At 37.7% G+C, this 72,089-nt stretch overlaps 1 long non-coding RNA gene and 1 other non-coding gene across 2 annotated transcripts; one reads left to right on the forward strand and one right to left on the reverse strand.

The window, feature by feature from the left end:
- The first annotated feature begins 9,689 nt into the window (after nt 1-9,689).
- LOC121018644 (uncharacterized) lies at nt 9,690-26,027 on the forward strand. Its single transcript, XR_005785260.1, has 5 exons — nt 9,690-9,810; nt 11,000-11,067; nt 11,678-11,763; nt 13,221-13,306; nt 25,354-26,027. It is a non-coding gene; the product is annotated as an uncharacterized LOC121018644 (long non-coding RNA).
- Nucleotides 26,028-59,079: 33,052 nt separating this feature from the next.
- LOC121027926 (small nucleolar RNA SNORA40) lies at nt 59,080-59,206 on the reverse strand. The gene has a single exon (XR_005789007.1). It is a non-coding gene; the product is annotated as a small nucleolar RNA SNORA40 (small nucleolar RNA).
- Nucleotides 59,207-72,089: the final 12,883 nt, after the last annotated feature.

Here is a 72,089-nt window from a genome sequence, read left to right on the forward strand (position 1 = left end):
AAAACATGGCTTTTATCATTTTCTCAGGATCCACATGAAGGAACAAATTGGGATCATTCACCAGTCATAAGCCAAGTGACTATTCATCTCAGTTCTGAATATATAGGTTTTACAAATTCTCTTTTACACAGGAATGCTACCCAAGAGCAACCCTAACTTTTCCCCACCCACACACTTCCAGAAATTCTTTTGAGATCCATAGAAAAGGGCCTTCTGTATTTACAAATAAACAAATTTACAATATATGTTGGAGGAACAATTCAAGCATATATTTTGAAAATAGGGGGAATAACAGTAAGCAAAGGTAAATTATAAATCTAACTGGAAATAGATATATATTTTAAAACCAGAGGATCACACTAAACAGATGCATTTGGTAAGAGAGGGCATGACAATATCAGAAGTTCAAAAGGAGAATGGTATTAAAATTGTAAATCATTAAAGATAACTTTTATTATTTGAACTTTTAAGTTTCAGAATATGTAGCATAAAGGTGGGGATGTGCATTTATGTGGATTTCCCTTAAACCACCACACTGAGCATTTTTAGGCTGGCATGATTTAACTTTATAATTTAAAATAATTTGGTTTATTTTTCTCCCTGTTTCAGATCAATGGATCAACATTACTGCATTTATTTTAAATGGTGGCATGGGGAGCTCAAGTGATCTGTTAGCTGGTTCCAGAAAGAGTATTAGACTTTGAGAGAAGCTATGAATAAAAACTCCATTCTGTTGCCTCAGTGATTAGCTAAGCCATATTGTAATCTCATGGTTTACTACATGTGGGGCTGAGTGCTTACTGCTTAAAAAAATGAGAGTGACTAAAATGTCTTTAGACAAGAACTGATTGGAGGGCACTTGTTGGGATGAGCACATTATGTAAGTGCTGAATCATTAAATTCTACTCCTGAAACCATTATTACACTATATGTTAACTAACTTGGGTTTAAATAAAATGAAAAAATAATAAAAGAACTGATATTTTCAAACATTGTGATCTAATATTTACAAAGTGTTAGACATCCAGGAGGTGGTAGTAGTGAGTAATGATTAAGAGTATGGACACAACCCAGGCTGAGAAGATTGATTACCTTTCCAAAACAGGGGGGACCTAAGTGGTTCAGATGTGGCAGATACACGAAGGCATCTAAACAAATGAGAGACATTTTTCACAGACTGATAATGTTAAAGTCAGCTGGAGGAGGCTACATCTCCTCGAACCCTAGATTGTCTCTTTGATTCATTGGAACAATATGACTATTGTAAAATATGACATCATGGAGACATTTTCTGAAATCTGCAAGAGAGGGGTAAGGCATGATAATAGGGTTAGTCAGGCCAGATTAGTCTCATGTTGGCCTTACTGGAGTGACCAGTGCAATTTAATTCAATATTGTCAAATGGTCAATCTGATTATACTTGTGTGTGTGTGTGTGTGTGTGTGTGTGTGTGTGTTGCAGGAGCATTTGAAGGGAGATGCTGGCCAATGTATTTATGGGAATTAGCTGGCAGGTAAAAGCAGTAAAGGAGAGGGTTATATGTGATTGTATGTGTGTTAGTTATCTGTTGCTGTGTAACACATTGCCACCAAATTTAGAAGGTTATAAACAACCTTAACCATTTAGTATCTATCACCTTTTCTGTGGGCTAGAAGTATGGGAACAACTTGACCAAACCGTTATGGCTTGAAGATTCTCATGAGATAGCAGTCAGATGTCAGGTGAGACTACTGGGATATGAAGACTTGACTGAGGCTGGAACATCCTCTACAAAGGTAACTAACTCCTATGATTGGCAAATTGGAGCTGACTATTGGTGGAAGTTCTCAATTCCTCTCCCGGAGTGCCTTTCCATGTGGCTGGTTGACTGTCCTTATGATATGGTGGCTGGGTTCCACCAAAGTGAGCCAAACAAAGAAACTGAAGCTTCAATACCATTGGTAGCCGATCGTTGGAAGTCACACTGTCATGTCTGCCTGTACTTTAGTTATCACATAAGCCAGCTCTGATTCGTATAGAAGGAGACTAATATACAGCATGAATACAGAAAGTGAGGATAATCAGGGGCCATTTTGGAGGTTGGCTGTCACAATCCATTAAGAGAAATTCCCTTTCCTTTTTCAAGTAATTGGGATAGAACATGTTTTCACTAGGAAGTCCTTGTGAATACTTGTCATCAGACTGTGATGTTGAATCACGATATTTATTATATGCAGGAGTACTGACAGAAAGTAGAAGTACATTGGAATTACCCTGTGGAGTAATTATGGTAGAATTGCTATCAAATAGTGGTAAGAGAGAGAAAAAAATCTGTCCCCCAGTCAGATTATCACATTAAAAGAACAAATTGAACACAAGCAAACAAAGCAAAAAAAACATAATGACTCTGGAATGGCTAAAAAAAAAAAACCAAAAAACTGGGCTAACTTTTTGTATTAGAGACCAATCTGAAAAACCTGTCCTTTTTTGAAAAATATATATTTTCTACCTCAAAAGAGAAAGGACGAAGCATATAGTCTGCGAACATTCAAGAACATGACACAAGTGGATTGCCAAGAGGCTTTCTTCTGTTTTCTGCCAAGTATCTCAGTGATTGAACTGTACTCCTCATTTGAGTTTACTGTATTATTGAAACTGTCATGTTGTGTTAAATGGAACCATTTGTTTCTCCACACTGGCTGATGAGTGTTTTAGGTTGGCATTGTACTTGGCTGGCCTATATTCCAGTGTACGATGACTAATTAGCCTGAACTTGGGTGACAGAGTTGGGAAGGGAGTAGTGAGTGGTTAGCGAGATGTCAATCCACTATTGCCAACTCCTACCTCAAAATTTCTTGTTCTAGGTCTCCATTTATCATCCATGTCAACTTTTCTGCTCATTGGCTCCTGCTTGACATCTAAATCACAATTTGGGTGACCAAAGGCATTCTGATACGTAAACATTCCTTTGACCAAGTTGAGTATGTAATAAAAATAAGTCCCATAAGGGATTCTAGCCACTGTGATTGATTGGTAACTATTCTAGGGCTGTAAAACTTGTGGCATTCAAAATAATTTTTAATATGGGAGGACTTCAGAAATGTTGTAAGAGAACTCTGCAAATTCAAGTTGTATTGATTCATGGGTGAATAACAAACCCAAGCACCATAGTATTTTCTTCCTCTCTAGATCTGTGCTGTAATGATATCCAAGTTTCAAAATATTACTTGTCTTGTAATCTACCCAGATTCTTGGCATTTTAGCAGCTGTGGCCTAGATTCGCATTGACCATCCTAGTATCCATCTCCTCTTCTTAGAACTCTAAGGCACGTGATTGTCTGGAATAAGGACAACATTTGCAGTTAGATATGGTCGTATGCCTAAAGGTCTATGCCTTTGGCTAGACCTTTGGAAGGAGGACAGTGGAAGTGCATGACAGTTTCTGGGAAACTTCTGTAAGATAGATTGTAGGTGTGCTTTAAACGTGCTTCCCCCTTACTTGCTTCCTTCTGTGTAGAACTCAGATGTGATGGTTGGAGCACCATGTTGGACCAAGTATAAGTAATCATGAAATGGAACTGAAGGCAGTCCAAGTCCCAGGTGATGAGGAAGCCACCATATCAGCTCTTGCTTGCCTATCCTGGACATCACGTGAGAAGGAAATTTCTATTTGGTGAAGGTAAGTTACTTTGGTAGAGCTCCATTGCAGGATCTTTATGAAGTCTTAGATTTAAAAGTGGTCTTCTACTATGCTGGTAAACATGTGGCATTGCCAGTCCCTTTGTAAGCTGTGTAGAAATAACAATGGCACTTTCCATGTGATAGTCAGAGATACATCACTTTAGTAGCATCGCAGGGGAGAATCACAGTACCTCAATGAAGTATGCCTACACAGAAGCTCCAGATGCTGTCACTCCTGTTGCCAAGAAAGCAGCTGCCTCTCCTGATTCCCTGTTGGTTCCAGGGCACATTCCTGGGTGATTCATCTTGGGACACATGTGTTCATTCTGTGCCAGAATGAGGAACACCAATTTCAACTTTTGCAATTCATTAATGTTTTCACACATGTGAGGTCATGGAAAGTTTTTGTAATGGCTGTTTTATGGCATTATGACTTCAGTGATAAAATACTAATTTTTTTCATATTAGAGGATGAAAAATATGAGAAATTTAGCGTCCTATATGTGGCCAAATGAGTCCAAATTTTTTGCAAATAAAAGATAGAGAAAACAGACTTGGAAATAAATATTCAAAACATGAAACCTGTAATTATTTAACTCACAAGCTGTAATCCTTTCTGAATTAAAGCTCTGGCTTAATATGCATGTTTCAATAGTATCATACCCTTTAAAGTGAATTCATCCACAGTTTGATTAAAGAATTACAGTCGTGTTAACTGTGGCTATTTTTGTAAAGTAATTATGGAATACTTATTATGAATAAAACACTGAATTATACCCTATGAAGGGGGGAACACAAGTGTCTAAAGTAGAGAAAACAGCATGAATATGTCTTAGTATGGTATTAACGGTATACACATATCGTAATTCATTGAAGACCTGAAGGAAATGTGCTGAACTTTTAGCATTAGTTTTGAGTTATTGTGCAGGGTATTTGGTGAATCTTTAGTGTCCCTTGGTAGCTTCAATAGGTGTTTGATAAAAAGCTATGTTTTTCAAAATCATGGCTCTTATTTGATTATTCATGTTTTCATCACTAGACACTGCATATATGATGTATCTTATAATCTCTTCTAATTAAAAAAATGCTGCTACTGTAAACATGGCTGGCAACTCCCTTTATGTGCACGTTTTGCAAGTGTGAAGAATGGCTGTTCATTTGCAGCTGTAATCAGTTCACTGAAAACATTTGTTTCTCTATAGCTGACAGTTCTGAAGCCTGTGTTAAAATAGAGTCAAAGTCGTTCCTTAACAGAAGTGCAAGAGACAGTTTTCTACTGTTTCCTATTATCTCTCAAATGTGTTTTCTACTCAGCTTACATGTTCTATACAGGTTTGCAAGAGAGCAGCCGCTTGGGAATCCTGATGCCGAGAGTGATAATAATGCCTATTAGACGTCAGGTATTTTACATATATTTTTTGTAAACTTCATAATAATTTAAAGGGCAGTTATCATAGCTCCCATTTTGTTAATGATAAAACTAAGACACAGAGGGGCGCCTGGCTGGCTCAGTCAGTTAAGTGTCCGACTCTTGGTTTCAGCTCAGGTCATGATCTCAGGATTCATGGGATTGAGTTCTGCATAGGGCTCTCACTGACAGCGCAGAGCCTGCTTGGGATTCTCTCTCTCTCTCTCTCTCTCTCTCTCTCTGCCCCTCCCACACACACACACACACACACACACACTCTTTCTCAAAATAAATAAACTTAAAAAAAAAAAAAACAAACCTGAGACCCAGAGATTTAAGTTAACCTTTTAAGATCAAAATACTGATTAATGGAAAACGTTGGTTTGAACTTAAGTCTGTCAGCAGCAAAATTGTGGTTTCCACTGTATGATACTACTTTCCATGTGATACTAGACTTTCACTATTACAGTCCCTTTACAGCAGTTGGGATATTGGAATGAATCTGCTTCATTTTTAGTGGGTTGAAATATTTCATGACTTTGTTGTGAAGCCCAGTTGATTTACTGCTTAATGTCAGGTAGCGTCCACTGACAACACAGGTGAAATTACCTAAGAAGCCAAACATACACACCATGATTATGACCGTTTACCATCTCTTTTCCCCAAAGATGCTTTTATTGTTAAAGAGGTTGTGCTGAAATGTGATGTTTTAAAATTAAGCTCATTGAGGAGATATATATATATATATATATATATATATATACACACACACACATATATATATACTATTTCTAGGAATAATTTATTTCTAGGAATTCCTGGTGATGATATTTTAGGGAGTCTCAATTAAGAGAAGAGGATGAATATTCTAGTCAATGGATGCAAACAGTACTGTAGAGATGGGTGAAAATGACCACATGATAATAGACTGTCAGGGGGATGGTTTGTAATGCATGAACTGGTTTGTGGCGCAGGCCGTTCAGCCGGTAATGAGGCAGCAGATACTGCCTGTGGCTTGCACGTTTAAAGCTTTCTGCCTAATTTGCAGAATATTAAAGGGAAAACCTGGTAGAACATTAGAATAGTATTCCTTTAAAGGCAAACCCCAAAGAAGTCAGATCTACTGCCTGTTCCTCAAGGTATGATTCAGGCCTGTTTAGAGACACGCCCTTTCCAGGCCCCAATTCATTGTATTGTGTTGCAAATATAAGGCAAACGACGTGTTCCTTCCCACTACTAGAGAGCAAACTTCACCCAAAGGCTCCATTTCTCTCTCTTGTATAAAGCCTAAACCTTTTGATACCTCCCTGAGGCTTTTAAACACAGTTAAACAGGTGATCTCATGGTTCCTGAGTTCAAGCCCCCACGTTGAACTCTGTGCTGACAGCTCAGAGCCTGGAGCCTGCTTCAGATTCTGTGTCTCCCTCTCTCTCTCTGCCCCTCCCCCACACATGCTCTGTCTTTCCCTGTCCCCAAAATAAACAAACACTAAACAAATTTTTTTTTTTAAATAAATAAACAACAGTTAAGCATGGCAATGTTGGGAATGGGTTGTCCAATGAGATACTTAGAGATGACAAAATCCTGGGATCCTAGAATTCCTTGAACTCAGAAAAAGCATATGAAAGACTGACAGTTTTGCATACATAGAGTTTTAAATCTCACATTTTGTAAGAGACAAGCCATTTAGCTCTTGTTTTATCACCAGCAATTTGAAGCTATCATTGAGACAGAAAATATGACCTGTGAAGTTTCATGGCATATGTAAAACCTTTCCCATTTTTCAAGTTACTCTCATTTGCTTAGTCATTTACTGAAATAAGATTTCTTGTGAGATAAAACACCACAACCACCACCTACACAAATAAATCAATAACTAACTCTTCCCTCAAATACCTTATCACAAGAAATTCATTTGCTTCTTTCACAAATCAATTATTTGTATATTTGGAACTTGATGTCTTTGCAAGTTAATAATTGGTTGTTTAAATCAGGAGTAACTGCATTTGAACAAAGTTATTCCCATATTGGACCCATTCTTTTTTGAAGTTGGAACTTCAGGCAGTAAGGAGTTCATTATTCTTTGTTTGTATTTTGCTATTGTTAAATAATTTAAACAAGGAAGCCTTTGGATTGAGATGGCTTTAAGGCCCTAGCAGCCTACATGCATAAATGAAAATCTAAGCCTGTAAATGCCTCAAGGTTATGAATTTGAAACCTAAGGACAACCAATCATAACCAACTGAGACGTTAAACTACAGCCAGTCAAGAATTTCCTTACTTTGCTTCTACCTTTGCTCTATAAAGTCTCTCCCCCAGCTGCTGTCAGTGGATCCACCCTAACCACTTCTGGTTTGTTGCTGCACTGATTCAAATAGATTTTTGCTTAAATAAACCCTTAACATTTTTGACATGCCTCAGTTTCTCTTTTAACAGTATGAACTGTTTCCCACTCCCCACTCCCCAGTCGGGTTAAGAAGGCGTTTGCAAAATCATATATTCTTAGAATTTCCCCATGACTTTGAACAACGATTCTGAGTAAGAGATGAATTCTTGTGCTGTGTAAGGTAATAATAATACTTACCCTATGGCACTGACATAAGGATAAAGTGAGTTAGTATGGGTGAAGTGCTTTTTAAAAGAGTTCCTGACACATAATAGGTGCTCAGTGTAAGGTGGTTATAATTATTGCCTCATTGCTTTAGTCCTGATCATCAACACCTTTCACCTAAATAACAGCAATTAACCTATTAATTTTTTTTTTTTTGCCATCAATCTTATCTCCCTCTAGCCTTTTTCCACAGAACAAGCCAGAATTATCCTTTTTGAGGTACAAATATGCTGCTCCCATTGCTTGACTTTAGTAGCTGCCTGTTACTCACAAGATATAATCTAAACTCTTTACTATTACAGTCTGGTTTCTCCTTAGTTCTCTTGCCTTATCTTGTAATCCCTCAACCTCAAAATCCACATCTTTTAATTTTATTTGTAAACCCAATGTTTAAAAAAAATGAATTAGAAGCTTCAACTTGGTTTTCTTTTATTAATAATCAATTCATGAATTAGTGGATTAAAATTTCCCCTGCAATTAACTCCATTTATAAATTTAGTTATTTTATATTCCCTTGAGTGTTTCAAACCACATTAAAAATTTTTAAATCTCTTGATCTTAGGCACCTTAAAAAACAAGTAAATGTGCTTTTTTTTATAATGGTAAAAAATACATAACATAAAACTTGCATTTTTACCATTTTTAAGTGCACAGTTAGTTCAGGGTCCTTAAGTGCATTCACACTGTTGTCCAGATATACTTTTAACTAGAGCTTAAAAATAGTCTAAGGGCTTAAGCATATTTTGTAAGTTTGATTAAATCAAACTTACAAATGTTGAAAATTGGGTCTCCAAAAAATTCATATTCTGTCCACAATTTAGTTATTTTATATCCTTTATGTTAAAATAAAAATACCAGTTAGATATTTCAATGTGAAATCACAAGGCTTTTATGTCATATTCTCTTAAACATTTGGAACATAAAAAATACATTAAAGAAAACATTTCAAAAATTTACTTATGAAAATGGGTAAGGTTGTATTACCATCTTGATGCAAAGGAACAGCATCCTAGTAGGCCAATTTAAATATTCATTTTCTGCAGGCACATCATACAGGAAATGAGAATAGTCACATAACCAATGTTAGACTTGCCAAGAAAAAAAAAATTCAAAGATTTGGAAATGGGCAAGAGGGATGATTGCCCTTTTAAAGGAATGTTAGGGATTTCCTTCAGAGATTAGCTGACATTATAGGGCTATGCACCTTTGATTGTTTCTCTGTGACAATTTCAAAACCATAGGGGTAGAAATTAAGTTATAGAAAACTGGTATTTCTCAAGTGATTCTCATGCATAGCAATACAAGTGAATTATGTCATGTAGAGATATAACTTGTTTCTACTATGTGGAAAAAATAATTTCAAATATTATGTTTTAAGTTATTAACCAGTTTTAATCTATTAGCAAATTCATTTTAGCAATCTTGATTGCCTACACATATATATCTATCTGTGCTTTAAATTCACCTTTCAACCAGTTTTAACACCTTATTGATTTGCTCATTAATGAGCTAAAATAAAGTGTTTGATAGTATTCATTTCATACTTTTATGAGTCATGTTCTTAATTTTGTAAAAAGATATACTTCAGAAAATTAGATTTTTAAAATAGAATGTCTGATTAAAAATATCCTGGGGCGCCTGGGTGGCTCCATCAGTTAAGCTTCCGACTTTGGCTCAGGTCATTATCTCACGGTTCCTGGGATGTGACGGGCTCTGTGCTAACAGCTCAGAGCCTGGAGCCTGCTTGGGGTTCTGTGTCTCCTCCTCTCTCTGCCTCTCCCCTGCTCATGCTCTCTTTCTCTCTCTCTCAAAAATGTATAAACATTAAAAAATTAAAAAAAAAATCTTGACTGACAAGTGACAGCATGCTGAGAGTGAACTATTTACTAGTTGAACAAGTCATAATCCCTATGTTCTTTAGAAAATTTTTCACACAGTGGGGATTTATTCCCAGAAGAAGTCATTAATTACTGCATGGAAAACATTTCTGTTCCAGACCAGTGTTGAGAAAAGTTACACACTTTTAGAATGTTTCCAAAAATTATTCACAACATTCTTGAGGTTACAGAACTACTTACCATTTCTGGCTGTCCTTGGAGAAGAGACCCAGGATGATTCAGCCAAGCCGCAGGTAAACATGCTGAGTATTCCCATCTCTTTCCAAGGAATTTTTTAAGATATGCCTTTTTGGTGTGTATATGTTATGCATCTTTTCTTTTCCTTCCTTCCTTCCTTCCTTCCTTCCTTCCTTCCTTCCATCCTCTATTTCTTTCTCCCTCCCCCACCCTTTCTTTCTCTTTTTCTCTCTTCTTTCTTTTTCTCTTTCTTTCTTTGTCTCTCTCTGTCTCTTTCTTTCTTTTGCCTTTCTATTTTTCATCCTCTGATTTTGATGGATAGAATCCCTTACTCATTTAACTAGGTAGTGCTAATCTCTTTGCTGAATGTTTAAGTTGAACAAATCTTTTTATTGCCTGACTGGTTTCTATTTCTCTTGCTCATTAGACACCATTCTTTCACTGACACCCATCTTCACTCTTTTCCAGCTCATAAAGAGAACTACAGACATTGCCCCCTAGTACACCAGGTTGTCTCTTGTCTTTAGATCTTTGTACCTAAACCTGCAATTATCCTGCCCCTCCTTCTGAGATGAACTTCTCTGGGAGGTTTTTCTGCTTTGAAACTCAGGGTTAGGTTTATTTTGTGTGTGTGTTCTCATCACAGATGTATCTATCTCTCCTGAGGTGCTTATCACACTGCATTGTAAATACCTGTTGCCTTGCCTGCTATCTCTATTAGATAATCTTGAGGATGGGGACAACATCTTGTTCGCTGTTGGAGCTTTCACACTAAAGAAAGGCCCCATAGAAGGTGCTTAGTACATACTTATGAGAAAAAAAAAACAGATGAAGTTCAGGGAGCAGTTAGTTCTGAGACTTCAGCACTATATTCTGATCGTGGAACAAAGATCAAACACTAGAAAAATAAATCCATGTTGTCAAAGCTCCTAAGGAATCTAAGGCCACTTTAGTAGCATTTTGCTAGTCTTGTCAGTTTACTGACCTTATCTAATTCATTCTTCATCAACCACTTTTATAGAAATATCCTGAGAGGACCAATGGCTAAAGGTACTTGTGACCTTATTAAAAGCGCTTATGGTTGCTGGATGAGTAACTTTAAAACAGAAATCAAGTTTTCTGTTGTCATAGAGAATGACACCAACTCTCCTCTGCTCATACAAAAGATTTAAGCCACGATAAATGATGAAACAATTTTAAGACATCATATTCCAGCAGCTGCTAGTTTGTTGTTTTCTCCTGCAGGCAGACACGGTTTCATAGAGTCTTTGCTGGTGTTAAAGGGAAGCCCTGACTCCAGGCCTTTTCCATAGGTGAGGTCTCGTTCCTGTCTTTTCGTTTTGTTTCACTCCTTAGAAAATTTTTTTGTAAAGTTTACTTTGGACTGTCCAAGATTTCCAGTGTTTCTGTTGCAATCCAGTTGGCTATGACCTAGAGACTTATAAAGAAAACAATTAGCATTTTATGTTTAGCTGCAATTTTCAGTGTATCAACCACATGTGATTGTACCATATTTCTGCTCAGTGACTCCCTAATTAGTGACAGTCACAGATGCTCTTGCTGCATTCTTGGAATCACTATCTGAACAAAAATAAAGCTAATGTGCTCTATTTTAGTTATAATAAATTTTCAGGTACCACACAAATCATGAAAATAGTCAATGCCAACAGATGTTACCAATTACTTTGTAGTTCTGTATTGGGGGGGGGGAAGAGGGGGTTGAATATGCATAAGACATTTCTTTCTTTCTTTTATATTTATATTTTGTGATAAAATGGTAGCTGAAAGAAATGAGATAATACAAAATTATTAACAGTATGTGTGAAATTGTACAGAATACTTCTATAATTCTAATGTTAAGGAAAGAGTTGATACTAATATATTACCTTAGGTAATTATGACTTATGTTTATTGTGTTTCAAGGGATGTGATTTGCTTTTAAGAGCCAGACAGATGCTACAAATCTTTCTTCCCAAGAAAAAAACATTCTGAGGTTCCTCTCAACAATTGTGAATTATTTGTTTTGAACATTGTGGATGTCTGGCATTCATTTTGTGTTATCCTGACCCTTTTGTAGCCAGGCATCAAAATCCGTTTTTCTAGTACTGTGGTTAGTCTGCCTGACAAGGATTTTAAAATGCATTTTAGTTTGGAACCATAGCTAATGTAGTTAATGAAAGTACTTTCTTACTTTCTATTCTGATGATGAGGAAGATGTCTGTGCAGTGAAAGTAGTTAGCTAGTAAAGAATATCATCTCATAGCCCATTGATATGTTATTTTATGAAATTAAGTGAGGTTTTCTTCTTTCTTGTAATTACTGTCTATTTTATTCCATATAGAATGTCAGATATTAGGAAGAATAATATATACTTTAATTTTACTTTTTTAATTATCAAGAATTAAAAAAAAATATGACCTAACCCTTCAAGGGTGGGTATGATAAGAATGTTTACATTAAGTATTCCAGGTACTAGAAAAAGCTAATCTGAAAGTTAACAACTACTTTTAGAAAGAATTATTGGGTTGGGGCACCTGGTGGTTCAGTCAGTTAAGTTTCTAACTTTGGCTCAGGTCATGATCTCACAGCTTGTGAGTTCAATCTCTACCCTGGGCTCTGTGCTGACAGCTCAGAGGCTGGAGTCTGCTTTGGATTCTCTGTCTCCCTTTCTCTCTCTGCCCTTCCCCTGCTTGTGCAATCTCTCTCTCAAAAATAAACATATAAAAAAAAACATTAAAAAATTGCTGGATTAATTTTAATTTATATAATATAGATGTATATTACACATATAATTAATGTTGACTTTTAATGTACCCGACTTCACCCATGAGGGGTTGCCAATTAGGGAATTGTGTAACAGTGTCTAAGATGACAAGAGTAGCAAGGGTTTTTGCTTTTTTTTTTTTTTTAAATTATCATTTATTTTGAGAGAGAGAGAGAGAGAGCACGATGAGGGGAGAGGTAGAGTGAGAATCCCAACCAGGTTCTGCACTGACAGTGTAGAGCTCAATGTGGCGCTCGAAGTCATGAACCACAAGATCATAACCTGAGCCAAAACCAAAAGTTGGACGCTTAACCATCTAAGCCACCCAGGTGCCCCTGTTTTTAAATTTTCACCCCTACTTTAGTTTTTTTTCAAGACACTAGTCAATTTGGGGACATTGTGAGCCATTGTGGTATTGATGTAAGCTTCTTGCTGAAAAGGAGATTAATTGGCTATAATAGGAATCTAGACATACCTTTTTAGTAGATTAATTGGATCAGTGGTTCCAGATCTTTACCCCTCCTCTAGCCCATGAACTTTGCTTTGTGACTTTGAATTTGCCCTTACTTAAAGAGGTAAAGTTTCTCTCTGTCCCTAAATTCTGAATTTGGCCACGTGATTTGCAGATTTGGTATGTGTAGACGTTTGAAAAAGTGCTTGTATACTCCTGCTTCTGCTTTTGACCCTCTGCCTTTTCCACAGGAACACACCCAAGCTAGGCTGCTGGAGGAATGTAAGGGACATGTAGACAGAATCAGCCACTGACAGCCAGTCAACCCGACATGCAGGTGAGTCCAGTTGTTAGCAGAAGGCCCACTTCGTCTAACTTGCTCACATATAGACTTGTGGACTAATTAAAGGCTGATTTCTAGCATAGTTCATTCATAGTATCATTGTGGCAACAGGTAACTGATATAAATCTCATTCAAGATTTGTTTCTTTTGGGGGGAAATGAGAATTCCCAACTAATGGCTTCAGGGACACTTTCTTTTTCTTAGATTCAGACAGTTCAACCACTGGATAATGGAGGCCTGATAATTCCAGTTAGATAGGATTATAATTGTAGCTTAACCGTGAGGATCAATAGAGCATGTGTTTTAGGCCCCTGGTGCCTGCTTCAGGTGCAAGAAGAAGTTTTAGGCTGAATGCAAAGTATTAATTACCAGAGAACACAGAGTCAGGCATATATTTTTTGCTAATGGAGTGTACTAAAACCTGATTACAAAAAATCCTAGGGGACTTGGGAAAAAAAGCTATAAGGGACATTTTATAATGTCCCACTTGCACTGAGTTCTAAGTTAGGTCAGGGGGATTTAAAAGCTTAACATTATCCAAAGACTTTCTTGGTACATCAGGTGTTTATAAGGAATTTTCAGCATATTATCTATTCACTATATAATCACACACATAAATATATTTTTGCCCTCTCTAGAAAATTTCAGAGGGAGATTTATTTTATTTTTTCTTTCTTTTTAGTTTCTTAATACTACCACTTTTGGCTTTGGTATTTCCTTCCATTAAACAAAATACTAAGCTCCTACAGTCTATAATTTAAAAAAATATTTCAATGTTTATTTTTGAGAGAGAGAGAGAGAGAGCATGCGAGAGCATGGGGGAGGGGCAGAAAGAGAGGAAGAGAAAGAGAGAGTGGAAGAGGGGCAGAGAGGAAGACGCAGAATCTGAAGCAAACTCCAAGCTCTGAACTGTCAGTGCAGACCCTGACTCAGGGCTGGAACTCACAAACCATGAGATCATGACCTGACCCAAGGTCGAGCGCTCAACCAACTGAGCCAGCCAGGTGCATCTACAGTCTACAATTTTAACCTCTACTTTTTTTTTTTTTTTTTAAATTTTTTTTTCAACGTTTATTTATTTTTGGGACAGAGAGAGACAGAGCATGAACGGGGGAGGGGCAGAGAGAGAGGGAGACACAGAATCGGAAACAGGCTCCAGGCTCCGAGCCATCAGCCCAGAGCCTGACGCGGGGCTCAAACTCACGGACCGCAAGATCGTGACCTGGCTGAAGTCAGACGCTTAACCGACTGCGCCACCCAGGCGCCCCGTAACCTCTACTTTTAAAATTAAAAATACTCTAGAAATTTATCATAAGCATGATATTTAATGGTTGTATAATACTTAGTTGCATGAATTTAAGCATAATTAACCATTTCCTCTTCTTTTCTACTCTATCACTATTCAAAGTTTTGCTGTAGCAATATTTTTTGTTTGTATTTCTTTCTGATTACCTTTTTATGATGGATTTCCACAAGTGAGGTTATTGATTCAGATGTTATCAGTATCGTAAAGGCCTAAACTTCTGAATACACTTAGCCTAACTTTTTAAGAAAGGTTATGTTGCTTCTTGAAGTGTGTGAAATTGCTTTTCTTACAACAGACCTGCCAGCATTAAGTACATTCTTGAAAAATTACCCTATGATAGTATACATATATTATGAAATTTACAAAGCTCAATAATGCTAAAAAATAACAAAAGTGTAATTGTTTTCAATTGCAAAAAATAGTAACTTTTCTCAGATTAAAGATTATTATGTGGCTTTGAAACTGTGATAGAGCTAGAAAGGCAACAATCTTCCCCCCCACCCCATGCTTCTCAAGGGACCTAGAACAATGATTCATGATAGGATTCTAATTTCCAGCTAATTGAGGGCATGTCTTGAGGCTTTTAGTTTTGGAACTCTAGGTACATAAAGAAAAGGGAATGAGGTGACAACTACCACAGGGAAAGTAGCAACTGGCCCTAAGAGTGTGTGTCTGAAACTTCACAGTATAGAGGGAGGTACAGTTATGGATATTCAGACCATATTATAAGGATTGAATGCTTGGATGTTATGATGCTTGAAAACAGGAGACGGTGAGATAGTGAGACTAGTAGAAGATTGAGGATACAACAGGCCTTGTTAGAATCCTGTCTCTGTCACTTATGAACAATGTTGTCTTGGGCAACCAATCTGAGCCTTATTTTTCTCATTTTCTAAAAAGAAGATAATATTTTTCTTATTTTCTAAAAAGAAGATAATTGTTTCTAAAAGAAGATAATAATAAAGTGTTCTGATGTAAGTAAATAACAACACAGTTTAAATGCACTTAGTGGGGCCCCTGGGTGGTTCAGTTGGTTGAGCCTCCAACTTTGGCTCTGGTCATGATCTCTGGGTTTGTGGTTTCGAGCCCCGCATCAGGCTCTGTGCTGACAGCTCCGAGCCTGAACCTGCTTCAGATTCTGTGCCTCCCTGCTTGTGTCTGCCCCTCCCTGCTTGTGCTCTGTCTCTCTCTGTCTCTCTCTCTCCCTCTCAAAAATAAACATTAAAAAATGAATAAATGCACCTAGTAATAACAGTTATCAAAAGGAAATGGTGAATAGATTGGGTGTCATGGCATAGACTTAATGATGGGGTTCTGTAAAATTTGAAGCATCAGGAAGCCGAAGAATAACAGAAATTTGGGGGGACCTGCAAAACGTTGTGGACTAAGTGAAAAAAATTTTGGGCTCTGGTGGGCACTTGGGCATTTTTCCTTTTACCTGCATGATAACTCAGTCTCCCAGTGGTAATGCTTAATGGAGCAGTGACCAGATGTGAATACTTGGGCTGCCTTGCCTTGCTGCATCTTTAATTTTATCCTCTAGTGAAATTACTGTTACCAGAAACCGTGTGTTTGGAACTACGAAATTAGAGAATTTGGGGCATTTATTGGGATTGCTCTAATTGAGGGCATCTAGGAGAAAGACAATAACTTGGTATGTCAAGCTGATATGGAGGTTGGGCCTGAGGGGCACCTGGGTGGCTCAGTGGGTTAAGCATCTGACTTCAGCTGGGGTCATGATCTCGTGGTTCTGTGAGTTTGAGCCCCACATAGGGCTCTCTGCTGTCAGTGTGGAGCCCACTTCACATCCTCAGTCTCCCTCTCTCTGCCCTTCTCTTGCTTGCGTGTGCGTTCTTTCTCTCTCTCTCTCGCTCTCTCTCAGAAATAAACTTAAAAAAAAAAAAAAAGTTGACGTTGAGATATGGCTATGGCCAAAACCTGTTTTCAGAGAAAACAGGAGGCTAGAAAACAACACAGATGGTCTTTGCCTCAAACCCATTGTGGCTAAGAGACTGTTAAAAAAAATCTTTGTGGTTAACAGTTATCTAAAAACTGATAGAGAGGTAAGTTGTAATGAGACACAAATGGTTTGAGTTTTCTAATGCCCATATGCCAGGTCTAGACCTATCATTTTATATTCACAAGAAAAGAAATGTAAAACATGTGCTGGCATGTAATGCCACATTTGATTAATTTTGACTATTATTAGGATTGTCAGTAATTCCTGCAGCTAAATTTACTGTGTAGACATATGCATTGATTATTGAGATGGGCACATTGATGTGTCAGCTATGCCTGCCACTGGCAAATCATTTCAGCTCAATATAGAAAGGCAGAGTTTGATATCTTGTAAAAGTCTTTTAATAAAACCCTCTATTGTAACTAGCCCTATTTAAATGGACCATTATGATTAGGAAAGGGACTTTGGTTTCCCCAAAGAGGAGTCTTCTACTAATGAGGATTAATTTGAGAATTAGGGAAATTACTTAGAATCAGAAACAGCTGAGAGGAAATGGTTTTAAAGATTTGAATTGGGTTGAATGACTGTGGCTCAAAAATTGGAATTGTTCTTTGTAAGAAATGCCATTAACCCAAACTGAAGGATTAGCAGAGGATTGTGAAAAAGTAAATGAGGCAGTTCTCATTAAGATAGTTTCTTTGGACTGAGTAAAGACGAACGAAGCACTGTTCTTGTATTACTCACTGGTAAAGTATTAGTTGGACAGAAAGATCCACACATATTTAGTTTGTTTTTTTCTTATTTTTTTCTCTTGTACATTACATGTATTTTTCATTCCACAAGGGGATGTTTATAGGGCATCACTAAAAATGACACAGGAACTAGGACCATATACTTCTGGAGTGGATGGAATTTTCGTTTGACTTTCTACCCTGTGACAGTCTTCCTGATAGTAAGTTGGTGTCTGTGCTGGAATAAATCCAGGTCGGAGAAATTCAGGATCTCATGAATCAGTCCATTTCCTTCGCTGATAGCACCAAATGTTAGCAAACTCTTCTTTGTGGGGCAAGAAAAATGGTTGCTGCACACCACCTGGGGTTTGCTCTAGGTAGCAGGAGAATCAATCTTCTGTTACATATCTACTCTGCTGTTCTGGGAGCAATAGTGATGGAGAAGAGCACAGTGACCTTAGAGCCCCTCTAAATTCTTAGAGAATTTCATTAGGAATTTGTGAAGTCCTAAATAAAAGCTTAAAAGTTAAGATTTAGGTGATTCTTTGAATAGTTAAGATGAAAGTCTGGCTAGCAGGCTTTTTTCTTTAGGAAAACAAATTTTCAAAAATTATGAAAACAAGACCCAGGCTATATTAAAGGGGAGGAAATGCGTAAAAGAGAATAAAACTTAATAAAGGAATAGGGATTTGGCTTTGATCTGGGGTGATCTAAAGGCTGAGTTTGAGGTTCTGGGACTCAGGGAAGAAATCACTTTATAAGTGGTGTCCAAAAACATGGTGTGGGCAAATTAATTCTAAGAACATTGGTTTTTGATATTACAGGTTTTTGGTTCAGTTGGTTAGTTTCATACTGTAAAGCTTCTCAGCAAATGGAAGATTTCAGCAAAAGTATGTTTTGTAACAACAATAGATGATGGTGCTTTGTGAAATGAAAGGGGGATGGCATGGGGCAAAAAAAATCCAGGACAGTTGTAGGAAGAGGGTGAGGCAACCAGAGTAGCCTATGAGAAAACATCAGAGCAGGGGCGGCAGGTGAGAGCAGAGAAATGGCTTGTAGAATATAAGCACCTTTTTCATCCCTCCAAGAAATCATGGAATTGTGGGGAAGAGAGGAGTGTTATTTTGCTTGCCTACTAAAGGAAAATAAGAACACAGAAACTCACAGAGGACTTGGAGTCATTTGGGTTACAGTAGCCAATGATTATATAGCACTGATTGATTTTAGTTTTTAGAAGCTTTCTCGAATAAGTTTAATACTATGTGCACAAGGACTTTTCTCAACCAACTGAGCTACCCAGGTGTCCCTTGCACAAGGCCTTTTCTTAAATATTTAAAAGCTGCCCTGCCTGTCCCCAGTTGGACAGATACAGCTCTATCAAGCATTCCACAAATACTTGGACTCCAGATCTTCTCCCTTCACCATCTTGGACTTGGTTCTCTGGACGTGCATTCTTTTCTCAATATCTCTCTTAAAATGTCATACTTAAAATGGAACTTAGTATCCCAAGACTAGTCTATCCAATGAGATTCAATGAGAGAAGAAGCATGTGACCTCCCTTTTTCGGAGCTTTGTACTTCTAGCTTTGCATACTGAAACAGAATCAATTATAATTATGGACCCCTTATCACACTACTGACCCATATTCAACTTTGGTTTAACAAAACACCTAATTTTTTGACACAGAGATATTTTTAAAAATATTTTTTAATGTTTATTTATTCTTGACAGAATGAGAGGGAGAGGGAGAGAGAGAGAGAGAGTGAGCGGGAGATGGGCAGAGAGGGAGAGGGAGACACAGAATCCAAAGCAGGCTCCAGACTCCAAGATGTCAGCACAGAGCCGGTGCAGAGATTGAACTCAAGAACCATGAGATCACGAACTGAGCTGAAGTCAGATGCTCAACCAGCTGAGGCACCCAGGTGCCCCAACATAGAGATATTTTTTATTCATATCTCCATTATTCTACAGTTGTGGAGTTCATATTTTTTAAGACTAAATTTTATTGTGCACATGTGGTCCATCTTGTTTCTTGAATTCACTCTGGATCTTGATTTATGCCCTGTAAAGATTTTATAAGGTTGCAAGATGTAAATACTTTCTTTTTCCCTTTTCCAGCTTTATTGAGGTATAATTAACAAATTGTAAGATATTTAAAGTGTACATCGTCGTGATTTGATGTACATGTACTTTGGGAAAGGATTCCCACCATCTGGTTAATTAACACATTCATTACATAATTATGTAATTACTTAAATGACTTATTGGTGAGAATATTTAAGTTCTCCTCTCTTAGCAAATTTTAATGATAGAACACAGTGTTACCAACTATAGTTTCCATGTTATACATTAGATCCTCAGATCTTACTCATCTTCCAGCTGCAGACTTGTTCCTTTTACCAACCTCACCCTATTTCCCACACCTGCCACATTTTGGCAACCACTTTTTTACTTTCTGTTTCTATAGGTTTGATTTTTTTTTTTTTTTTTTTTACCATGAAGTATTTGTCTTTCTTGGTCTGGCTTATTTAACCTAGCATAATGCCTTTAAGTACCATTCATGTTGTTGCAAATGGCAGGATTTTCTTCTTTCTCATGGCTGAATAATATTCCATTGTATATATATACACTACATCTTCTTTCTCTACTCGTTTATTCATGAACACTTAAGTTTTTCCATATCTTCGTTATTGTAAATAATGCTGTAATGAACATGGGGGTGCAGGTATGTTTTCGAGTAGTGTTTTCAGTTCCCAAATAGGAGTAGAATTAGTGGATCATATAGTAGTTTTATTTTTAATTTTTTAAGGAACTTCCATACTGGTTTTCATAGTGGCTATGCCAATTTATAATCCCATCAAGGGTTCACTTTTCTCTATGTCCTTATTGACATTGTGATGTCGTTAGCTCATCTTTTTTGATGATAGCCATTCTGACAGATGAGGCAATACCTCATTGTGGTTTTGATTTACATTGCCTTGATGGTTAGTGATGTTGAGCACCTTTCCATGTATCTCTTAGCCATTTGTATGACTTCTTTGGAAAAACATCCATTTGGTTCCTTTGTCCTTTTAAAATGGATTATTTTGCTCTTGAGTTATATGAGTTTCTCATATAGTTTGGGCATTAACCCTGTATTTGATATATGGTTTGCAAATATTTTCCCCCATTCTGTAGGTTGCCTTTTCACTTTGTTGATGGTTTCCTTTGCTGTACAGAAACTTTTTAGTTTGATGTAGTCCTACTTGTTTATTTTAATCTACTTTCTTGTCAATGTTGAAAATACTGAAAAGAATAAGGCAGAAAATAAAACATGGCATGCCATTGTTTAGACACAGTTACTCAATCAACTACACATCTGTGTAAACATGCAACATTTGGCTCTCATGGTCTCTCTTAGTCATCTAGAGATTCTGGAGAATAAAACAGCCTCCATAATCAATAGAATCTCATGCCACATATTCTAAAGTTTTAATTTCAATTAACAAAGAGATATAATGTTTCATTCAAATGGGAATATACTGTAACCTGCTTATGGATCTTCAATTTCTTACAAATACTATGACCTCTTTCAAATTTATGGTATTAGGATTGTTTTTAAATAGCTTTTTTTGACATTTGCCAACTTAGGACTTGGAGGTTCATTTTCTTCTCTTCTCTGAGTAACAAGAAGTTTCACCTTCCCTGAATGTCATGAGATCCTTTCTCCCCTCTGTTCTCAAGACAATTCTTGGAAGATGTCTCAGATTGTGCTCTTATACTAAAGGAATTTTGTAATTTTAGTTTGTGAAGAGCTAAGATGTGGTATTTGCCCAGCTTCTGTCTGTGATTACTTTCTTCATCTTGCATTTAAGCTTTCAGTAAAATATACAATCTTATTTAAAGAATTTTTAAAAAACTTTTTACCCCCTCCCCATTATTTCAGGCCAAGAGAACATTTTAACTTGCTTAATATAAATTTAATTTAAATGTAATTTACATACTCTATGTTGTATAAGCAATGTACAAACATGGTCTTGTTGTAACAATATAAATGTTATATAAACACAGTTTTATTCTGTCAGAGTCTCAGCTATATTTACATCACTATCTCCTTGTATTAGTCAGTTTTCTTAGTTATAGTCAAATTCACTCTGGTGAGTTTAGACGAAAAGGAATTTGTTACAGCATGTTAGTGGGCTCAGAGACTTTCTAGGTGTACATTGAATCAAGGCTGTATTATACAGACAGGAGCAATGTGAGTAGAAGAAATGCCCAAACACATCATGCCACTATTCCCAAAGAAAGCAAGAAATCTTACTACAGTCTTCTGTTATTCTATACCTATTCACCAAAACCTCCTCTACAGATACTGATAAAAATCTTAGGGCCTTCTTGACCATGAATGTCAGATCTGTGCAACCCCTGCTCACAATCTTGTCTCCGTCAAAGTCTCGTTAGTGAGTCTGTTAGTGGAATATAGTCAAATGAAGAACCTACCTACAGGCAACTTGGGAAATGCAGACGTAATTTTCCCACCCCTAGGGAGCAGGGAGATACACTGTAAGGCTGCTGGAGTGGTGTGAAGTGAATCAATATGCAGTATCTGCTGCGGCCACCTCTTGGGTCATCTAACATGTACTCTTTTTTCCCAGAGTACAACTTCCCACAACAATGGGAGCCAGCAGCATGCTCTATGTATAAAGAACCTAATATAAAGGAACAATTCTTTTTGGAATTGAAGAAAGGCTGACCTTCTCCCGAAAGGGGAGGATCACTATATCTCAGTCATTAAGTGATGTTCATAATTCTTGTTCAGTCATTATTCTGGCTTAATATTCTTAATTATGTACCAGATTTATAAAGTTTATCATGGTCAGCTTATCTTATACAAACTAGTAGGAGAAATGTAAAGGCAAAAAAAAAAATAGTCAATTGGTAAGGGAAGGGAAATTCTTAATTCCTGATTCATTTCCCTGTGTATCCATTATCTAATTTTGTCACCCTCAGCCCTGTATTGAGTTGTAGCTTTTCTAAAATTTATTGCTGGATAAGGTGGTACTAGGAGTCCATTGGTTTCAGGCTTACTCCTCCTGCCTCCCCTGCACAGCAGAACCTTTATTTCCTCTTGAAAATCAGCACTGGGGGAACTGGGTGCCTCAGTTGGTTAAGAATCTGACTCTTGATATCAGCTCAATTGTGATCTCATGGTCATGAGATCAAGCTCCACGTTGGGCTCTACACTGAACATGGAGCCTGTTTAGGATTCTCTCTCTCTCCCTCTCCCTCTCTCTCTCTCTCTCTCCCTCCCCACCCCCTTTCCACATTCTCTCTCTCTCTGTCTCACACACACACACAAAATAAACAAACATTAAAAAAAAAGAAAATCAGCATCATTTATCCTAGTCTATATAGTAATTTCCAACCTATTGGTCCAGGACATCAGAAAAGAAGATTGGGCAACTGCCGGTTCAACATAGATTTCAGTAGAGCTAATGCTTTCCCAGAACCTGGACAGCTAACATTTTCAGCAAGTCAAATAAAATATTTGTTATATTCTCTGAATTGGCCCGAATAAACTTCCAGCAGATGAGCAAGAAGGACCTTGAATCAGCTTTTTATATGTTTAGAATCTCTGCTAATCATATTATGATTACTTCCAGCTAGGTTTATGATGATGTAGTTTTGTTTTTCTTCTCTATCTCCACATGTTCTCTGTCATTCTCTCCTCAAGTCAGTGAGTCTTCATGTAGATGTCACTCTAGCAAGATATAGTGCTTGGTAAATAATAGGTGATCCGTACATGTAGAACATTGTTTTTTTAATCCTGACTTCAAATTAGGTTCACTTGGACAGAAGTTAAAGAGAGAGAGAGAGAGAGAGAGAGAGAGAGAGAGAGAGAGAGAAAGCATGGAAAAAACTTCCTCCATCCTGGACAAAAATCCCAAAACAAAAACAAGTAAAACTCATACTGGGGCTCTACTTAAGACCATCTATAGGGCATCTGGGTGGCTCAATCAGTTAAGTGCCAACTCTTGATCTTGGTGCAGGTCATGATCTCATGGCTGTGAGATTAAGTCCCATTTCAGGCTCTGGGCTGAGCATGGAGCCTGCTTGGGATTCTTTTTCTGCCCCTCCCCTGATTGTGCACACTCTGTCTTCTCTCTCTCTCTCTCTCTCAATAAATTTTTTTTTTTTTTTTTTTGAAGATCAACTATATGAGGGGTTCTTTGAATGAGGCCCAGGCATTGGTATTTTTAAAAACAGTCTATGTCAGGGGCACCTGGGTGGCTCAGTTGGTTAAGTGTCCAACTTTGGCTCAAGTCATGATCTCATGGCTCGTGAGTTCGAGCCTTACATTGAGCTCTCTGTAGTCAGCATGGAGCCTGCTTTGGATCCTCTATCTCCTTCTCTCTCTGCCCCTCCCCTGCTCTTTCTCTCTCTCTCTCTTTTATCACTCTCTCTCAAATAAATAATTTAAAAAATAAAAATAAATAAAAATAGTCTATGTCATTCTCATGTGCTGCCAGATTTGAGACATGCTATACAATTGTAGGCCTGGAGACAGCCCCCAATCTCTTATTATCTAATTTCACCTTTGGGTAGAAACACCTAAAGCACCTCAGCCAATGAACACTAAAACCTTATAAATACACAAACATACTTTAACTGTTATGTGTGTGTTTAATATTATCCATTTATTGAAGACAATTTTTAAAAATAGAGGTAAAAAATGAAAACAATATCACTTGTAATCCCCTCACATAGAGGCCACCACTGTAGACATTTAGATTCATATCCTTGTTTAGAAACCCATCCACAAGTAACTGGGGATCGTGATATATACTTAATTTTTATCCTGCCTTTTCTCCTTATGTTGTTTTGAGCTGTTCTTCAGATTACTAAATGTTCTTTGAAAAACGGGAGTTTTAGAGGCCACAGAATACTCTACTGTGTGGCTGAACCAAAATATATTTATCTTTAAATATTTCTCATGGAAATTTTCAAAGTAGAGATACAGTGGAAATGAACCACCACATACCCATTATGGGACTCAAACTTTACCATCCTGATTTAACAGCTTAATTATGGTTTATGTCCCCCTGTAGATACAGGGGAATAGTTAGTTACAAGGCTGTCAGTCCTAAATGATCACTTTGGTTTGTCCTTAGGACACCTTCCTGTCAATGGCCACCATGGATGTTCGTACATAATTTAACCTCCAGATTCAGTTTTGTATTTTCAGTGCAGGCCTGGGGAAGTTCAAAGCATCCACCCCCAAATGTTGGACTCAGCCTATCTTAATGCCTTTGGAAGTTTTTTCTTTCAATTATTATTATGGCTTTATGATTTTTGAACCATGTATCTTTACCTGGAATTTTTGCAAATTGATGGATTTTTAAAATAGCTTTATAGAGATATGAATGATATATAATAACATGCACATATTTAAGCTATACAATGTGATAGGAATTTAAGAAACAAAACAGAAAAAATAGACAAAAAACCAGACTTTTATTTATTTATTTATTTTTTAATATTTATTTGTGAGAGGGAGAGAGACAGAGTGTGAGCAGGGGAGGGGCAAAGAGAGAGGGAGACACAGAATCAGAAGCAGGCTCTAGGCTCTGGGCTGTCAGCACAGAGTCCGACGCGGGGCTCAAACTCACGTACTGGGAGATCATGATCTGAGCTGAAGTCAGATGTTTAACTGACTGAGCCACTCAGGCACCCCTTTTTTTGTTAATATTTTTATTTTTATATATTTTTTAATGTTTATTTATTTGTGTGAGAGAGACAGAGTGTGAGAAAAAAAAAACAGACTTTTAAATATAGAGAACAAACTAGTGGTTGTCAGAGGAAGGTTGCTAGGGGGATGAGTGAAATAGGTGAAAGGAATTAAGGGTAAATTTATCATAATGAGCACTGAGTGATGTAAAAATGAAAATAAGAAGAAAATAAAAATAATAAAGTGCATAATGTGATAAAATGTGGAATATGTATACTGCATGGTCTGAATGTTTATGTCCACCAAAATTCATATGTTGAAATCTTAACCCCACAGGTGATGTGGGAGGGGGTGTGGACTTTGGGAGGTGGTAATACCTTTACAAAGAAGGCTCCAGAGAAACACCTTGCCCCTTCTAACATGCAGGGGCACAGCAATAAAGCACTGACGATCAACCAGGAAGATGGCCCTCATCAGAATCTGACCATGCTGGAGCCTTCATCTTGGACTTCTCAGCCTGCAGAATGGTGAAAAATAAGTTTTTGTGTTTTATAAGCCACCCAGTCTATGGTATTTTGTTATAGCAGCCCAAATGGACTAAAATATGTGCACTCTTGAAACTATCACCAAAATCAACACAATGAACAAATTCATCACTCCAAAAAAATATCCTCATACTGTTTGTAATATCTCTCACTGGACTCATCCCTGTCCCTCTCAAGTTTATGGACAACAGTGATCTGCTTTCTGTCCCCATAGATTAGTTTGCATTTCTTACAATTTTATATCAGTGGACTAATACAGTATGGACTCTTTTTTGTCTTTTACTCAGCATTATTATTTTGAGATTCCTCCATATGGTAGTGTGTATCACTAGTTTATTCTTTTTTTATTGCTATGTAATATTCAATTACATGGATATACCACTTTTGTTTATCCATTAACCTATTGATGGCATTTGGGTGGCTTCTAGTTTTTAGCTACTATAATAAAGCTGCTACAAATATTTATGTACAAATCTTTTTTTATGTTTATTTATTATTATTTTATTTACTTATTTATTTTTTTGAGATAGTGCCAGTGGTGGGGAGGAGCAGAGAGGGAGGGATACAGAGGATTTGAAGGAGGGCCTGTGTTTACAACAGAGAGCCTGATGCAGGGCTCAAACTCCCAAACCGTGAGATCATGACCTGAGCCAAAGTTGGAGGCTCAACCAGTTGAGCCACTCAGGTGCCCCTCATGTACAAATCTTTGCTTTCATTTCTCTTGGGTGGGAAAGCAAAAATGAAATGATAACGTGAAATGGATGAATCATATGATAGTGCATATTTAGAGAAATTGCCAAATTGTTTTCCAAAATTTTGTACTGTTTTATATTGCCACCAGCAGTGATAATGTCCTCCTTATCTTCACCAACATTTGCTATGGCCATTCTTTTTAACTTTAGCTACCTTAGGAAGTATAAAACGTGTAGTATATCTCAGTGTGGTTTTAAACTTGTATTTCCCTGATGACTAATGACGTTGAGCATACTTTTTTATGTGCTTATTTGTCACCTACGTATTATCTTTAGTAGGTGATTGTTCAAATCTTTTGACTAGTTTTCAATTAGCTTTTTTCTTATTGTTGACTTTTGAAAGATATACTTATATATATGCATCTGTATACAGGTCTGTATACAGATGCATATATATATATGTATATATATATATATATATACACACACATGCACATACATATTCTAGATTCAAGACCTTTATCATATGTAAGTTGTGCAATTATTTCCTTATGGTCTATGGCTTGTCTTTTATTATTTTAATAGTGTCTTTCGAAAAGCAGCTTGAAATTTTGATGAAGTCCTGATGGATTTTTGACAATACTGAATAATCTCTGTGTAAGATTTGCTTTAGAATTTGTTATGAGCCAGCTATCAAAGTTATTACCAGTGACTGAGAATGTTCTGTGTTCTTTGTGAGGAAAAACAGAATTTTAATGAAATGTTGAGTTTTTTCTCTGGAAAAATACCTTGATCAAGAAAAAATTATTCTGTATAATAAACATTTCCTTATTTTATTAGCATCAAAAAAGAAGCCATACTTTGCCTAGAGATAATACGGAGCTTTTCCCTCACCCTAAGATGAGAATACACAATGAGAAATTTTACCCCTCCTTGGATTATACCTTTGGTCATGTGTATCAACTAACAATGCATCCTTCTTGTCTTTGTTTCTTGTGGGAGACTTGCCCCCTAATCATGATGGCCTACGAAGTCATAAGTAAGAATGTTTTGGATCTATTCTATGCACATGGATCTAAGTGGGAAAATCTATACTTGTGTGTGGTTTCCTGTTGTGTTCCTTAGCATATCTTGGCCAATGCCTCCCATTTATAGTCAGGATTCTATTCAGGACAATACTCTGCATTTTGGGCCAGTTTGTATACATATGGCAATGGTGATGATGATGACAGTAGTGTAGAGAGATGAAGATTTTTAGCATAGAGCTTATTTGCCTTAATTTTAACATTTTCCAAAGTGTGTATTTATGGAAAATTCCCAAGGAAATTTTTTTTTGAGGGGAAGAAGGGTTTTTTTTTACTCTTTAGTCTCTCTGCCAAATTAATCCATTTCTATGTTTGTAATAAATATCTGATATTTTTGCCTTCAAAACATTTCTTTTTCTCATGACAGCAGTCTGAATTTCCTTTGGGGGAACTAACTGCCTCTTCTTTATTCTTAGTTCATGTATTTTAGATGGCTATGGTTTCTCCTTCTGGTTCTAGGTGAAGATCCATCACCCAAAGCCTGGACTGTAATAACCCTGCATCCTCTTGACCACAACGATGGGTTCAAGGGCGGGAATCTGATTCTTATGACCTTTGAAAGCCTTCTTCTTTTTAAAAATTGAAGTATAGTTGGCATTGAATGTTGTATTAGTTTTGAGTGTACAACATAGTGATTTGACAGTTCTACACATTGCCATTGCTCATCACAGCAAGTGCAGTAAGTGTGGTTACCTGTGTCACCACATTATTACAGTATTACTGACTATATTCCCTGTGCTGTACTCTTCATCTCTGAGCCTTATTTATTTTGGAACTGGAAATTTTCTTAATGGTATTATTGAAAGTGCCTGAAAGGGGTCCCCAAGACATGCCGAAAAGTTAGAAAAGAAGTATGCAACTGCTCATGGCCATTTTGCCACCATGTGGGAGGGGTATTCCTGAGAATGAAACCAACACAGAAAATGGCAAAGCCAAGAGGTGGGTGAGATAGAGGTGGTATGTTCCAAAGGTTCCAGAGGTGGTATGATATTTTTTGAGACTGTGAACTCTGCCTTCATATTAAACTGGTTTTAATTTTTGAACTCAATAAATTATCTCTTACTTAAACTGGTTTGAGTGGATTTTTCTCACTCTAACTAAACGAATTCTGGCAGAAACAGTGTTTGAATAAAATTAAGCCCTTGACATAGAAGTCTCTTATTATAGAGAGTTCTGTTGTATTCTTGTTCTCTGTGACCCACTTCCACTAAAAATATTTGTAGGTTCTATTAATAGGATTTAATTTTTTTGGGGGGGAATCCAAATAGCCTAGAACTCTAGATGGATTTAGCTATTTATTTTTCTTCCTGTGACTGTCTTCTTTCTCACTTTTAGAGTAAGTAGGAAGATATGGATGGAGAGAAATTAATACTTGGGTTAGGATAAGTCGTTGGAGATGTTCAAGTGTAGTCTAGATTCTCCCTTGGCAGATCTGCGGAATGCAGCTGTGAACTACCTGTGGTTCTCTGCCCTGATTAGTGTGTTCCTTGTCTTCATGCTCACATTCAGGTTTGCTCTTCTAGTTTACTACACTCCTAAACTGATTTATAAAAAATTATTTTTAATGTTTTATTTAGTTTTGAGAGAGAGAGGGAGAGAGACAGAGCACAAGCAGAAGAAGGGCAGAGAGAGAGGCAGACACAGAATCAGAAGCAGGCTCAGGCTCTGAGCTGTCAGCACAGAGCCTGACACAGGGTTCGAACTCATAAGCTGCTAGATTATGACCTGAGCTGAAGTCAGACACTTAACCGACTGAGCCACCCAGATGCCCCTACTCCTAACCTTATTTCAATTCATATCTCAAACATCTCTTTCAAGAAGATTTCCCTACCCTCTGTAGACTTTAAGTGCCCTTCTTCTTCTGTAATACTCCTTTGATGCCCTCTGCTCTTTGTTAATTCTACATCTTATGTCTGTATGTTTTAAATGGTGAGCTCTTCAAATGCTGCCATTGTGTCTTATTCATCTGTATCCCCAGTGTCTGGAGCTATTCCTAGTACAGAGCAGATGCTCCATAATTGTTCTTTCAAAGACAAAACAGAACAAAACAAAATGAAACAAAGCAAAAATGAATGCATAGATAACTGGATTTAACTTCTGGATGGTGGGGTTGATCTAGATCTGACCAATCATCAAAATCACCTGGAGACATTTTTCCTTAGCTTTATTGAGATATAATTGACATATAATATTGTATAAGTTTAATGTGTATAATATGTTGATTTCATACACTTAGATATTGCAAAAATGATTACCACCATAGCATTAGCTAACGGTTCTATCTGTCATATAATTACCATTTATTTTTTGTGGTGAGAGCACTTAAGATCTACTTTCTGAACAACTTTCAAGTATATAATGCATTATGGCTAAGTGTAATCGCGATGCTGGATCAGTAGATTCCACAGAACTTATTTATCTTCTAACACCAATATCTTTCCATTTCCTCCATCTGCTCAGCCTCTGGCATCCACTATTTTAACTCTCTGTTTCTAGGAATCCAGCATTTTTAGATTTCACATATAGGTGGTATCTTACAGTGTTTGTCTTCCTCTGACTTATTTCATCTAGCATAATGCCTTCAAATTCCATGTCTGTTGTTGCAAATGGCAGGATTTCCTTCCTTTTTTGTGGTTGAACAATATGCTCCACTGTATCTATACATACATCTTCTTTATCCATTCATCTTTGGCAGATACTAAGTTGCTTTCATATCTTGGCTATTGTGAATAATATTGCAATAAAAGTAGATATCTTTTGATATCCTATTTCCATGTCATTTGCATGTATAAACCTGGAGATATTTTCTTTTTTTTTTTTAATTTTTTTTTCAACGTTTATTTATTTTTGGGACAGAGAGAGACAGAGCATGAACGGGGGAGGGGCAGAGAGAGAGGGAGACACAGAATCGGAAACAGGATCCAGGCTCTGAACCATCAGCCCAGAGCCTGACGCAGGGCTCGAACTCCCGGACCGCGAGATGGTGACCTGGCTGAAGTCGGACGCTTAACCGACTGTGCCAGCCAGGCGCCCCAAACCTGGAGATATTTTCAAACAGAAAAATTTTATTCGGCCAATACGTAGAGATTGTGATGTAGTGGGCATATGAACAAAGTGTTACAGACTGTTATTTAAGCAATAGAAATTCATTTTCTCATGATTCTGGGAGCTAGAAGTCTGAGATCAAGGTGTTGGGAGGTTTTTTTTTTTTTTAATTTTTGAATGTTTATTTATTTTTGAGAGAGAGAGACAGATTATGAGTGAGGGAGAGGCAAAGAGAGAGGGAGACACAGAATCTGAAGCAGGCTCCAGGCCCCAAGCTGTCAGCACAGAGCCCCGAGTGGGGCTTGAACTCAAAAACCATGCGATCATGATCTGAAGTCAGATGCTTAACTGACTGAACCACCCAGGTACACATCAGGGTTGGTTCCTTCTGAGGCCTTTCTCCTTGGCTTTCAGATGGCTGTCTTCTGTTTTCACAGGAACTTTCCTCTGTGTCTGTCTGTTTCCTAATCTCCCATAAAGATACCAGTTGTATTGTTTTAGGACTCACTGTAATGACCTTATTTCTCCTTAATCACTTCATTAAAGACCCTATTTCCAACTACAGTCATATTCTGAGGTACTGACAGGACACACAAATTTTGGGGGGATATAATTCAGCCTGTAACAGTGTGTCTGTCTGGCCTGGGAAGTAGAATGGTGAAATAGCTCCATAATAATTCTGAAGATTAGTCTCGTTTGGAGATCCTGGATCTAAATTGTCTTCAACATTTCTGTTTCTATTAAAAGTCACATGTTTCACTCTTCTTGCAGCTATGAAAGCCAACATTGGTGTTCTGTTTCTTTGTTATCTTGAGACTCAGGTTATGCCAAAATATCCATATGCAAAATGTACCTATTTATTCAATCTACAACAATAATTATGACTCTTATTTAGTGTATAAAATTATTAATATTTTTGACCAAGCTTCTCTGGAAGACCAAGACTGATTATATTAGGGAATTCTTTTGTCAGAAATGCTATGGGTCTGGTTTCTAGGGGAAAATCATTTGCAAAATCAAAGCTTTTTTCAATTACAAACCATGAGAGCCTGTGCATATATCTCCCATATATGCTTTTTGAGTCTATCCGATGCCCACACAATGCTATGTTTCTGAAGGGCTTACTTTCTCAATTGTCATTTATTTGCTTTGTCATTCCAGAGTGATGTATGGTATGGATTTAATTCCCAACACCACACATTAAGCCCAGCTATTCATAGGAAAGGGGACTCTGTCCTTCACCAGGGCAGCTGGAGCCATTATCCCCCCACGTACGCTTTCTTAGAGTTTTTTTGTTCATGGAGTCTAGTAAATGTTTGCCTCCCCCATTGCTTATTCAAAGTCATTGAATATTGTAATTTCTTTCCATTAATCAGCATTATACCTATATGTATGCTGTATGAACAGTGGAAAGGAGTAATGAGGCGTGATGTTTACTCTGACGCTTTTGGTGGGAATGTTCATCTTATGAAGAAATGAACTGCAACCTAAAGCATTCTCCCAAGGAGCACCTATTATGCATTCCACTGAATTTGCTTTTTAGTTTTCTTCTCCTTAGGAGAGAGGGCTTCCCCCACCCTTTGGTCAATCGAGTATGGCACAAGGGTAATGACAAGTCTAATAGATGCTGTAAACCACTACTTCTAATGCACAATGTAATTGAGTCAGAATATAGTGTCTATACTGATGGAGTCCCTGGTGCTTTAACGGCTGAAATTATGATTAGAAAGATCCAGATAATGCTGACTTCTATTACATTAAACCACAGTATTATATGATTTTCCTTGCTGAAGCATATCCTTTTCTTTTGAATTATGCAGTGTTGTCTTAAATGGTTTAATATTACTTTGGAATAGAATTTTTAAAAATTGCTGAGAGAATTTAACATTTTTGGTAAAACAGATGCAAGCTCAATTTCCAGCAGTGTTTTTCAACAGTTTCTTTCTGGAACTTTCACAGGAAAGAGCCTTTTTAAATAGCACTCTATGGCAAACCTTCCTAGCCAACTAAAAGGGGATCATGTAGGGGGCAGTCCAATGCCCTGGACATGGAAAGATCATTATCCTAATTGCTGTGTTGCATGCGGAAGCTGTATATGCACTTTTCACGTTGTCAGGGGTGCAAGGTGAGAAAACACTTTATGGATGGTAGTGAGGAGTGGGAGTTACTATTAAAATAATGAATGCCTCCGTAACTCAGACCTAGTGAGATGTGAGTGAAATATGTTGTTTTCTCCCTTTGTGAATAAAGAACATCAATTACTGCTGTGGACTAAGACACCTTTATGTGTGATGTAAAGCCACCCAATGTAATACTCTAAAACTGTTAGTTTCACCTTGTCTTTACTCAATTGTTTATAATTTGTTTTAAAGGACATTCACTATAACCATATGAATAATAAATAACAAAAGCGATTTTGTGTTGCTGTTAATGGTGTTAAGAGTTACCATTGTTTGAGTGGTTCTTTGCTGAGCATTTTACATATAATAAAATTCAATCCTCACATGATAAAGTTGAAAGAGTTTAAGAAACTTGCTGAATGAACAACAGCCGGTAAGTGGCAGAGCTGGGATGTGAACTCTGGTCTTTGTAAAGCCACTATGCTTTATGACATCTCTTGTGAACCTCTTAGAGAGATCTACCTATCTGAGGGAAAAACAAAAATCATTACCAATGAATTCTGTAAGAACTGGGTTGTTAACCATGACCCTATATGTACATATCAAGTAAATTGAAAACATGAGGACTCCCTGGTGCTCCAGGACGTCTACTATGCAGACAGAGTAATATCAATCTGGACAAGGAAAATATATTTTTATTTAATAAGAAAATAGTTTATATTAAACTAAACAATATTAATAGAATCTTGCAGTCAGTTTAAAATTTTTTTTTTCAACGTTTATTTATTTTTGGGACAGAGAGAGACAGAGCATGAACTGGGGAGGGGCAGAGAGAGAGGGAGACACAGAATCGGAAACAGGCTCCAGGCTCCGAGCCATCAGCCCAGAGCCCGACGCAGGGCTCGAACTCACGGACCGCAAGACCGTGACCCGGCTGAAGTCGGACGCTTAACCGACTGCGCCACCCAGGCGCCCCTTGCAGTCAGTTTATATAGGGTGTCATACACAATCATATTTAAACCATTTTCTTAAAAAAGAAAAAAAAATTCAAAGGAAAAAGTAACAATAGTAATAGCTGACTTTTTACCCGGCATGGTTTTAAATACTTAGTATGTTTTTTTTTCTTTAAAAAAACTTTTTTTTTTCATTTTTTCATTTTTGAGAGACAGAGTATGAGCAGGGGCGGGACAGAGAGAGGGAGACACAGAATCTAAAGCAGGCTCCAGCCTCTGTGAGCTGTCAGCACAGGGCCCAATGTGGGGCTTGAACCCATGAACCGTGAGATCATGAGATCACGACCTGAGCTGAATTCGTTCCCTTAACCAACTGAGCCACCCAGGTGCCCCAATATTTCACTTTCTTCATCATGACCGTTAAGATATTATGGAAATAGGAAGCAAGAAAAAGCAACTACAGAAAATACCAGTAATTTTAACAGAGCAATTAAATAACTTGTCTGAGTGGTAGGAGCAGAATTGAAATGGCCTCGGTGATTTCAGTGGGAATGATGGATCCCAGAGTGGCAGAGGCAGTCATAGTTTCCATTACTGGCAGCAAAAGTAGAGTCATAACCAGAATTATATGACCTTTAAGCATATTTGGGGGTGCCTGATTGGTTTTGGGTTCATTGGAATTGAAATAGGTAGCTTACTAAAATCTTACATGAACTGGAAAACCAAAAATAAGCAAAGAAACAAACAAAATACAGATTCTAGGTGTGTTAAAAAGGAGCTTGTCTTGGGCCACCATGATGGAGAGTCATAGGAATTCTTGAATTCCAAGAACTAAGTCAGTTTACAAAAGCAGACACTCTGGGGAAAAAAAAAAAAAAGAAAGAAAGCAAGAAAAAGGGAAGGATTGTATGCTTGAGGAAAGGTTCTGTGATAATATCGTAAGACTTTGCTGAAATCTGCCTCCTAACTTTCCCCAAACTTGCTTTCCTTTATAGGGTAACTGTGTCCGGTGCCTTAGACACTGACTTTAAGCCAATACTAATCAATGCAAACTTCATTTAACTTATCTGTTTGGCCATTTGGAAGATATACTGGTCTTGAAAAATGTGACCTGATTTCATCAGCTTATTCAGTGACTAATTTTCAGTTGCTGCTTCAGATGTTATCTCTTTATTGGAACAAATTAGGAAAGTCTGTGGCATCTACTGTATAGCTCTCGATTTTTATCTATTCCAATATGCAGAGAACAACAGAGGCAGTTTTCTTTTATAAGGAAAGCAATACGTTTTCCTCTTCTGGTCTTAGGGCCACGTTAACTCTTTATTCATGAAGAAAAGGTAGTCTTCAGGCACTATGACTTTTTCACCATTTCACAGGGCATTTTGTGTCTTAACTACACCGATGTCATCATGCTGAAAGGACAAGCAGTCCAGGGAGTAGCAGTTATTCTACTCTCTTGGGACATTTTGAATGAACTGGTACTTTCCCTGGCAAACCAGTCTATGCTGAAACATGGTGGAAAGTAAATTCCATTAGCAAGTGGTTTACATTCTTAGAACTCCTGTGGCACCCCTGTGGCTCAGTTGGTTAAGCTTCTGACTCTTGAGTTTGGCTCAGGTTATGATCTCACAACATGGTTTCACAGTTCATGAGTTTGAACTCTGCATCAGGCTCTGCAAGTGCAGAGCCTGCTTAGAATTCTCTCTCTCTGTCTCTCTTTCTCTCTCTCCCTCCCTCCCATGCACTCTTTCAAAATCCACTCCATCATCATCCTATGCCAGTGACCTTTGACTGAAGAAGGCAAAAATTAGAAGTAGATTCATTAACACTATGTTGGCAATAGCTGAAAGTGGACTGCTGCGGCATGGTAGCCGCACTTTGAGGAGGGTCTGAAGACTTGAGGCAAGGGAAATGTTCCCAGTGTATAGCTGGTTGAATAGTATGCCTCATGTTCATTTCATCTAGAAGAACAGATACTTGAGGTATGAATTTGCAATGATTCATGGGGAGATGTTAATGCTTTGGCTGGACAACCCAGGAGCATTGAGTCAACAGATAGGAGGGTTAATGAAAAGAAGATCTGGAGGAAAAATATGTGGATTATTCTTTCAGATTAGGTAGTGTGAGAATATTTGAACATCTAGCATATACCCTCCACTATGGAAGAGGCTCTTGATAATCAGGTATGCATGAAAGACCATTTCATTCATAGGATTTTCCCAGCCAAACCAGTGCTTGCTCAGTGTGATATCAAATAAAGTGGCTGTGGTGGCAGATGATGGTGGCATCCCTTATTTGACTAGCATCACTGCTGAATGTAGCAGAGAAAAATCTTTGCTCATAGGAGTCTACTGTTAAATGTTTAGGAATTATGTGTTAACTGATTTACCCCTGTTTATTTGATTCCTTTGCTATTTTACCTATTTAATTTTATTATCCCTGTGGTGATGGTTGACTTCTCAATCTCATCTATTTGTTGCAAGCTATTAGGATGAGGTCATTTGGTTCCAGACTTGGAGTTGATGCAGCAACCAGTGATGTGGATAGTTCCCCTTCTGGGGAAACAGCAAGTGCACTTTCATTAAAAATAAATAAATAAATAAATAAATAAGTGCAAGGGCACCTGCGTGGCTCAGTTAAGGGTCTGACTCTTGATTTCTGCTTAGGTCATGATCTCATGATTTGTGAGATGGAGCCCAGTGTCAGGCTCTGTGCTGATAGTGTGGAGATGCTTGGGATTCTCTTTCTCCTTTGCTCTCTCTGCCCCTCCCCTGTTTGTGCTGTCTCTCAAAATAAATAAATAAACATTAAAAAATGGGTGCATTAGGTAAATATAAATATAAAAATATAAATAATGTAAATATTTGTTGTGGTGGTTGTTAATGTTTGGAAGTTTAGGCATAGAAAAGTGGGATTTATTGATGGTAGGCAGAAACCATAGTGAACATTTATCTTATTTATGGTCTTCCTAGCACCTTCTGAATACCCCTCCTAAAATTTCTCATCTAATGATATATCATTCTAAGTCAGAGGACAGAAAGGCTTCCTACTTACCATTAGACCTAAAATGAAGTCTAAGGAGAACACACTTGGGAAACTATTTCGGAAGAGAATGACATGAAGAGGTCACACATAGAGAATTAATTCATGTGAGAATAAAGGAGAGACAATGGGCTCTCAGAAGTAACATACACACGCACACATGAACACACACACACATGTTCTGGGGTATAGTTCCATGCTCTGGGTGGGCAGTACAAAATCCATGGCCGTGATGGCAATAGTAGAACCTTTGCCAGAACAGTTTGTAAGTAATTGAACTATTCTTCCTGGCTGCGCAGTCTGCAAAACAGGTATCTCCAGGATTCCCTGATATTTTACAAGTAACCCCATAACCTTCAATATATTATTTTACTATATATCTTGGATGGAGTGGGTTCTATTGTTTATGGATAAAAATGACTCCTGGTACAAGGATATTTGAGGTAACTAAAGGGAGGAATGTAGGAATGGTCAGCTATCATAGAAGCAATTTTTTTTTAAAGCTACCTACTCGTAGTTAAAAGATAGAGCAATCCCAGCAAAGTCCCAACTCATGTCATGAGAATTGCTACTTCCTCCACAACAATGTATATAAATCTGCCTCAATTTAAAAAATCTCATACACTAAATCTTCACTTACAAAACATATGTATTAAAGGATCTTTTTTTTTCAATTTACCAAAGGATTCACCATATTTAAGGATTTATTATATATTTTACTTAACTGGCCAAGTTGCCATTTATTAACTACATTGTAACTAATTAAGAAATTCTGCTTCCCCCCCCCCCCCCCCCGTTTATTATTTTTTTGGTCAGAAGGAGAAACGCATAAAAGGGGGAGGGGCAGAGAGAGAGGGAGACACAGAATCAGAAACAGGCTCCAGGCTCTGAGCCATCAGCCCAGAGCCTGACGCGGGGCTCAAACTCACGGACCGCGAGATCGTGACCTGGCTGAAGTCGGACGCTTAACCGACTGCGCCACCCAGGCACCCCAAGAAATTCTGCCTTTAAAAAGGTTTCTTCAAGATAATATTTGCTACATAAATACAGATTTTTTTTTTTTTTTTTTTTTTTTTTATTTGAGTATTAAAATTTAAATGCCTGCTTGGGAAGTTGTGAAATTGCTATAGTCCTGGGGCCTAACAAAGGATGCCAACTAGCACTTTCAAAATTGGAATGCTTTTTAAAAATATCAATATTATGAAGAATGTATACTGTTGAGGAATAAGTTTATTATGTAGGATTCTTAAATGAAGACAGTAAAATACACATCTAACTAAAAATTCAACAGCACAAAATAGAATGCCATTCAGTTCTTAAACCTTTTCGTGTTAAAGTGGCTCACTATTGATTTTGCACAGTCACTATAATCCATTTTGTAGTTTTTTTTTTTTCAAGTTGTAAATTTTAAAAACCTTTATTTAGGACCTATGATACTGTATAGGTAGCTGACTATGCCTGCATTCAGTGTGTGTGTGTGTGTGTGTGTGTGTTGTACTATATGGCAACATACTTATAAATACCACTAAATCCCTTCTGGGTTCACAAGTTCACAGCAATGTTGAACACCTATTAGGCATTTAAGAGTATCATAAAAAGACTATCTCTGGTGGGTTGTGTTTATGCTTGGAATAGATCTCCTCCCGGCAAGTTGATAGCCCATTAAAGGGATTTGATCTCAGCCTTTGTGAGATGTTTCCTTTTCTATTAGAGAGCAGATCTTACAGCTATAACATCGGTAGTTGTCTGTTTTATTCTAGGAAGTAGCTTTATAAGAGTTATAGGAGCAGGCCACTAATATTTAATGTGATGATATAGATGCAGAGATTTCACAAATAAAAATTTAAAAATCAGTGGCGCCTGGGTGGCTCAGTCGGTTAAGTGTCCGACTTTGGCCTAGGTCCTGATCTCATGGTCCGGTCCATGGGTTTGAGCCCCGCATCTGGCTCTGTGCTGACAACTTGGAGCCTGGATCCTGTTTCGGATTCTGTGTCTCCCTCTCTCTGTGCCCCTCCCCCTGCTCTCTCTCTCTCTCTCTCTCTCTCTCTCTCTCTCAAAAATAAAAATAAACATTAAAACAAATTTTAAAAAATCAAAAAAATCAGTTTATCCTTCCACCCAGGAGAGCTGAAAAATACGTTAGAACTGCATCTTTTAAAGCTTTCTGGAGAGGTACTAGATTTCAGATTATGTAATAAGCTCTGTTATTGAAGTTCTGTCTTCCAGGTAAAACATTGGATCTTTTTACAGCCTTGGAAGATTCTTTTCTCATAAATGAGATCTTATAAAATATTGGTTTAAATATTTGTGGGCTGCATTTACAGAGTTTCACCATATTTGAACAGCAATAGTAAATGGGCTTATTGGATATATTTCAGTTATTAGTATTCCCAATGCCACTCAAACCATCATAATCCTGACCCTAAATCCATCCTTTTCTCAGTTAACAATTTCCTAAATGGCTTTAATTAATTAGCTACCTCAAAGCAACCAAAAGTTAGTGGAAAAGTTTAAAGGAACAGTTGAAACACAAATATTGGGTTTCACTGGTGAGGAGAAATTGGAATTGAAGTTGTCAAATGTGTTTAGTCTGATTTTGACAATAGCAAAATCTGAGCGTGAAGATTAGTGGTTTTGTTTTCAGCCTACTTGATCTGGCCAAAGAACAGGCTACCTCAAACTGAAAGGTTACATATTTTTACCTACAATCTGCAGATATGGATATGGTTGTGGTAACTAATCACTCAAATTACCCTAGTAGGTTTATGTCATTTTATTTTTTCAGAAGGTCCCAAGATGTGCTTCATTTGTATACTCTCTGATATTTCCACAAATAAAGTGTCCTAGTTTTTCTCTAATGGTGCAAACTGGCTGCGTATCTGCTTGAGGCTCTGTTTCAGGATCTTGAGATCATCTCCATGTTGATGTCTGCTTGCTGGGGAAGGATGTCAAAATTTCCAGAGCTGAGAGCTAGTTTGTCTGCCAGGCCTATTTATCATGGCATTGTTCTACTGGTGTTACATCTTGCAGTAACCACCCTTCCTGCCTCACCCCTCTTTCCATAGAATTACCTGTATTTCCATATATCTGCTAAATCCTACACATTTTACTTTACAATATAGTTTTTTTTTTTTTCTGTATGGTCCTTCCTCTTCATATATTCAAACAATACTTCTTACTGATTTCTCAGTCTTCAGTCTCGATCCCTTCAATTCATGTCACACCTGTGCTTAAAAATCTGAAAAGGATTATCATTACCTACTGGATAAAGTTCAGACATAGCAAACCAGGTTCTCCATGACCTGGTCTATTAACCACTCTAGACTTACTGCTTGTACTTTTCCTATAGATATTACAATATTGTATGCCTTGGGACTTATGCTTTGCTTCACCTTAAAGTCTTCTGTTATACTTTTCTGATTCCTATCCATCCCTTTAAGATCTAGCTCAGGTGATATACCTTCTGGCATGTACTAAAGTTATTTAAACTTGTTTTATTTCTATATGCTTTTAGTCTGCTCAGCAGGCTCTCCTTTTTGTTCTGTGTGCTTCTAGTTGTTGATTGGTCTCTTTGTGATTACTGCCTATCTATATATCTATATATCTATATCTATCTATCTACATGTCTATATCTGTATCTTCCACTATGTATCTTCTACCTGTTCATCCTTGTTAGTGGCTTCAGTACAATTAGGCATTTCTAAACCAGATGATGAATATTGGGACAATTTTGATTTTGAAATGCTTTCTTTAATGGAAGACAGAAGTCAAGAATTCTTTAAAGTAGCCCATTCTGTGTTTAATTGCTCATGATCCTGTCCTGTTAGGATCCTCACAGGCGGAAGCCTGAGGCAATATACAGAATGAAATCATATAGAGAGAGGATTTGCAGAAGGGTTTTTGAAATTAGGAAGCTTCTGTCCTTGACCTAGGAGTCATGGTGTATTAGCTTTAACTATTGTGAAAGTAAAGACCTAAAAATTGACATAAAAGTTCAGCTTTTAAATATTTAGTCAGCTGGAGTTCCCAGTGAAATCAGTACCTGGTTTGAATGAAAGAGGGCTTCTGATTTTGAGACAGCCACTATACACATTGTTTTCATTGTCAGCCACACATAGCTCCCCCTAAGTCTGAAGTTTAATGGCTAAAATTTTGCAAAAACAGCACGATAAACTCAGACTTTAATTAATTTTGTGACTTTTTCTTCTCCAATCATCTCCATTGCACTAATTTGCCTAAATAGTATTAGACGCTCCAAGACATTTGACCTAGGTCAAAGGTAATTAGTTCAACAGCTATAGATAGTGAGCTGATGAATTTTTCATGCATGCAGTGGTTTGTAAACTTAAGCAATCTTTAACTGAGTGGCTATTTCAATTCCTCAAGTGATTAATGAAATAAAAGATGTTACAATATTGCACATTCAAAATGTAACACTCTAGAAGTATAGTAATAATGCACTTTATTAATTATTATTATTATTAATTATTTTAGAGAGAGTAAGCATGAGTGTGGGAGAGAGGCAGAGGGAGAGAGAGAGAGAATCGTGAACAGGCTCCATGCAGAGCCCGAGGTGAGGCTCAATCCCACGATGCTGGCATCATGACCTAGGCCAAAATTAAGTATCTGGCACTTAATGACTGAGCTGCCCGGGCACCCCAACAATGCACTTTTTTTTTTTAAATTTTTTTTAACATTTTGTTTATTTTTGAGACAGGGAGAGACAGAGCATGAGCAGGGGAGGGGCAGAGAGAGGGAGACACAGAATCCGAAACAGGCTCTGGGCTCCGAGCTGTCAGACAGAGCCCAACACGGGGCTCGAACCCACGAACCGTGAGATCATGACCTGAGCCCAAGTCAGATGCTTAACCGACTGAGCCACCCAGGCGCCCCCCAACAATGCACTTTTAAACAATGAAGTCAAACCAGTATTTTACATGGGAGAGTGACTTCTGTAAGGATACAGTTTACATCACTAAGATTGCAAACCATTGTGGGAAATTTTGATTTCGGGAATGAAGACATTGATCCCAGGTGATTCCTCTTCTGAACTTGTCTTTATCTTACAACAGCTTTATTTCATAGAAATAAACTCCCCTGGTACGAACAGTTCTGTGTGTAAATTTGATTTGTAAGCAAGTCCTTTTTTTTTTTTCTTTTTAAATAAGATTTTCCTGAGCTGGTGAAGTTTTTTTTAATCCTTAAGAATTCTGAAACGAACATCTAATTTAACATGAAGGAGACAGGTATGCACCACTCTGATTTTAGCCTATCTACTCTTGGACTTTGTTACAACAAGTATCTTTTTCTCTCCTGAATTCCCTCTCTCCTGAATTATTCCAGTCAGTTTGTGAGCAAACTCTCATATCCCATCTTAAAAAAATGAAAATTTAGTAGATGAACAAAATAATGTCCTTGACTCCACAGCATCTCAGGTATGGCATCTGTCTGTTCCTTTTTATAGCAAAATTCTTCAAAACTGTTACGATTGTCTCTATGCACTCTTCTATTTTCTTCTCAACCCTCTTGCCATAATACACAGTAACTTAGCTGCAATGCGGGCTCTAATAGCTTCCCTGTATCCGTGCACTTTGGTCTCTAACTTCCTACTCATCACCTACTCTGGTTCTGGGTTGGACTTAGACTTGCTTTTGCTAATAAGATGTGGAGGAGATAATGAAGTGCCAATGTGCAGTCAAGTTTTCAGGATACCTTGTGCCTTTCTGCCCTTTTTCCTGGAACCCTGCCACCATTCTAAAACAAACCAGGACTGTCCTTTGGGAGGTTCAGAGACCCTGCAAAAACTGTGATGAGTCATCATTTCAGGTGAGGCTATTTTAGAGCAGCTGACCCCTAAGATACCACACTGGTTACATGAGCTAACCCAGCTGAGATCAGCTGAGACTGGTCCAGATTAACAGAGCTATTGCTGACCATAAATTTGTGAGAAATAATAGTTGTTATTTTAGGCCATTGAGTTTTGTGGTAGTTGTTACATAGCAATAGCTAACTGCTATATGCCACTAATTAAGGTTTCATTGACACCAAACTTCTGAAATGGTCTTATCAAGGTCACCAGGGCCCTGTAATTCACCATATCCTTGAATCAAGTACTTGTCCTCATCTTTCTTGACTTCACAGTAACCATGAACAAGATGCTCCTTTTGACTGTTCTGTGAGCCTTCCTGGTACCATAGCTACTAAGTTTCATGTTCCCTCACTGAGGCTCTTTCTTAATTTCCCTTGCTTCTCTTTCTCTTCTGTAGATCTTTAAATGTTGGGGACCACAGGAGTCTCTGTGTGTCCCCCTTTTCCTTTCTCTATGTTTTCCCTGCATTCAAATACTATCTGTATGATCATAACTCCCAAATATAAATCCCTTTTTCTATATCTTCCCTCTGAATTCTAGAATCATATACCTGGAAGCTTATTTAGTATCTTCACTCAGAAATGCATTAGGCGTTACCAACTTAACATGGCAAAAGACACTCTTTATTCTTCCCTCTTCCAATTATTTTTTTGTTTCTTTCCAAGTCTTATCTTTATCATCTCCCAAGCCCAAACCCAACTTACAAGTATGTTGCTAGCTCTTCTTCCAAAATGCATCATGTATGTGATCATATGTCACTAGCTCCTTCCACTCTAGTCTGACCTACTGTCTGTCATGTCTTATTTGCCCAACTGTACTTGCCTCTTAAGTGATTTTCCTGCTTTCATTCTTTCCTCTTACGGTCAATTTTCTTCACAGTAACTGGAACAGTTCTTCAAAAGTTTATATCAAATCATGTCATTACCTTACTTATACCTCCCAATGGCTTTCTATGCCAATTGGAAGAAAATCCAAACTTCTTATTTTCCAAAGTCCTCTGTGACGTGCCTAAACTGTCTTCGTCTCTGACCCCCCTCATTCTTTTTCACTATTTTTCAGCCCCTCTGGTTTTCCTTTGTTACTTAAGCACTCCAAGATCACCTCTGTCTCTGAGGCTTTGTACTTGCTGTTCCCATTGCCTGAAATTTTCCCTACTAGATTTTTCTTGGTTGGCACTTTTTCAGATAAAAATTTCCTTAGATTAATATATCATATTTTCAGAGAGGGCTCTTGGGACCATCCTAGCTAAAATAGCTTCTCCTATAGCCCCCAATTCATCCCCTGACCCACCATCCTGTTTTATTCATCTTCTTTATAGCACTTATCTATCTTCTAATTCTTATCTAAATTTAGCCTATTTATTCACATAGCTATTGTTGGTCTTTCTCCATTGGAGTATAGCCTTTCTGAAACTAGACTCTTACTTTCCTTGTGAACTGCTATTATACTTCATGCCCACAATAGTACTTGGCTCTGAATGGGTGTTCAGTAAGGATGTAGTGAAAGAATGAATGCTTCTGAAGTACAGCACTTTAGATGTATGTGTCAAAATATCGGATCTTGATCTTACTTCAAAAAATATAATGACAAGAACCTACAATATATTTCTAAACTTTACATTCTTTAAATGTGTGAAAATAAGGTATTGCAATGGATTCAACTTGAAAAATCTCTTTTTTAATGGCATTGATCTAGTCATTGACATAGCTTTTGTATTAGCCAGCAGAAGGCTACTGGTGTGAAGACACATGAGTCCATTGCTCTGGCAGCTGGCCTTTTACTAAATTGATTTTCCAAATGCCATGCTCCATGTTAGACAGATTTGCAACATAGAAAGTTTAATTGTGTCTATGAATGGGCTACGCTCTCAGGGTTGCATATCTATGATGTACCAAGGAAATGCCAAATACAGTCAAAGGTTTTATTTAGGAATGAAAATATGTTTTCAAATGAGAAATGTTTCATTCATAGAATATTAAAGATGTATTATTTAAGATTTAGCTTAAGCATTATCTTTCCTGGCAAGAATTCCTTGGTCTTCTAGAAAATGTCAGTCACATCTTCTTAGGCACCTAGTGCCTGAATGCATTGACCACATTGAATTTTTAATGGCTGAATTACAACCCTGCTTTTCCCTTCACTGAATCTTGAGATCCTTCAAATAGATCTCATGCCTCCTCCTTCATCTTTCTTCTTGAATGAAGATCCTGATTTTGGCATCTTGAGTTAGTTTGTAAAACTGAGCAAAGCTCAAGCAACTGTCTGTTGAATTGAATAGAATAAATATGTACTGGGTTGAATTACTACTTAATTGTTTCATGTGACTAAGTTTGCCTTTAGAATATAAAACTTGGGATGGTAGAAACCATGTATTATATTTCTCATGTATTCCTCTTAGAGTATACTATACTACTCTGCATATGTACTCTTCACTGGATGTGGCCTCCATCCAGGCTCTTAACTACCACTGCAATGATTAGTGGAATTGGTAATCAACTTCCACTTAGGGTTCTACATTAAGTCTCTGTCTAGTCTCCTTTCCTGGTGAGCTAACTGGATAATATGAAAATTTTAAGAACTTTCAAGAGCCAGCATAGTTTACAGTTATGTGACTTTGGGCATTTTATTTAATCTCTGTCTCAATTTTTTATTGCTATCCAACTCATAGAATTGTTATGAGGATCACACGAATAAGGATATAATCAGTATATGAAGTGTTCTAAATGACTGGTTCATATTATATTATAAGATAAGTAGCTATTAGTAATAATAATAATTATTATTACTGCTCTTTCTTGAGGCTTACATCAGAGCTATGTCTAAGCAATTACATCATTACCTCCTATTTTCTATTTTGCTTAGACCATCAGAGCTGGGGCCTCAAAAGTCAGATTGAGCCAACAGATAAAATCAGGAGAGTGTTTCACTTATCTGTATCAGGTTCATGAAAAGATTTCTTTAATCTTCCCACTGATGATTCTACATTCAATCTTGAGAAAAGGGTAAATGGCACATTTCAAGGTAAAAACTTTGTGTGTCTTTTCTTCTATTTTGATTTTATGCATCACAGTACAAGTTGGTGTGGGAGAGAGCCAGGATGTGAGGTTAAAGCAGCATGTGGTCAATATATAAAAATACTTCCTGAGGCAAATAAATTTTCTTTGTGTTGATGGTTTCCTTTATAGAAAAAAGTCCAGTGGAATGAGCTTCCTCTTCAGGAATAAGTCAGTAGAAAAAAGGTACAGCTTATGAGGAAAGCATATAATGGATTTGGAGCTATGGGTGTGTATCTCCAAAAATATGAATGAGCTGAACTAACTGCTATAAAAACCAAAGAAGTCAGCTCTTATCACACAAGACAAGGATAGGCAACAGGGATTACAAGAAATCTGAAAGTGGTTAGCAAAACTTACTCAGATTTTAGGGAGTACAAAATAATCTTTTCAGGGTATTCCTCCTTAGAGTCCGAGTTTACAACTTTATGATGACTTTGGTCCCTGTTAAGGAAGTAAGTACAACTCCTTCTTCTTCTTGATTTTATTGTCTTATCATGAAACTTCTGTAGATCAGAGTTTACAATCTACTTATTAAACAGTTCTTGCTAGGGAGACCTATAGATTTGTTTCAATCATGGAAAAATATTATAATAGTTTTCCTCAGGAAGACGATAATTATGGTATTAAAAAATCATAAAAACATGAGTGAACTACAGCTTTTTCCTGTATTTTTCTGTTGAGTGTTTAAAAGTAAAGTTATGAATTTGATGAATAAGTGACCAGGCTTACATACTGAAATTATTACTCTATAAACCATGTGATAAGGCTGCATTTTGATAGAAATTCTCCAAATTTCACTGAACACATGTCAGTTACAGTTGACTCCCACTTCTTCATGATACCATATTGCTATTAATAATTATGGCTATTCATACACCTATAAAGATACTCTTGTATTTGGCTGATAGGGAAATCAATCTTTAACTTGCAAATTAAGTTCTCCAAAGTGACAATGTTTTCAGAATTCCCACTGAGCCACTACTCATTTCGGGCACCTGGAACATCTATTTTCTTTCTTCCTTAGAAGGCTAGGCTCTTTTGTTGTTATTTTTAGTCTTCCTTTGCAACAGTTTTGATGCCTCAGAACTTTCCAGAGATAAAGAAGATATCAATCAATCATAAAGAAAGAATATATATAAATCAGAGCATTATTATACTCATGAGAATTAAGCAGCTATCATTAAAAAGTGTGCCTGTAATATTTGAAACAGCATGTTCCAGCTTTAATTAAAGACTTTAGAAAGAATTTAGATACTTTTTTGGAAATTTCTTATGGTTGATAAACCTGAAAAGGTCGAGAGTATTATGAACTTTTCTTCCTATCATATTTAAGAATCTGTAAGAAAATCATGTAATCAGAAAAAAAAATTATTAGAATTTTTAGCCAAAGTATTAAGGCAAGAAAAAGAAATAAAAAAGGTTGGAAAGTATATTAGTTTTCTGTGGCTGCTTTAACAAATTACCACAAATTTAGTAGCTTAAAACAATAATCACTTATTACCTTTTAGTTCTGGAGGTGAGAAGTACAAATCAGTCTTACTGGGCTGAAGTCAAGGTGTTGGCAGGCTGGCTCCTTCTGGAGGATCTGAGTGGGGAATCAGTTTCCTTGTCTTTCTCAGCTTCTAGAGATCTGCACTTCTTTGCTCATGACCCTTCCCTGACCCCACTGCAATTTCTTGCTTTCTTTGTTACATCTCCTACCACTGTAATACGATCTCTCTCTGCTTTCTTATAAGGACACTGATGATTATTTGAGCCCACAAGAATAATCTCCCCATCTCAAGATCTTTTACTTAATCACATCTGCAAAGTCTCTTTTACAATGTAAGGTAACATATTAACAGGTTCTGGGGATTGGGATGTTGACATCTTTGACATCTTTGAATAAAACCCTTATTTAGCCTACTATAGAAAAAACATGCACAACTAATTATATAGATGATATGATTGTCATCTATATAAGGAAACCTTAAGTAATGCACAGATAATTTATTAGAATTAATAAGAGCGTTTAGCTAGGTGGCTGGATATAAAACCTATTTTAAAAATGCAGTTGTGGGGCACCTGGGTGGCTCAGTCGGTTGGGCGGCTGACTTCGGCTCAGGTCATGATCTCACGGTCCGTGAGTTCGAGCCTCGCGTCAGGCTCTGTGCTGACAGCTCAGAGCCTGGAGCCTGTTTCGGATTCTGTGTCTCCCTCTCTCTGACCCTCCCCTGTTCATGCTCTGTCTCTCCCTGTCTCAAAAATAAATAAAACGTTAAAAAAAATTAAAAAAAAAATAAAAATGCAATTGCATTTTTATATGTCATAATTAAAGAGAAAATGTAATGAAAAGATATGAGAGAAGGATGATGTAGATCATTAGAAACAAGTGAGGCTGGGACGAATGCTTAATACATGAGAAAAAAACCTATCCTGACCTTACTCCCTACACCAAAATCAATTCTAGATTAGAAAAACTTCAGAAAAAAACCTCAGATCATTTTAATTAATTAATTAAAAAATAGACTATTCTAGGGGTGCCTGGGTGGCTCAGCTGGTTAAGTGTGTGACTCTTGATCTTGGCTCAGATCATGTACTCCTGGTTCATGAGTTTAAGCCCCATGTAGGGCTCTGTGCTACAGCTGACAACCTGGAGCCTGCTCAGTTTTCTCTCTGCCTCTCTCCTACCTGTGCATGTGTGTCCTCTCTCTTTCTCTCTCTCTCAAAATAAATAAACTTAAAAAAAAACCCAGACTATTTTAATTAATGACCATTAAAAAAAAAGATGGTAGTGTGATTACTTTAAAAGTTCCCCCGACATCAAAAGACCTATAAAGAAAGTGAAAAGACCAAGCCAAAATCTGGGAGAATTTATCTTCAACATATATGACAGACAAGAGATTAGAATAAAGAATATATAAAAGTTCCTGCAAATCATTAAGGAAATAACAATTCAATAGAAAACTGGAGAAAGAATGTGAACAAGCATTTCTAGGAAGGAGAAATAAAAATGGTCGATAAGCATTTGAAAAGAAGTTCATCCTTATTATGCAAACTATGACTTCATCAAGGGACCAATTAGAACCATTTAACTGGTAAAATTAAGAAGTCTGACAATGCCAGGGCACCTGGGTGGCTCAGTTGGTGAAGCGTATGACTTTTGCTCAGGTCATGATCTTGCCGTTCATGAGTTTGAGCACCACATTCTTACCACATTCACACCAGATCCTCTGTCCCCATCTCTCCCCGCCCCTCCCCCACTCACTCTCCCCAACCCCTCCTCAAAAATAAACTTAAAAAAAATGAAGTCTGACAATGCCCATCTGGGTAAGGATGTGGAACAATGAGAACCTTCATACACTGTTAGAAGTATAAAGTGGATTCACAAATCTGGATACAATTAGTACTTGGAAGTTGAAGATGCAGACAACCTATGATCCAGAAATTGTCTTCCTAGGTGTATGCCCTTGAGAAACTCTTGTCTCATGTTCCAAGGGGCTTAAGCAAGAATATTCATAGCAGTAGTGTTTACTGATTATAAGAGCAAAAAGGGGAAACAGCCCAAATGTCCAATAAAGAGATAGCAATTAAATACTGTGTGGTATCGTCCACCATGGAATACTATTCACCAGTGAGAATGAATGTCACTGACATGGAAAAAATGGATGAATCACTGAAACATATTGTTGACGATGTAAAAAAAAGTCACAAAAACAACATATAGTATGCTATACTTTTGATTAAACTCAAGAATAAAAATTCTAAAATATATATGTGTATATATATGTATGTATATATGTGTGATGAAAACTAGTTTTTAAAAAGCAGTGAAATGATAAATGCAATATTCACAGTAGTGAATCAGTACGGATGGAAACAGGCAATTTGGTTTGGGAAGAAGCCAACATAGTTTAAAGGAATGTTCTAGTTGATACTGAGCTTATTTTTTCCATTAATATACTTCAGTATTTACATATATGTTATTTATTTTTGCATGTATGAAATAGTATATAGTACACACACACACACTTAGAGAAAAAGAAAAGCACACATTATAGCAGTCTATATCAGGCTCTGGACCTACCAGTTGTAACAAAAACAAAGGCATATTCAAGATGTGTGTCCATGTCTGGGCCAAATAATTATAGGATATCAAGTTTAAAAATAAATATGTGCATTACCTGAAGACATCATTCTATACTACTTGCTCTATTTCAATGCACTGATTACCGAATGAGTTTTTAAAGGTAGTTATGCTCAGCATATCTGGTTGCTAATCCTTGAATTTTTGTTGTGTATTATTTTTCTTTCCAGGAAATGGAACTGCTATCCTGTCCTTCTATATTCCAGAGGAATAATTTGATGACAAAGTTCTTGTGATTATGCAAAATCAAAATAATTCCTGCTCTTCAAAAAGTACAGAATTGACTTTAAAACAAGTCACTCTCCTTTATACAGCAGAACATTGCTGGCTCCCCCTAGTGGCCAGGAGGTACCAATGGCAAAGTTCAGATCACTATTCCTCAATATTACACAGTTAACATCCTAAATGTTACCAGCTTGGAAGAATAATTTTAGATTCAGTATCCCAGCTTGATTTTTTACATTCTTTCTCAGATCAATTTTAGTATTTTCTTTCTGGCCCAGTGCACACTTTTATTCTGGATATATTTGGGGAAAATAGGATACCAGTTAGTTACATCGTATTATTAATTAGTCAATGACTTGCATTTCCTGGAATTTAAAGTGTCTTTTTCCCCCCAATAGTGGCAGTTTTAATTACCTGTACTTAAAAATTATATATATGCATACTTTTGCCTGGTACTGGGAAAAATCGCAATGCTAGGGTGCCGCAGTTTAACGTACTTTTCATTAAGTTGTTAAGCTCCATACCAACCTAAGAAAAAGCAGTATTATGTTTTCATACATGGTAAACCGGGGGTTCCTAGAGAGGCGAGCCAAAGAAGTACTTAAAGTAGGCCAGGACCACCTCTGGGCAGTAGAATCCAAAGTTCCAGATTAGTGACGGCGGGAGTAGGGGGAGGCCCAGCCACTGCAACCGTGAAGCCAGAGTTGCCACGGCTGCTTGGTCGGGGCTATCTGGTCCGAGCAGGGGGCAAAGTTCCTTCTGCTTCCCCCAAACTCCACAGCGGGGAGCCGCCACGGGCGCAGGGCATCCTGAAAAAAACCACTCACAGCGCCTCCTCCCTACTCCTGCGCACCGACTGCGAGGCGCTCTCTCGTCGCCCCGGGAGCGGAAGTACCACCCCTGCCCCAGCCAGCACAGCGCACAGCTTCTGGTGAAGGGAGGCTAGAGAGGCCCGTCTCCGGCTGCCACCAGCACTCCGGTGGTCACGCTAATGTGGCGACATGCACCTTGCTGGGCTTGGTGCCATAGGGGCTGAGGCGCTGGTTGTGCGTCTCCTCCATGGCCCTGCGGCTCGGCGAACTTAACTCAAACTTGTCCAAGAGCATGCCTTCGGACTCCTTGCTGTTCTTGTCCGGCACCACCCTGAAGGGTGAGAAGTGCTCCCTCGGCTCACACCCGGAGTTGCACTTGCTCATCACCAGCAAGATGCGGCTGCTGGGCTGGTAGTCCAGGTTGTCCATGCCCGGACAGCTCACACAGCCACCTGCTCCACCCCGCGCGGAGGCCAGGCCCTGGTCCCCTTGGTTCTCGTTTCTGCGGTGCCAGCCACCACCACCATAGCACGCCCAGCCGCTGCTGGTCTTCCTGGAATTTCAAGTTCACGACTTTACGTGTAAGTTTTTTTTTTTTTTTTTTTAATATACATAACATTAACATTTGTCTAAGCATGTAGCGGAGGGGTTGGGTGGCAGAGGGCCTATTGCAACACACTGTTTAGGCCGCAGCTTACTGTGCTTATATCTTACATATATGTATACAGCTCCAGGAGATTGATATCAGTGGCACTTTCACTCTGGATAAGTAAAATAAGGCCTAGAGAAGTGAATGATTTGACTAAGGTCAACTGGTTAATGAGTTGCAGAGCTAGAATGAGAATTCAGTTCTTTTGATGTCGAATCCAGTGTTCTTACTACCGTACGTAGTCTGTGAGTAAGACCAGTGCTAGAACTGGTGATGGCTCTCCTGTGTATACCGGGAAGATGCTGTGCAGAGGATCTATGACACATTGGCTCTTTTTTCAGTATTTAGTTCCTTGATTCAATAAAATACATTTCACAATTCATTGGAAAACTGTCATTTGAGTGGGGACCTTGTAGAACCTTTTCTCTTCCATTCCCAGCCAGGCTTGCTGTTGCACTGTGAGGGTAGCACATCCTTTATGTTTCTTGTTTGGTCCAATTAGAGATCCCTAGAGATCCTGGACTGCTTTAGTTATTTTAGAAAACTATAGTGTGATTGTAGAATTGCTAAAATATAATTTTAAATTTATTTTCCCCTTAGATTAGATATGGATATAAGTGTATTCTGGGAAGAAAATCTAATGGAAGAAATAGCATCTTCTAAGGTTCACCGTTTCAGGAGTTTTCCACCCTATTAAACCTACCAATATGCTCCACTCACTCTGCTGTTCCTAGTTAGCTTTGCCACCCACATGTCTGTCTGGTGTCTGGAAGGGAGCTGTAAATTCCTGTATGTATTCATACTAAAGGGGAAAAAATGCTTTTTATCTGGGATAAACTACAAGCTTATTTCCCTTGGCTTATCTTATTAATATTTGATGGCATTTACTTTCAAAGTGACTTTGCACAGTTGCCCTGGAGTGTTTGCACAAAGGAGACTTTCTAATGCAAATCTGACTGGATTGAAAGTTAAAAAAAAAATTGGCCCAAATGAGACCGCCCTGGAAGTCAAATCTTAACCATCAAAGCAGCTATTCATTTATTCATTCATTGATTTGTTTGTTAATTAAGTGCATGCAGTAATTTATTAAACAAATATTTTTCGAATACTTTGCAGTGGTTATTAGCACTGGTCTAGAAGCTTATCGTTTAGTAGGGAAGATGAGAGATTGTGAGAAAAACTTAAAAAGATTTTGCTATTGATAGAAATGCACTGCAAGAATGAAGGGTAGTACCCACCAGCCAGGCTTTGGGGAACTCCATACCCTGTTTCTTAAATGCATCAAAATTACAGTCTTCCTTTTACACTTGAGTATAAAAGGCCTTCTTTCATATTTGTCTTGTGGTCTGCAGGAAAGGAGGTTTTTCATGCACTTTGGTAGGGTAGATGAGATATAGTGAATGGTCAGTAGCAGAGGGAAACCGGATTCTATCATTACTTAACTTGAGCTTTAGGCTATTTGAAAGGAACACCACTGAAATTCTGAATTTGAAATACGGTATTTGAAATACCATACTGGTTACAATTGTTGCCTGGTGAAACCTTAAGGATCCATTAGAGGGCTATGGTTTTGTTCAGGAGAGTAAAATAATCAAAATCTATGGAGGGATTTCAGTGTTTGCCCAGGGGAGTGCAACATTAAGATTCTCTTTGTTAGTTGAGACGTTCACTACTTTTACAATATGGGATGCGAAGTCCTGTTAATGATGGAGGGACTGATTTCCTTGCCTGTGTGACCCAGCAACTAATAAGGTGAGAGTGAAAAACAGATATGGGAGGTTGTGAAAATGGAGTGCTCTGTGCAGACTGAAGAGGCAGCAGACAAGGCTTACGGAGGAGCCCTGGCTTCATTGTACTGGAAGCATTTGCATAGTAACCAATGAAAAAAGGGAGATGGGGAGACATTTCTCTGAGATGAAGTGATTTCTATACTGAAAAATGTTTATTGGGCCATTATTGTGAGGGGGAAAAATGTGTTAAATGATGGAGAGGGTGTAAAGAAGCATAAGCTTACAATTTGAGAAGGTTTAATTCTTATACCCCAAAATGAGAAGTAATAATTAAAGATCATATTAAGTGATACAGAGAGAAGGTCTAAAAGAGTTCAGATGGGGATTTCTGTATAAGGCTGTCAACTTAAACACCTAAAATACTCAAACTCCAATTGTCATCTTTACCCTAATAATGCACGTCTTTTAAAGCAGTGCCTTATTTTTTAGCAGCACCTGGGTGGCTCAGTTAAGCATCGGCTTTGACCTGAGCTTGACTTCGGCTCAGATCATGATCTCCTGGTTCGGTTCGTGAGTTTGAGCCCCACGTCGGGCTCTGTGCTGACAGCTCAGAGCCTGGAGCCTGCTTCAGATTCTGTGTGTGTGTCTCTCTCTCTGCCCCTCCCCCACTCACACTCTGTCTATCCCTCTCTCCCTCTCCATCTCAAAATTAAACATTAATAAAATTTATAAAGGTGGTTATTTTTCTTGCAAAGCAAATTTGGTTATATCCTAAATTATATTCTTAATTATATTGGTTGGCTTAGTCATTCTTACTTAATGAATTAAGTGTCCTGAAAATGAGAGTACATTTAACAATTCAGTTTAACTTGGAGATTTGGTCAGTTCACCATGTTATCTGGAGTTCACGCTCAGATGTAGTTATGAGATTCTTTGATTCTTCTTTTTCCTTCACCCACTTCTTATAAATCCTAGTCTCTACTTCCAAAAGGATACTATGCTATTCTACTTCTCTTCGTTTCAACCCCATAGCCCAAGCTACCACCATGTCTCCCCTGGACTATCATAATAGCTTCCTACTGATGTTCCCAATTCTAACCTTGAGACCTACAGTTCACCCTGCCACCAGTGCCAGTGACCTTTCGGAAAGGGAAGTTAGATGGTGCCATACCCCTGTCTGAATGGCTTCCCAAACTTATCAGTGCCCACAGAGCTGTCCGATCTCATCACTTGCCACACTCCCTCTTGCTCCTCACACTCCAGCCGCACTAGGTATTCATCTACTTTCCTTGAATTTCAGACATACTGCCCCGTCAGAGCATTTGCCCATCGGTTCCTTCTGCTTAGAATGCTGGTCTCACAGGTTTTGATAAGCCTGGTAACTTTCATTCAGATCTCAGTTAAAACCTCATCTCCCCAGAGTGGATTTCCCTAGTCTGGCCATTTTCTAATGCAGTACCTTTTTAATTTTATGCCGATTTTGTTATCTCTTTCTGAAGCAGCATTATAATATTACAGTTCTTTCTGTCTTCTTCATGGTTTTACCTCTAGCACCTGGAACAGTACCTCTATCATGATGATCATGGTGAGTGTTGAATTACAGTTGAGGTGTTTTTTTTTTTTCTTCCTTATTCATCTTCTACACTTTGAGGAATAATTTACAGTTGTGGCTTGATTCTCAAAAGCCGATAAGGGGAATTAGTTTCACCAGAATTACAGTTTAAGGCACTCGGCACTCTTTTTTTTTTTTTTTTTAAGATAAATAATCTCTACATCTAACATGGGGCTCAAACTCAACAACCCAGAGATCAAGAGCTGAATGTTCTTCCGACTGAGCCACCCAGGCACCCCTTAAGACACTCTTAAGCTTACGAAACAGCCCTATGGGAATCTGAGTTTATGATTCTGAAACTTAATGTCCACAGATAAAACTCATCAATTGATGGTAAATTTAAAATAGACTTCCAAAGCAATAAGAAAAAAGGAAATGAAAGAGGGAGTTGCTAATAAATTGCAAATGTTTCTAATACTGTATGAAAGTCTTAAATCATGAAAATGGAATAGTACACATGTAGCCTTTTAGAATCTTCTATATTATGCAGGATATGCTGGATATATGAACTTAATATTATCTACTTTTTTCTTAAAGCAATATTATTAGGCTTAATGTGAGAGCGACTGTAAATTGAAAGTGCACTGTGAGGAAATGTTTCTGCTTATTTCAACAATTTTGAATATTATTTACATCTACAATGAAATACATTTTATTTAAATCTATAATGATTACTTGTTTGATCACCCCAGGTAGGTACTCTGGGGGTCTTTTAAAGTGTTGCCAAAGATTATTGTGTATATCATAAGCTTCCTTGGACAAGTGGTAGAAACTTGTCAACTTCAGCAAAAAAGAAAGTTAATTAGTCACAAAACTGGAAGTTCCAGAAGGGTTTCATGAAGATTCTGTCTTTACTCATCTTTTAGTTATGTTTGTCTCTGCTTTCCTTAATCTCAGAATCATTATCATCTACTGATTGATGAGCTTCCTCTAGTAAATTAACAAAGGCTGGAGCAGGGTAAGATTATATTCTCCTGGCATCATGACTGTCAAGGAAAGAAACAGGTCTAACTTATTCCCACTGGTTTATTCATTCAGTTGCCTGACATTCATTTAACACATATTGGCTGAGCACCCTTTGTGTCAGGTTAATTCTGGAAAATTCCTGGTTCTTATAGACCTTGTTTAGACCACATGCTTCTTCTTGGCCAGGAGAACAGGGTATGTTGATAGGCAGTACTATGCCAAATGTCTCCATCCTGGTTGGGAGAGTAGAGGGTACCATTTTTTATTTATATGGACTTGAAATGGCACCTGAAAAAAGAAAGGCATATTATTCCCAGTTATAGGAAGATGAGAAATGTGCTGGGCAGACAAGAACCCATAGCTACAATATTTCACTCAAATAATGAGGGTCCTGCATAATTAATGAGCTGGGCATAAGGTTCAAGTGGAGAAAACAGTAGAAGATAGGGAATTATTTTTTCCATTTCTTTATTATTATTTTTTTTTAATTCCACTTTGGAAAAAAATCTTAACTTGATTAAATTGCTCACATACTTGTTTTCATTTCTGTCTGGGTTTCTTATGCAATTCCCTATGCTATTTAATTGAGATGTAGCTGAAGCTTTGTGAGACTGCTTGAACTTCACAGTATATACTCTTTTTGCATAATTAAAAAAAGGAGGTTCCCAAGCAAAAGTCATGAAGTAATTTCTCCCTTGTTCCCTACAAAAGAAAAGCTTAATTTTGTTCATCTTGATGTTTACATAATTCTAAATTTGGATGGATAATCCTGCTTCCAGCCCTTCCCCAAGTAAATTTGTCTTCTAAACATTCATGATCTTAATACAGAATTTTAGGCATTAATGAATCAGTTCTTCCTTATTCCTAAATTCATTACAGTCTTCTCTTGACTGTCTCACTAGTTTAGATTCTGTGTCTAGAAAGCAGGTTTTCTCCATTCTTTTTCATTTACTACAACAAACATGTATTTACTACCAGTTAGAAACCAAGTTCTTGGCTAAATTAATGGAATACAAATTCTTCTCAATAAGGTACTTGGTTACTTATTACTAATTAGATGTCCTCAAAAACTCCCCCTGCCTTCATTCCCAGCCACCCCCATCTTCACTGGGTTTCTGTAGACTTTATGTGGCACAAATTTCAAACACATTTGGGGTTTGCTAGTACCTAGTGATTCACTTTAGTGGACTTATATTATCTTTTAAAATTTCTACAGCATTTCCTGAAAAGATTTACCCTTTAGGAAAGCATGCTGGATAGTTTTTATCACCTCCTATTTTTACTACCTCATATTTTTTTTGGGTGCTTTATGATTTTATTCTTATTCATTTCTCTAATCTGCCTGCTACTGCTATCCATGTTGATAATGTATGAGCTTTAAAGTTTTTTTTTTTTGAGTTTTGAACATTTCTTTTTTTTTTTTAAATGTTTATTTTTTTGAGAGAGAGAGGCGGGGAGGGGCAGGGAGAGAGGGAGACACAGAATCCGAAGCAGGCTCCAGGCTCTGAGCTGTCAGCACAGAGCCCGACGTGGGGCTCAAACTCACGGACTGTGAGATCATGACCTGAGCTGACGTCAGACACCCAACCAACTGAGCCACTCAGGTGCCCCTGAACATTTCTTAATGAACAAAAATCTACTTGGTTCCTATTGTCCTTTGGAGGAGATAAATACTTCTTATGTGTCAATTGTGTGTGTGTGTGTGTGTGTGTGTGTGTGTGTGTGTGTGTGTGTGTATGTCTTTCTTAAGGTGTTCAAAGGGTAACCTTGGTGACTCTGAGGTGGTGTATATACTTGGGGATTTTAATTGGGACAAAATCAACAGTATGGTGACAGTGAATGCAATTTTCATTTACTTACCTGAGAAGTCACTTTTTTGTCTTTTTTTTTTCTCGAATTACCCTCTGGGCACTAAGAAAAATGACTTTTAAAATATTTTAGTGATATTCTTACAACGTGGCTTCACTATTCTCTTTATCTAAGAACTGACTGTTTCCTTCTATGGTATCTACTTTAAATAAGAATATAATATTTCTCATAAGCAAGATTGCTCATTTCAAAGCTGACTAAAATAGGCATTTAATTTTTTAGCCTTTCTTCACAAATACTAATATGTGAATTCTCCCAAGTCTTTTAATAAATGAAGAATAAATAGCAGAGGCAGACTGCTTCAGAACCTTATTACATGATAACTGGATGCTCTGATCAGTAAAATGGATCATAGTAGTTCAGAACTTATGATTTCCTGCTGCTGGTCATTATGAAACCTGACAGCAGCAAAATAAGGGGCGCATTTTGAATCTGTTGAATATTATTTTCACAGGATGAACACAGACCCACCTACTGCAATTGACTTTGGGAATTATAACATAAAATGGTGAATGTATTAAGAGCAATAGTGACTTATTTTCCTGTCTTGGCTTTATTTTGACCAAGTTACTTTCTCTAATTAATTTCAGCACTTGGAGTCAATATGGGGAGTTTTGGTGCCAGTTTTAAATTATGCACCATGGGATAACCCACTTAACCTCTCTGTGACTCAATAATCAGGCTAGACTGAAGAATATCTAAGGTTCATTGTTGCTAAAATGTCTGTGAATTAATAACACCCAGGTTACATACATTTATCTCATGCTGATATTTACTTATCTTTTTTAAAGTTTATTTGTTTTGAGGGAGAGTGAGTGTGAGTGCACACCAGCATAAGCAGGGTGGGGCAGGGAGAGAGGAAGAGAGAGAATCCCAAGCAGGCACTAATCTCATGAACTGTGAAATCATGACCTGGGCCAAAATCAAGAGTCTGTTGCTTAACTGACTGAGCCAGCCAGGTGCCCCTCATCTATTCTTTTGTAATTATTTTTAACCTTATTTTGCTAGTAAGTTTCTAGAAAGCCTATACTCTTTATATATTCTTTTATCTTCTTCCACCCAAAGGTTTGCACAGAGGACTCAGTAAATGTTTTTGGGTAAAGATGATGATGATTCAGTTGAATAATAATGATGATGCATTAGGTTAACTGTGACCCATTCCTACTTGTGAAGACTTGGGTGTGGGAAGATACTGGTGAGATTGTTCTTGATTCCTGCCACTGTTCCTTTTTGGAGCAGATGCTGTTTCCATCCTCTCAAATCCACACAGCTCTAAACTTTACCACTAAAGGCTGATCATTGTTAACACCTGAGAGTACCCTGGAGATTTTTTTTTTTCTGGTTGTAGCAGCACATTTGACCTGTGAGTAGAGTATATGGTTCCACAGCCACCTTCATGTGAGGACAGAAGTGGTAGAACATACCCATATCGTGGGATTTTATTGTGCTGGAGAACAGCGTCCATTCAAATCCCTAATACCTTCTTGCCTTTTTTCTTTTTCTAAAACAAGAAGGCGTCTTTATTTCATGTCAACATTAAAATTAGAATATTAACTCACCATAGCTGAGATTTCCCTTATATCCTGTGCTTTTAGTCATTCTATAGTCCTGAAACCAACCTTCAAGTCTATCAAACTCCCACCATCACTGTAGTTGGCTAAGGGATCTTATTACTTCTTACGTGTATCAAAACTCATACTGAGCCATGAGTTTTGGGTTGCAAAAGAGGATTCATTTTCTGTACTTGTCTAAGTCTTTGTCCAAAAAACTGAACAAAAACAAGCACAAGTGTGATTCCTAACATCTTTCTTCATTCACTATCATTTTGTTGGCAAACCGACCAAATTGCAGTGTTTGAATTAACTTTCATTGAGTTGGTACACAGGGAATGATTAGGTTCCAATGGTTTATTGTTTTGTTAGTATATATTAGCCTAAGTAGTTGGCCTGAATTTCCTCAGCTGGAATCATTAAGGCAAACATGGCCCTTAAACAGTGAGGGGGAGCAAGGTGAAGAAAATAGCAGTTTGAAAACAAGGAATGCTTCAGTTGTTGGAGACTTCAGATAAGGATCTTTGGGTAGTTTCTGGGTACCATGATGGCACAAAAACATGAGGAGTACGGCAGGCATAAAAATAAAATAGAGGAGGTGCATATTAGATTCCCAACTAAAAGAATGAATGAGTATATAAAGTATAAAAGAGTGTTGGTAATATAAGAAGTAAGTTTGTTTACTTTGAGAAAAGACGTGAATTTCTTGAGAAAAGAATATTATGTGAATTTTATTAAAAAAGAGTTTTCTTATCTTAGGAAATTACTGGCCTAAAATTAAAGTTGATTCAGTAATGAAAGATCAAATTGAGTTGTATATATTTGTTATTTTCCATTAGTAGCCTTATAAGTTTAATAATTTGGAAAAGGAAAAATAAACAAGATCAGTATTTTTTCCCATGTAGCTAATATAGGCGCTTCTTCACCCTTTTTCCTAATGACACTTATTTGCTATATTTTTATATAATTAATCCATAAGTTTATTTGAATTTAACATGTTAACTGTCAGCCCAGAGTCCAACTCAGTGCTCAATGTCACGATGCATGAGATCATGACCCGAACTGAAATCCAGAGCTGGACTCTTAACTGACTGAGCCACTCAGGTACCCCTCTTTCTTGATTTTTTAAATATAAGGTTATGTTAAATAAACATGGACCTAGGCACTCCTTGAAATACATGTAAGCAGCTAGATTATAGATAAATACATAATTTTCTGTGCCTCACCTAAATATACATTATGATTTCCTCAAAAGCAGTTTGAATGTCAGATTGAAGTGCCATATCCTTCTGGTTGTATGGGGGTATTTATACTAAGCTAATATGTTGTTGTGTACCATTCACTCCATATCTCTTGACACCATCTCTTAGGTTCTCCCAGATGTTGAAATGCATGACCAACTACCATTAAAAATGCAATTAGAAGACAGATGTTATCCTAAAGTGCTAATAACCAAATTGGATTGAATCTTGTTACTACAGGATGTATGCGTATTAAATATTGACTTATATTGCATTGGGTTCACCATTCTTTTAGGACTTGAATACTCAAGACACAAACCACATTTAAACTTGATATTTTAAATGGTCATTAATCCATAGAGACAGTGAAGAAGATAAAACATTTACACAGAGTACAAATAATGGAAAACATAAAGGAAGACTACTTATGTGGGCATATGAGCTGCTCTCTGAGTCAAATGACCTAAGAAAAATGGAAATGTGGAAAAAAAGAAATATGAACTAAATGTTCATTGGGAACATTTGTCATATCATTTCTATTTGTGATCAATATAGTGGCAACTGATTAAAAGCTGCCCCTTTCAGTAGATCAGTTCATTTACCAAAGCAATAATCTTAACAGTGGTTAGGTACAAACAGCAGTCTTACTCTAATGGCTACAAAAATCAATTAAACATTTTTTAAATGTACTATAAGCTCTTTGAAAGTCTGATTGTGTAGCTGATTTCATTGTGCTCTGTTTACATAAATTCCTTTTTTTTTTTAGATGTCTGTGGAACATTACGTTAGTCATCTATTAGAGGAAATGAACTCTGTTGACATAAAAAACACTCAGGAAGCTTGAGTGTGGTATCTTTAGGACTACCCTGATGCAAGACCCAAATGTATATCTTACAGGGAAAACTCTTGCCATCAAAAAGTATTGAGATTGGTACTTGTTTCCATCTTTCTCAGAATGGACTTAATGGGATATTACACCTGCATCAAGTGGGTATTACCTCATCCATATCTCTTGGTCTTAAGATATTGAACATGGATTACTAGCTTCTTTCTTTTCATTAGCCGAAATGGGTAGCCTCTTTGTGGTATGTAATTTTCCTTGGTCCCTGTCTGTATTGATTCTGTTTCAGTTTTTGTGATCCTCCTTCTTCTCTTTCCTGGGATTCCTGGTGTCTTTATTCATTTAACAAATAATTAAAGAGTGGCTACTACATGTAAGGCACTGTTCTAGATTCCATGGAATCAGCAGTGAAAAAAAAAGTCCCTGCTCATGAACTTTACACTCTAGTAGAGGAGGATAGATATTAGACAAATAAATGTATTGTATACCAGATATTGATAACTGCATGGTGAAAATAAAGTAGGTTAAAGACAAGACAACTTTATATAATTAGGGAAGGCCTAGCTGATGAGCTTGCATTTGAACAAAGCCTGAAAAAGGATGAGCATACGAGGCATCCCAAAATCTGAGAGAAGAATTTTCCATGCATAGCAGCAATAAGGCAAAATGCCTTCATGTTGAAACATGGTTGGAGTTTTCAAGGAAACTCCAGTAGTGAGCCAGGAGAATAGTAGATGAAGACAGAGAGATAGTGGGGTGGGGGGATTAGAGGACAGATAGTGCAGGGTCTTGTAGTTCAGTAAGTTCTGAAGGAGATAGAAAATTATTGAAAGTTTTTGAGAAAGTCCTAGAAGCCCCTTTGTGCCCCCTTCCAGTCCCTACTCCAGAGAAAACCTATTCTGACTTTTAATACCATAGATTACTTTGGCTTGCATTTTATAAAAATGGAATTGTGCAGTGTTCTCCTTTGAGTATCTAGTATATCATTCAAGTTACATTTGAGAGATTGGTCCATATTGTTGGATATAGTTGTAACTTACTCATTCTCATTGTTGTGCTGACTTTCATTGTAAAAATAGGATATAATTTATTTCTACATTTTCCTAATTGAGATTTGAATTGCCTTGGCTATCATGGACAGTGTGGCTATGAACTTTTTTTTTTCTTTTTACTTTCTTTGAATGAGCACATGGATACATAGAATTGCTGGGTCAGAAGTTATATGTATATTCAACTTGAATAAATACTACCAAACCTTTTTCCAAGATGATTGTTACAATTTATACTCCAATCAGTAGTGTTTGAGGGTGCTAGTTGTTCTGACAGTCCCGCCTTTGTGTAATCTACCACTTTCCTTTGTGTGTGTGCTCCATCTAGTGACTTGCTTCAAATCTTGAGAATGTGGCAAAAGTGATAGGACGTGACTTCAAAGATTGGGTTGTAAAAACTGAAATCTGTTTTGCTGGCACTCTTACCTTCTTGATTGCTTACTCTTATGAAGCTGTCTTGTGACCTATCGTATGGAGAGGCCTTATGACTGCAAACTAAGGAACTCAAGCTTCAGTCCAACAGCTAGGTGGGAAGTGAATGCTGCCAGCAACAGCTGGAATGAGCTTGGGACAGCTCCATCTTTAACGGACATTAGTTTAAGATGACTGTAGCCTTGGGGCACCTGGGTGGCTCAGTTGGTTAAGTGTCTGACTTTGGCTTAGGTCATGATCTTGCAGCTCATGAGTTTGAGCCCCGCATCGGGCTCTGTGCTGACAACTCAGAGCCTGGAGCCTGCTTCGGATTCTGTGTCTCCTTTTCTCTCTGCCCCTCCCCTGCTCACACTCTGTCTGTCTGTCTGTTTGTCTCTCTCTCACAAATAAATAAACATTAAAAAAAAAAATTTAAGGTGACTGCAGCCTTGTGAGAGACTCAGAATCAGAAGACCCCAGTAAATACAAAGATTCTTGACCTGTGGGCAAAATAAGTGTATGTGAGATAAATAAATGTGATATAATAAATGTATGTTGTTTTATGCCATGAAGTTTTGGGGTAATTTATTACACAGCAATGAATAACTAATATATTGGCCATTTAGATATATTCCTTTCTAATATGTCTGTACACATCTTTTGTCCATTTTTCTGCTGAATTATATGCTTATTTATTTGTTTGCATATTTATTTATTTGTAACTGTGCTTTAATAATTATGAATATTAATTCCTAGCATCTGTATTGCATATATCTTTTCCCACTTTTTAGCTTGCCTTCTTACTCTTTTAATGGCATTTTTTTGATGAATAGTGAATATGAATTTTAATGTAGCCAATTTTATAAAATTTTACCCTTTATAATTAATGCTTTTTGTGTCCTGTTTAAGAAATTTCTTCCTATCTCAAGGTTATGAAGACCAATATTGGTCTATGTCTTCTTTTAAAATTGTGTTCTCCCTTTAACATTTAGATCTATAATCCATCTGAAATTAATTATATTTGTGGTGTGAACTAGGTATCCAGATTTATTTTTATCATATGAATATCTAATTAATCCAAGTACATTTATTGAAAAGATCATCCTTTCTGCATTATAATACAATGTTACATTTGTTATAAATCAGGTAACTCTGTATGTCCAACTCTTCTGTGTTAACTTGGTTAAGCTGAGAACTATGTTTCCAAGAATCTCCTTCTCTGAGTGGTTTTTCCATTAGTACTGGCTAATAGAGGAACTTGCACAAAATTTGGAAGGAGAAAATAAGGAAGTGGCCATTATTCTGAAGCTTTTCTTAGATATGTCCGTGGACAGACACAGAAGTACTGGTGGATTCTAGCTTTTCCTCATTCTTCCCCTCACCATGTCTAACTTTTCTTCCTGACTGCTCCCCTTGCTGGCCAACAGTAGCCCTAGGCTCCTATCAAATGCTTGGCAGTACACCCAGAGGAGTGATAGTATAAGGAGACGACAGTTTGCTGTAGACCTTACACTAGTTCCTTCTTAATGTCTATAGCTAGACAAGCTTGTTTTGTTCATTTGTTTTTTGCTTTGTTTTTAAAGTATCCTTGCAAGTTTTGACTTTCCCAGTCATGCTAATGCATCAAGAGGATTGGTTAGTGACTCCTTCCCTGACTCTCCAACTCCCCTGAGAACAGAAGGCATAAGCATTAGATGTAGGCAATGTGAGAAATCCTGTCCTGAGTGAAGGCTGACACAATGCGTGGGTCTGGTTCTGGCCTCTCGTGTCTGTAATTTTGGTAAGTTTTCCTATTCTTGCAACAATTATACACTAACTTAATTATTATAGTTTTATAATGAATCCTGGTACCTGGCAATATAAGCCCACAGATTTGTTCTTCAAGATTGTTTTGGATATTTTTGGCCCTTCTTATTTACAGGTAAATTTTAGAGTCAGCTTGTCAATTTACACACACACACACACACACACACACACACACACACACACAATATTACTGGAGTTTTTATTGTGATTCCTTTGAATCTTTAGATCAATTCAGAGAGAATTGGCACTTTCACAATAATGTATCTATGGACCCATGCATAATTTAAATAGAAATAAAATGAATTTTCTACAAACTCTTCTAGAGCATAGACAAAAGGAAACACTTCCCAAATTATTTTGTGAAGCTATGATAACACTAGTAACAAAATGAGTTAAAAGTTGGAGATTCTCATATTGGATAAAAATGATATCCAACAATATGTTGTTTGGTTTGGGTATCTTTTCAGCAATCTGATATCCAAAGTAGGGCTCCTTCCCTTGCTACAAGGAGGAGATGAAATGGAAAGTTCTGCTACTGACCCAGGTTGTTCTAATTCCTCAGAGTCACAAATTTCTTTACATCTCTTTGAGCAAGGTCTAGACATTTCCTTTTCCTCTGGGATAAAGCTTTGGACAGAAAAGCAGACATCACAGGCCTTAGAGCTGTAGCTTCTAGATCTTGTAAGAGATGAGTAGACCTTATTTGGGCTCTTCTTTTGGAAAAGGGAAGAGTTATGAGAAGGTGGAGCCAAGGTTTCCATCTTAGCCATAGGAATTAGCTGATGCTAAGTGAAGCCATCAGGAGCCCTTGGGAGCTGCCCCAAGGACCCTGAGTCAGAATCTCCCATCCTGTGCTCCATGGACCTTTTACAGACTCTCTTATGTGGAGACTTAACTCTTCAGTGTTTCTTTACTTCTGTGAACCAGCAGGATAGGAAACAAATATTATCCTTCATCTTCTGGAATGTTTTAAATAGTAAGCCCTCTGTCCCCTTGAGGAAAGAACTGGTTATTTAATTGTTAATGATTTGGGCTTAAGGCTTAATATATCATAAATGAATAATGTGAAAAAAATGAATAAGTTTTGAGAAGAGAGAGAAGGCTTCCCTTTGAAGGACACTGGGAAAGGCTGCAGAGGAAAGGATTACCCTGAAATTAAGAGGAAGTAAGAAAAGAGGGAGAAAGTGAGAGAGTTGCTACAGGGATCTCAAAAAGCCAACAGGCTGGTCTTAGTGAAGTTTTCTGAAAGGAGAGAAGACCCAGGTGAATGTCCTGGCTAAGACACTTTGGGTGATTAAATAGCTGTACCAAGTAGCTTGTTGTCTTGCCCATACTCAGTGCCTATGCCTTCTCCTCTGTCCTTGTCAGGTAACTCTAGCAGATCCTCTGTGCCCTATGCTCACTGTTCATCACTCTCTCCCTACCCCACCTGCCCAGGTCTTTATGTACTGTAAAGAAGCAGGCAGCCTGCCTGTTTCCTAACTGGGTTGTTGTGGGGAAGCACCCTTGGACCTGTTTTGGGAGAGTGATGAAATGAACAAACTGGATACTCTCTGACCTAAAAAAGTAGTAGGTGACAATCCTATCATCCTATAATTCTTCTTGTCCACTTGTTAAGAATTTAATCACTACATTAACTTTCCCACTAAAGAATTCCTATTCAGTTTTGAGGACTGAGCTCAAATGTGATCTTTCTCTCTCTCTCTCTCTTTTTTTTTTTCTTGAGAGAGAGACCAAGCAGGGGAGAAGGAGAGAGAGAAAGAGGGGGGGAGAGAGAGAGAGAGAGACAGAGAGACAGAGAGAATCTTAAGCAGAATACTTGCTCAGTGAGGAGTCCAATGTGGGGCTCCATCCCATGACCCTGGGATCATGACCTGAGCCAAAATCAGGAGTAGGATGCTCAACCGACTGAGCCACCAGGCACCCCAAATGTGCTCCCTTCTGAGAAGCCTTTCTCAATTCTCTCAGGCAGAATCCTTGGCTTCTCCCTTAGTGTTCCTATAGTCCTCACTTGTCTTCATTACAAACTTTGTCACATTATTTTTTAATTATTTGTAAATATTTGTTTGTCTATGTGCATCATCCTTAGGCCATCATCATATTCATATTTCTTACCCCCATAAATGATGGTTGACATATAACAGAGTCTTAAAAACTATCATGGAAGGAATCCATCCCACAGGCTACGTAATTTGCAGATTCTAGTGTAAAATGAAATGTGGGGCCCTTGTTGAATAATATTAAGAAGTTCAAGATAGTCACCATACAGCATTAAACTAGGTGTGAGGCCCTTCTGAGTGTGGGGCCCTGTACCACTTCTCAGGTTGCCCACTCATGAAACTGGTCTTAAAGGGAAGTCACTCTTGGGTTCAGCAAGACCTGTAATGTGATATAAATTCTACCATATTTTATTTGGCCCAGCTGATAGAACTGGTAGTACTCAATGGTATTTTAATTTGAAATTTTAGCCTTTATAGTAGAACATTATAAAGAATGGCTCTATGAAATTCGTGTGTGTGTGTGTGTGTGTGTGTGTGTGTGTGTGAACATACTCATACAGGTTAACTATATGTGTATATATACTATATATAGTATATATATGCATATATATATAGGTTGACTATATGCGTGTATATATGTGTGTGTATATATATAGGTTGACTATATGTGTATGTATTTATATATATATATATATATATATATATATATATATATATATATATATAGGTTTATTTATTTTGAGAGAGACAGAGACAGCATGAGTGGGGGAGGGGTAGAGAGAGAGAGAAAATCCCAAGCAGGCTCTGTGCTGGCAGCACAGAGCCTGATGCAGGGCTCAAACCCATGAAGCCATGAGATCATGACCTGAACTGAAACCAAGAGCCAGATGCTTAACTAACTGAGCCACCCAGGCACCCCAAGTTGACTATATTTTGAATGAAAATATAAATGTTGCATATGTTGTACTTGATTAATATATACTATGATGTCTTTATTCTGATTATTGGGAATTAGAATTAGAGTAAAGAATGGTTAGGGCACCTGGGTAGCTCAGTTGGTTGAGCGTCTGACTTTGGCTCAGGTCATGATCTCATCGTTCGTGGGTTCGAACCCTGCGTCGGGCTCTGTACTGACAGCTCAGAGCCTGGAGCCTGCTTCACATTCTGTGTCTCCCTCTCTCTCTCTGCCCCTCCCCACTTGTGCTCTCTCTCTGTCTCTCAAAATAAATAAATGTTTTTTTTTTAAACAATGGTTGTATTCTCTTTTCAGTTTCAGGAATTACCACCAGGACTTCATATTTATTGATAACTTCAACATTTATTGAATATATATTATGTGCTAGATAGTTGGCTCAATGTTAGAGATAACCATTGTAAACAAGACATGAACCATTCTTGAACAAAGATTGTGTCTAATGGAGAGCTAGACCTTAATATATAAAAGTATTCATTAAATTATCACTGCTACAATGCTCTGGTTTCTCTTCAAATCACATAAATTATAACTGCTACAAAAACTGACATGATTGTATAAAATGAGGTTCTGACTTTGGGGAATAAGAAAGACTTATAGGGAGACATATTTAAACAGAGTCCTCAGTTGAAAAGAGATGATATAAGTACATCAGAACAGGAGAAGCAGCATAGAGCATGGAAAGAATCAGTAAAATAGAAATTGGAGGCAGGAAGTCCTGAGATTCACGTTAAAGGAAGTAGCAGAAATAAAATGGGAATGAGAATCCTTGAGAAGAAGAAAGTAGGAGGTAAATTGTGCGAATGATAATCTGAAATAGGAAATTGGAGATGAGGTAGAATTTGGGAAAGCTGAGCAGACACAGACATTTAAAGGTTCTGTGAGAGGCCATAGGAGCGGAGGTTCATGGATATCAAAATCTCCCAGGAAGAAATTGCAGATATGGAGAGAAAGTTAAAACAAAGTTTGAAACAAGCGTTACTGTTTACCACTCCTGTTATTAGTTTTCTGTAGCTGCTACATAAATTTATAATCTTACAGCTCTGGAGGTCAAAAATCTGAACTGGATCTCAACAAGGTGTTGGTAGGGCTGTTTCTTTCTGGAGGCTCTGGGGAAAAATCTGTTGCTTTGCCTTTTCCAGCTTCTAGAGGCTGCCCACGTAGCTTTGCTCATGGCTCTGAGCCAGAGACGATATTACTCTGACCTCTGCTTCTATCCTCTCGTTTCTTCTCTGACTCTCCTGTCTCCCTCTTTGGCTTATGAGGACGCTTATGTGATTACATTGGGCCCACCTAGATAATCCAGGATAGTCTCCCCATCTGAAGATCCATAACTTAATCACATCTGCAAAATCCCTTCTGTCATGAAAGGGTTCCAGGGATTAGGACATAGACATTTTTAGGGGGCCATTATTTTGCCTACCACAATTTCTAAGCAGGATTTAGATGTTTATCTCTTTTTTCTTTTCTTTGATTTTTTTAATGTTTAATTATTTTTGAGAGAGAGTGCAAATGGGGAAGAGGCAGAGACAGGGGGGCAAAGATCTGGAGCGGGTTCCCTGCTGACAGCAGCGAGCCCAGTGTGGAACTAGAACTCATGAACTGTGAGACCATGACCTGAGCTGAAGTTGGATGCTCAGCCGACTGAGCCACCCAGGCACCCCAGATGTTTATCTCTTTTATTTTGTTTGTATTTATTTATTTATTTATTTATTTATTTATTTATTTATTTTAATGTTTATTTTTGAGAGAGAGAGAGAGACAGAGTGCGAATGGGGACAGGGAGAGAGAGGGAGACACAGAATCTAAAGCAAGGTCCAGGATTCTAGCTGTCAGCACAGAGCCCAACATGGAGTTTGAACCGTCGAACCATGAGATCATGACCTGAGCTGCAGTTGGATGCTCAACTGACTGAGCCACCCAGGCACCCTGATGTTTATCTCTTTTAAAGTAAAGTCAATTTGATTGATTTTCAAAGAGATTATTCCATTATCTCTCAAAAAGTAGAGCAAGCTTGAAATATAACACAAAGTATCCATTTAGGACAAGAAATAAGTACTTCCTTTCCTCTGGAGTAAGAAACCTAGGCCCATATCTTGGCTGTGCTATTTGTCTTCTGTATCACCCCAGAACATCATTAAACCTCTAAATTTCAGTTTCTTACCTCTGATAAGGAGAAGAAAATAGTAGAGTGTAAGGCCTGAAATTAAGGTTTAAAGTTAAGTGCTGCATGGACATCTGGTGAAGTTGGAAGGACCTCAAGTATCCTAAACACACGTTCTTCTCTCTATTCTGCTCCCAGAGATAAGTTCCCCTATCTAGCCAAGCATGCTTCCTTATCAAATGGACCAAGTGCCAGCCATTCCTGCTTATCCTCATGGATTTAGTTCCCTGCCATGTACAGGAGTATTCAAACAAGCCCATTAGAACCACCCTTTTGATACTACGAAGCCTAAACCCTGTAATCCCTGGTTCACTGTGTTTCTGATTGTAGCCCTCATGTGGCCCTCTATGGCACATGGTACCTCCTTCCCTGAGCTGTGAGTATATGTGACTAATCAAATGCTGTCACCTCATCTATCAAATGTTGAGTGTTGTGTATTTAGCCATCTCCATTACCTTGGGGCACCAAGGGGGTGAAAAAGGCAATTAAAACAAATATTTATCTTAGCATTTTAATGGAGTTGAATCAATCTTTCTTTTTCTTTCTTTCTCTCTCTTTCTTTTTTTCTTTCTTTCTTTCTTTCTTTCTTTCTTTCTTTCTTTTTCTTTCTTTCTTTCTTTCTCCTTCCTTCCTCCCTCCCTCCCTTCCTTCCTTCCTTCCTCCCTCTCTCTCTCTCTCTTTCTAATTATTTTTTTAAAGTTTATTTATTTTGAAAGAGAGAGTGTGAGCAGTGGAGGGGTACAGAGAGAAAGGGAGAGAGAATCCCAAGCAGGCTCCACGCTGTCAGTGCAGAGCCTGATTCGGGGCTTAAACTCAGGAACCGTGAGATCATGACCTGAACCAAAATCAAGAGTCGGAGGCTTAACTGACTAGGCCACCCAGTGGTCCCTATGGAGTTAAAACTTTTAAAAAGTATGTTAACTTCTTAGTAAGGAACTTAGCAAAGTTCTGCTATATGGGACATCCTGACTAAGTGAAGCCACTATTATTATTGTGGCTAAAGTGTCATTGTTATTACGTTTTTAAATTCCCATTTGCTACACTTGGTATGAGTTGAAGTTATATATTTTTCTAGTTATCCATATTCTTGTTTTCTGAAGAAAGGAGACTAAGTTCCTTTAAAGACACCCCGCATGAGCAATTTTTGCCATATCCTAACCATGAGGAAATTATCCAGCAAAAATACTTTTTAGTATAGAGGAGGTAGAGAAATGATAAAGTTGTATTTGTCAGAGAAATGATAATGCTCACTTATTGTATACAAATAGGCTTTAGATGTGGCTGATGAGCTACGTACCCTTGATTTGTACAAAGAAAAAAAAGATGATTCCCAAGGTGGATGGTGAATTTGTCATAAAGAATGCAATGAAGTTTAGATTCAGCTGTAAATGAGAAGGGAAATTAAATGATTTTGTACTTGGGGTATATTTTTTTTGTCCTTCATTAATGAGCATCTGAAATATAGCATCATCATTTTCTCAGAAGGGGTCTATAGGCTGGTTTTAAATTTAAGTGCTGCTCATGGAGTGAAACTCAGAAAATGAATTTCAAAGGTGAAGAATTGATTAAACCCAAAAGGACATGACAAACATCAGGGGGAAATCTGTTACTAGGATGTTTATGAAAACCATTTTCTTAAGTGCCTGCTGCAATTGGCAAAGAAATTGTTCATGGGTATAGAGTGCCCAGCAGAGCTTTCCAGAGTAGAAAATGAATAAGGAAAGATGCAGTTTCTGTTTGCAATTGTGTGCTGATCAGCACAGGCTCTTTTATGTTCTGTTTCATTTGTGCAACAGCTCTTTGCAGAATATTCCCTCAAGCTTGCTGTGCTGCAAACCTGTTCCCTTACAGAACGCAGAGAACTCTCTCTTAAACCCGCAGCATGGAAAGCCTCTCTCCACTTTTCATTTCTTCCCTGCAGACCACATTTGATGCAAGCCACTTGTCAGGTGAGGTCATCTGCTGGGACCACCCTTTTGCATCTCCTTAGATGCAGAAATGTTTTGAGAAAATGGCAGATGTAAATCACACACATTGAGCAAAATCAGTTTTTTATGCAATATATGTAGTTTGCTGTCTTTGCATATGAGATCAGGAAGCCGCTCTTCAGAAAAACTGTAGGTGTCCTGGGAAGAGAGCTGGCAAACACGTAAAGAGGCTTTCTTTATTGCCCTTACAGCACTATTTTGCTATTTCTTTTGAACCCTGTTGACCTGAGAAAGTATGAGCTGAACTGTTAGGTTCAAAAGATTATCTTTCACAAGAAATGAGTATGAGTTAATGAATAAAGCAAATTAAAAAAAATAATGTTGACACAGCCCAAAACGCTCTCCTAAACTCTACACCTGTATATCCAACTGCCAACCAATTGCCAATTGATTATCTCCTCACAGCAAACTTACCTACCTCTCAAGTGGCAGAATTCTAAGATTTCTAAGAATAGCTAAAACCAAACTCCTGCTCCTTCCCTTCTCCCGGTCTGCTTCTCTGGTTTCTCAGTGAAAGGCCCTATCACTCACATGGTTGTTGGAGCATGACTCATTGACTTCATTTTCATCAACTCCTTTCTGCCCCCTCCCTATTCCTTTCCCCTACACATATCCAAATAAATCACCAACTTTACCAATCTTTTTATTCTATT

The sequence above is a fragment of the Herpailurus yagouaroundi genome, unplaced genomic scaffold (genome assembly GCF_014898765.1).
Source record: "Herpailurus yagouaroundi ecotype Mexico unplaced genomic scaffold, PumYag 77, whole genome shotgun sequence".
NCBI lineage: Eukaryota > Metazoa > Chordata > Mammalia > Carnivora > Felidae > Herpailurus > Herpailurus yagouaroundi.